Source organism: Pteropus medius, unplaced genomic scaffold (genome assembly GCF_902729225.1).
Source record: "Pteropus medius unplaced genomic scaffold, Ma_sr-lr_union100, whole genome shotgun sequence".
In the NCBI taxonomy this organism is placed as follows: domain Eukaryota; kingdom Metazoa; phylum Chordata; class Mammalia; order Chiroptera; family Pteropodidae; genus Pteropus; species Pteropus medius.
In genome coordinates this window covers 535,142-607,230 of record NW_024355523.1, presented here as the reverse complement: position 1 = coordinate 607,230, position 72,089 = coordinate 535,142, and the positions used below count along the sequence as shown (strand labels likewise).

At 37.5% G+C, this 72,089-nt stretch overlaps 1 long non-coding RNA gene across 1 annotated transcript; it reads right to left on the bottom strand.

The window, feature by feature from the left end:
* Nucleotides 1–31,152: 31,152 nt before the first annotated feature.
* On the bottom strand, nucleotides 31,153–55,744 carry LOC120599672 (uncharacterized). Its single transcript, XR_005651968.1, has 3 exons — nucleotides 55,654–55,744; nucleotides 35,637–35,726; nucleotides 31,153–31,358 (listed from the first exon to the last, which is right to left on the bottom strand). It is a non-coding gene; the product is annotated as an uncharacterized LOC120599672 (long non-coding RNA).
* Between the last annotated feature and the right edge of the window lie 16,345 nt (nucleotides 55,745–72,089).

The following is a 72,089-nucleotide window of genomic DNA, read 5'->3' as shown; positions in this document are numbered from 1 at the left end:
ATAGTCTTTACTGTAAAATAAATATATTTGGTCTTTGTCCCCAGTTACTGGCACAGAGCTCCTAAAACCCTTGGAATTTCCTGAGTTATAAGAACATCTTTTGTTGTTCATAATGAGTCCTTTTCAACTATACTTGAGTTTATGCTAAGAGTTGTGGGGAGCCTTAAATAGCTTCAGTATGGGGGCTGGCCACCAAAGGAACCAACTGCATGATTAGAGTGTGGGAATTTTCAGGCCTACCCCTCAGACTTCTATGGAAGTGACTGGGACTGAAAACTGAGTTCAATTACATGGCCAATGATTTAAGCAATCGCGCCTATATAATGAAACTCCATATAAAAACCCATGAACAATAAGGTAAATAGAACTTCCTGGTTGGTGAGCACATTGATGTGCTGGGCGGGGGCGCCCAGAGAGGGCACGGAAGTCTTGTCCTCCTCCTCAGACCTCTCCCTTCATATCTCTTCGTCTGGCTGTTTGTTTGTATCCTTTATAATAAATGGGTACTCTGAAGTATAATGTTTTTCTGTATCCTGGAGTCATTCTAGTGAATTATGAAACTTGAGGGAGAGTTGGGAACTCACAAATTTATAGTCAGCCTGGCAGAAGCACAAGTAGCTTGGGGAATATCTGAGACTTGCAGCTGATGTCTGAAGTGACGGCAGTCTTGTACCCTTAACTTGTGCGGTCTGAGCTAACTCCAGGTGTTACAGGTACGGAGTTCAGGCTTCGTTTATGTCAAGGGAAAAGGAAATGAGAGGAGCAAGAGGTGACTGGCCACTGCAGACATCTGGGCACCAGCAGGGGTCTGAGGAAGACTATGCTAGTTGATGTGAATCTGGTCACAAAATTCCTGTAAATCTTTGATAAACAATACATACTTATCTCCTCAAGCTACAAGCAGAATTCCTCTAATGATTAGCATGTCTATACATAAGACTAAGAAGAAGCTATTAGCCTGAAGGCCATGGGAACAAAGCAGGCTTGAACAAGATGGAGTCAGAGAGACAGAGCATTATACTGTGTAACACAGGGGTGTCAGAATTTAATTGAATCGTAGGACACAAAGTTAGGTATCACAGAGTATTGCAATGGAGCCCTTCTCTCAGGACAATAGATTTTTCAAATCTGTAAACTCCTCACTTATCAAATAACTGTTTACTCATCAAAAAGCACTTCAAAACCTTCGCTTATGTCCACCAATCCAAAACTATATTTTGGACTTTATATTTTGAATTTTATCCAATGTCAGATACCAGTATTAAAAGATCACTTTAACCCAAAACCTTATAAATATTCCTCATTCTTCCCCTTCTGAGACTTAGGATCACTTGGTCAAAGTGCCGTTCTCTCCCCGTTGTAGTGGGTAATGCACTTGGCTCTACTTGATCAACAGATTATTTTGGTGCTATTTTTCGGAAGTCAGTAGTTAACAAATTCTATAAGGAAGGTATTACTATCCTTATTTTAAAGATGAAAACTAAGTCACAGATGCATCATGTAACTTGCCTAAAGTCACGTACCCACTAAATGATGCAACCCTGCTTCAAGCCAGGTTGATACAGCTCCAAATTCCAGTTTCTTAACCTTTAAACTGTGCTACCACCCTTCTCAATGCACCTAGCACTCTTCTATTACAGGGAACTATGTACTAAGTGTTTTCTAATATCATTGTCACTGATGAGGGTGATCTAAGTCTGTTGCTGCCCTGGTGGCACTGGGGTGGGGAGAGGGAATTATAGATCAGCAAAGATTAGAAAAAGTAACATTTATTGAAGTGTACATTTCAAGAGAGAAACGGGGAAGGCTGTCTTATACCTGGGCCATGATGGATGGTTACAAGGATGGTGCCAGCTGATTGATGTGAGAGGTCATTATGATTGACAGTTAGCTGTTATATAACCTATTGTCAGCTGTGCATGAACCATCCCAGAATTCAGTCTGTTATAATTAAATTCATGAACTTCCAGGCATATGCATGACAGTATAATGACCTGAGGTGAAAAGGTCAGAGTATTCCTAACTTCACAAGTGTTTGTCGCTGGCCTAAACTGGTTGCTATGCTATGGTCTCTTATTTCCTTGTACTCCAAGATGTAGAGATATTGTTATTGGAAAAAATTAATTTTTTTCTTGGAGGTCTTAGGGGCAGTCTTTTGGATTGGGCCACCAGTGTTGTCATTTCTACGGTTACAGAGTTGGGCCTTTGCTCCCATTGCTCATGGCTACCTAACTACCTAACATCATGACTTCCAAAACTAAGAAATTCTCCCTATTTGGAGATTAGAGAGTTAGAAAAGAGAAAGAATAAGGGGGCAGCACTCTACAAAGATGGTGTGGACAGGGATAACCTTTCTGGAATAGGCTACCTGGCAATTGTTCATATGACTTGCTGGCAATTCATTTTCAAAAGGTAGGTGTAAGCAGAGATTAATTGTTTTACTTTGTTTTGAGAAGAGGAAGCAAAGTTATGCTCCAGAAACTGATTTGTCTCTGCCAGCAATTTATTTAGCACAGGTTCACTGTGGGAATTATAATGGCTTCACAAGCCAATAGCATACAAAATAATATCTCTTAATAAACCGATAAAGAAATAACATACTCCAAACAAATGACAGATTAATCACACTATTGTTCCAGGCAAAGGGAGATGAAGGAACAAAATCCAAATTTAATATAAGGTATATTTTTTTATATAAAGAGGCACTAGGGAGAGACAGCAACCAACCCAGAGCCGATTTCCAGCTATCAGAACAAAAGTAAAAGTCTCCTGTTGCTAGAGCACATTGCTAAGGAACAAAGATGCTGGTGTTGGCAGGCAGGCCAGCTCTCTTTATAGGGCCACTGGGAGGCTTTTTGCCACTACTGATAAGAGAGCAGCCCTACCTGGGCAAGAACTAATGTTCCAGGGGTCTTCAGAGAGTTTTTAGGTTAGCAAAGAGGTGCCTCATCCAAACCAAAACTCTCAAATAGTCCTCACAAAGTCTCAGTATTTACAGTATAAATGTTTCCTTGCCATAGTTGCTTCTCCACATTTTCTGATTGATAAGTCTCCAAGAAGACTCCTCAGCAGCCCAACTGCTAAAGTGCTTATCAAAGACAACAGATGAGATGATGACATCCCGAGACAACTTACTTCATTCTTATATCAAAACAAGACTTCTGAAAACTTTTTTTGTCTTCATGAACAAATAAATTAAAACAACTTAAATCATAAACAAGTAAACCTGAAATCATATTAAACCAATATACAACATAAGAGCTTATCTTTTCCTAATTCTAATACAAAAAAAGAAGTGTTTGGTGACATGGAAGTGTTAGGATAATATTTTTCATCAGCTTCCAGTTTTTTGAGTGCCCAGTTACTATGGTCATTAATAAGTTTTATTCTTGCCATTGCAGGTTATATAAGCCATCTCCCTAATGACTTAACCTAATGCAAGTTGAGTTTCTGTCACTTGCAGACCCAATGAGTCTCTGACATATTCAGAAGATAATAGAAATCTTGAAAGAAATTGACAGTTGAAAATTATCCTGTATTTTTTACAATGATAAAAGGAAATTACTTGTTACCATTTTACTTTTGAATTGCTCAGTAGACAAAATGATCTTCAAATTAACATGGCTCAAAAGTATTTAAAACTCAAAGTAGTGAAGTAATAATGAGACAAACTTAACTACTTTATCTAAGGTCCAGGTATAACATACATCAGGGTTCTGAAAGTAATTGTAGACCTGTTCATTATTGCCATCCATAGGAGGAATGTTTAAAAAATTCTGGAGTAAGATAAAGAAACTTGGACATAGCCCAACTCTTATAGGTGACTACAGAAAAGATTACAGACAGACATTTCAGACAAAAACTGGGCATGCTCTTATGGTCAGAGACTATAAAAGGGAATACATCTCAGGAGGAATTAGTAACTTCAAAATAGATCTATTCTGTGTTCATATTCCAAAGTATTCTAGTGGAGAGAAGGCGTTTGATATTAAATTAGAAGGCAATTTCTATACACAGATCACCTTGTCCCTTTCATTAAATATTTTTTAAGTATTGACCTAGGTGAAGGCATATATATCAAGTTAGTAGATGATATCTAGTTGACATATGTCAGCATCTCATAGGACAGAATCAGAATTCAGACTGACATGTTAGTATTAGGAGCCCTAATCAACAAAATAACATTTGAAATCCACTGCCCACTGCCACTTCCATTTCTCGTTTGGATGACTGCAGTAACCTCTAATCTCCACTCTTACCCATAGTCTACACCTCATACCTTATTCTTCTGCAGTCTCAGAAAGTTCTTTACAAAATACAAATCTGATTATGCTTCTCTCATGCTTTAAAAACTCCCACTATGCCACCATTTCCTATGGGATAACATCTGAAGCCTTCAGCATGGTCTATATATAAACAGTTCAGCTAATCTATCACTCCAGCTCTGTCCCCTGCAACATCTTCCAATGTCTCGCTGCTGTGGATCCATCCCAACAACTCCTCTGGCATTTCTCAAACAGAGTCAGATTTCTCCTGCAGCTCAATGTCCTCATACCCATCTCCATCTGGGAAATCCACTCATCCTTCAAAATGCCCCCAATGATACTTCCTTGCTCCTACAGCCTGTTAGTTGGCCATTTCTTCCTCCTTGCTCCCATAGCACATTTTTTAGTTTATATTTTAACACTTACTCATGTGATATCTGTTTTCCTATCTGTATCTTGAACTAGACCATGAATACTCCCAGGACTTAGGAGCTGGACCACCTGGAATTAATTTGTAACTCTTCCACTTCTTGTTAGACGTCAGTCAAGCTACCTAATCACTTTTCACCTCATTTTCAACATTTGTAAAATGGGGATAATAATAGTAGCAAATTAATAGCGTTGTTGTATGAATTAAATGAGCCAATAGACATCTAACTATGCTGGCATGCTTCCAAATCTTTGTCTCACTCTCCAACCAAGAGCTTCTTCACATTTTTATTTTGGCTTTGGTGGGAGCTGGGAAAGCACTAGTGACAAACAGCCCTCACGATACCAGTGAGAGAGCAGAGATGCGAAGAGATTATACTCTGACAGAAAACTTAGAGCAAAGACTTTGATATGCAGCCTTGCCATAAATGAATGAATGAAAGAATTAATGCAGTTAAACAACCTTCTAAGTTTATGTGTGGAAAAAAGAACAAGATGAAAAAGAACCTGAATATGCAAAAGTCTGAAAGTGTAAATGACTCAAGCATAAATAACAATATAATATACAAATATCATTTTTAAATGACACTTTGTAGTGTGAAGTTGGTTTTTTACTTTATCATAGAATTGTAAGCTCATGTTTATTGAGTACTTATTACACATAGGATCATTCCAAATGTTCTATTTATTTTCTCACAGACAAGGAACCAGCATCAAGAGCTTAATTGCTGAAGGTCATACAACTGATAAGAGGTAGAGCTGGGAATTGAATCAAAGCAGACAAGGCTCTTAGCCACTAGTTACAATTCAATGTGAACCATGTATTCATTAAGAAATTTCCCGTGCTTCAGAAAATGCACAGCTATTGAAGATTAAGTGCCAGCCGAAAAATATGCAGCCAAAAATTTTCACACTTTAAGATTTAATTTGATTCCCAAAATGGTACAATTTATCTCCAAAATTCTAAGGCCAAATAGCTTGAAATATCAGTATTCAAGTACACTTAGAATTTTCTGATGGTCATTGTGTGTAATAAAGGAGGAGGAAGGTAAGTTGAAGGAGAAGAAAGAGAAGGGAATGAGGAGAAGAACTATTGGTTACAATACTATAATAATTCTGAGCCAATAACTGCTTCCTATCAGACACAGTAATTTCAGTAAGCCTTAAACAAAGTAGCAGGCATTAAAGCTAAAGTTATTTCAGTTTGCCAATTCACTTCAACAAATACTTATTGAGCATTTACTAAGTGAAGTGCTAAGTGCAGTTGATTCAGCAACATAGAGCTCAGCCTCTAGAGGGGAAGGAGACACTTAAATAGAACACATGACACTGGCAAGTGCTGTGGTGGGAGAAGAAAAAGGAAAATTGCGTTTAAAGTGCCCTGGGCCTTAGAAAAGTCTCCTGAAGGAGGCGACTCCTGAACCAAACCTTTAAGAGTGTGCTGATAGGAGGAGAGGTAGGCAGTAGTAAAGCTGGGGAATTCCTTTCAAGGCAGTTGGAATAGTCTGAGCAAATGTTCGGAAGCTTGGTATGAGCAAAAGCCTGCAAGCTCTATGATGCAGAGTTCTGATGTTTGCTGTGCTGCCTGCTCAAGTGCATGCTGACTCTGCCTTTTGTCCAAAAACATTTACTAATCCATGAGGAAAGGATGAGCTCTGTTTCGAGATTACTCCCATTTAAACACGGGTAAAAGAAATCTGCATTCTTTTATTTTCTCTTCTTCCTGTCCTCTCCCAAGGAAGTCATCCTCCACTATTCCATATAGTGCTTGTCTAAACAGACCTTTGGAAGAAAACAAATTCATATATAAGGAATCTGTAACCCTCTATTGCATGCCCCTTAAAGGCCTTAAGACATCTATTTTATGCAATTATAATATGCATACTTGATCTGCTCCAACATTGTTGAGTGCTGTTTAGAGTTAGACTATGCAATGGCTTTTTATGTATCTTTCCTGAGAGACTTGTACGTGGCAGAAAATTTCCTTCTGGTGCTGTTTATCCAAGGATCTTTAGGTGCTTATATATTTTAATAAAATTCATAATTCTCTTACTGTGCTATTAATCTTCACATGTATATCTGTTGTTGTGGAATGCAGTGTTTGAGTCTGAGATTCTTAAACTTCTGTGGAGTCATTTGTTTTGAAGTTGGGCTCATCTAAAGCAACTTGATATCTATCTATATCCAGCAAAACTTATAGCAGAATTTTTAAATTATAAACTGTGTATTTTATAGGTGCGATAAAAATTTGTTGATTGCCTTTCCTCCATTTATTTTGCTCACCTCCTTCCATAAGAGCACCCAGACCTTCATTTGTTTGTCACTCAATATGTCATGTACTTGGTACATCATTGACTCCTTGTCCAGCTTTGGGAATGGTCTTGGTTGTTGTAACCCAGTGAAGGTGATCTAATTCTCCTTGCCACTGAAAGCCCAGACATAAGGAAGTCAATGCATGGCATTCCCCCGGGGCAGAAGAATTAATTCACCATGGACATGTGACACAATTTGTTCTAAGAAAACTTAAGGGAGATTCCCTGGGGGATTATTAGAAAGAAAATCCCTTGCTCTTCTGAGAGAGCTAATAGAGGAGAGGAGATGCTCTCTCTCTCTTTCTGGTCTATTCATGACATGAATGTGAATTCTGGAACTACAGCAGCCACATTGCCATTATGAGGGGAGCCGGCCTGAGAGTGAAGCCAACATACTGAGAGTATTGCTGAGAGAATTATCACAGAGAAATAGAGCTAGTATCAAACCATGCTTATGATATGACTATACTAAAAGAGACTTATCACTCTACACAGAAACTCTGTGTCCTGCAGTTCTTATAGCTTTAATCTACTTTCATACTGAAACCAACTTGGCATATGAAGGAAAAGGCATATTCTATAATCTATTAAGTCTTAGCCTTTTTGAGGGCCTCTCAGGGCTGTGGCCTCCACAAGGGTTTTTCACCCTTCTTCGGTGGCATAACTTTCCCCCACCTACCTCCATATTCTTGTCCTTGTCTGTAGAGCCCCCAAACTATATCCTTGAAGCCCTGCCTCTTTTGACTGCGTCTCTAAACCTCTCCAGCAACCTCCTTCAGTGAGACGTGAAAGCTGGAGGGACCTAGAAATAGTCCTTCATTGTTAGGTGGAGAATGGAAGAATTCAAAGCTTACCTCTTTTCCCAGCATCCTAGTCCAGAGCAGAGCAGCTCACAATTTTACCCATCTAGTTGCCTCTTCTCTAGGTTGCTCACGTTGCTCTGGGACTCTGTTTGCAGGTAGAGAGTTATTTGGGAGGGGTGATGCCAAAGGGAAAAGGGCATTGATGAAGATACTGATTCAGGCTGTGCCCCACTCAAACTTTTCCCTTCGGGAGATTCTGGTAATAGGGTTGGAGGTTTAGTAGCTGCTGAGGAGTTCTCTGTGCAAGACTAGAGAATATGCTCATTACTCATATCTTTAATGAAAGCCCTTTTACCTTGTAGGACAACAGTGAGAGACCCAGAAGAAAATTCGGTCCTACTACTTGGGCAGATCCTTGAAGGGTGCTTCACCTGATGCCTGACGTTCTGTGTATTCTACTCAGCTAATGCTCATTAAGTACTTGCTGAGAAAGTGATGGGTTTACTTATGTATTTAACAATTGTTCATAAACTGACCTTGGCTTTTATTTACTAGCTCTGATCACAAAAAGTTAAAATGTAGACTGCAACATAGCTGAGCCTGAATATGTCAATTGGGTGAAAATCCATATACTACCTTTGTAAATGGTAGACAAGAATTCTTACCACATAAAATTCCTGCACAGAGGACGTATGGTTTATGGTGAATTAGAGCTGTGTGACCTCTAGTACTTTCAAAATACTGCCTGAAGTGGACTATGTCTCGTGGGCTATGTTTTTATAGAGGATGAGGTCCTGCTTTGAATATTAAATGATTAGAGTAGAGTGTGCTTAAAACAGTCATTCTCTAATGCAAATGTATTCTCAATTTACATGCTTTTTAAATGTTTGGAATTTCTGGTGTTTCTGTGTTGAACTCCAGCATATGCCACAGCTGTCCTTTGATAGATCCAGTAGTGGACAGTCAAGTGTGACCGCAACGTCAGGACACACAGAAGAGATTTGGGGTCTGGACCTTGTGGAGCTACAAAATAGGTATTTTTATTAATGTTCATGTCCTTAAAAATATCTCAATTTTCTAAATCTCCACTTACTAAGCAGAATATTTCTAACTTACCTCTGTGGTGTTGTTTTTGCCCGACTCTAAGGATGTTATTGGCCTCAGGCAATGTCCCATGTTCCCTGCTTAACACAGAAGCTCGGTCACAGAAAAGACCCTTGAAATTCTTTGTTTTCACCTTTGATTCTGATAGTTTGAGTTCACAAGATGGCTGACTAGAGAAAGGGTGGTTGTCTTTGGCTGAAGAACCTATAGTGTATTGTAAATACTTATATCCCCAAAGCACTAGGAGATAGGGACAATGCTGCATGCAGGGACAGTACTGTCTTCACAGTTGTAAACCTAGCCCTTAGAACATAGAAGCGTACTTATGTATACAACATAGCACATAGGTGCTCATAAATATTTGTTAAACCAAAGAGTAACACCAATGTCCTAAGTACTACCAATCTTAAGGGGGAAAAATCCTCAACCAAGGGTAGAGACTTTGGCAGGACTGTATGGTTACCAGAGGAGAAATGTGCCTGAATCCCCACACTGGGCACTGGGTAGGACTGAGATCCAGTGGAGGATGTGTGGAAGATTTCCATGGCAGGCTGCGAAAAAGGTAAAGAGAACAGGTTTCCATTCTCTGTTCCAAAAAGCAGACAAGAAATGATGGTGGTTGTGGTTGGGGATAAGGGGAGAATGAAATGCTGGGAATCTACTTCCAGCAGCTTCTTTGTGACATTTAGATAAGTCACAAACCCTCCTTCCCTTCCTCTTTCCTCAACGCACCACCTTCTTCAGTCTGCCGGGACTGATGGCCTTTACTCTCACTGACTGAATGTTGTTCCTTACAGTTTTGCCAATTATTGCTACCCTTGTTTATAATCCTTCAGTCAACTCTGTTCCAAGACAATTTAAATTAATTTTGCAAACAAGATTTCACAAGGCACTGCATAATATGCTTCAACAGGATCAAAACATTGCATTTACTGTATATCAAATTAGCAAATTAGCTTTTGCATGGATTATGTTATTGTTTTACTTATGCATTTCATTACTTTTCTCTCTCTCATTTTTTTAACTATACAAAGCTGCCTGAATTATAACAAGTGTCTGTTGAATAATACTACATCTTCTTATGTTACAACTCAGTAGAAATTTTTCAGACACATGCCACCTGGGTAATACTAAACTATGCAATTGTACAGAAGTTCATTAGAGGCAAACTTTCAGAAACAAGTCAGAAAGGAAAATCGTGTTTTATGAAATACACATGTAGAGTTCTAGGCTTAAAATCTAGGAAGAAAAAAATAGATCTTAAACTTGTAAAAAAAATTTCCAGGGATCTTTAACTCATTTTGACATTTATGACAGCCTCATGCCTAAGAAAAAACTGTTTGGTGTCTTATTCTGGTTCATATGAAATGATTTTAACATCTGAAATGAGAATGAGAGCTACAAAGGCATGCAATGGTACACAAAGGAGCCAGTGCTTGCTGTTAAGATTGCCAAATTGTCCTCGTCATAGCAGCTACGAAACATAAGTTTCAAAGAGAAGGCAGCCTCCATTCCTGGGATGTCTATAGTCACTCTGCTTTATGTGAGCACTCATGGAGCTTGTGAGCATGGTAAATGAGGGCAATGTGTTAATCTCGGGTTGTTATGTTTCTGATTTTTGTGCTGTCCTAGTTAGCTGTTGCTCTAACTTAGCAAATAGATATGATCTGTGGCCTCCAGGGAAGGCTAGAAAGTCTTCTTTCTAAGTGCTGGCCTTGAACAACTCACTTGTAACCTAGGGGGAAAAAAAAGGTGGATTATAAAAAGCAGATGGAATAAAAAGTAATAAGATTTCTCCAAGTTCTTTTTTTTGTACAGGTGTCTATTAACATGGCAAACATCGACACAGCTGCTTTTGTTGACACTCTGTGGCTTAGAGCTAAGTGCTGATTGGGAATAGAATGGTGCAGGAAAACATTTTTGTGTGTATGATCTCTTCAGGTTTGAAAGATGCTTATCCTCAATCTGTTGATGCAAGATTTCTCAAAATAACATAACTGGTAGCAGAGCGAGGAAGTCTGAATCCCTAAGGAAAAATTGGGGTTATGTGGTATAGAGGTGTTAGGGAGGAAGAAATTTTTCTCTACCTTTCTAGGTTCTTCCGAATGGTCTAAGAAATATTTTGACATGAGTCAGATTAACAGGAGAAAATAACCAAATTTAATTACATACACTTATACATACAAGGGTTCTATAAGAATATGAGACCTAAAGTATTTGAGGTTTATATGTTGTCTTAAAGATGAAAAGTGCAATGATTTGGGACTTGAAAGAAGAGGAAGGCAATTTACATGGAGAAAAACAAATGTTTCCTGGGTCATGTGGAGACAATGGGACACAGAGTGGACTCTGACCTCTAGGCCCTGCCAAGCCTCTCCTACCACACCTACCTCATATTAAACTGTAGCTATCCATGGTGATAGCTCACTTTATGGAGCAGGTCCTCTAAATTTTTTTAAGCTGTAAGTGGGAAGGTCATATTTTCTTTCTGTCTTTTGTTTCTTGAAACTAAAGTAATCCTCATGCCAGAGAGACACATTTTGGGGTGGCAAATTTTGCTTCCATACAGAGGGAAAGGTCTCCTCCCACCCTTTTTTCTTTTTTCCTTTTTCTTTCCTTTTCTTTTCTTCCTTTTCTTTCTTTCTCTTTCTTTCTTTCTTTCTTTCTTTCTTTCTTTCTTTTTCTTTCTTTCTTTCTTTCTTTCTTTCTTTCTTTCTTTCTTTCTTTCTTTCTTTCAGAATCTTGGATTTGTTTCTTAGTTATAAGACCTTGGGCAAGTTACTCAAACTTTATGAGCCTCAATTTCCCATCTGTAAATGGGAGTGAGATTCCTTACCTTTCCAGGTTGTTGGGACATTTGGTAGATGCTTAGTGAATAATCACTGACTACTTCTCATACTAGGCATCATCCCTACCAAATAATCAACTCTTGAGAACCTTATGCCATGTTTGTGGGAGAAGAAGGGGCTGCTGATTGTTCTGACTGCTGAGTGCTTGTGTAGTATGGCATTAACTGTTTCCACACAGCCTGAAGATGCAGCAGAAATCACTGTCCCTAAGAAGAAAGCTCCTAATGAGTGTTTAACTCCTATAAGATGAGAGTCACCCGAGTAGATGTCACACGTAAACATGTCAGGATTCCTGGGAAATCTGTGTAACTCACTTTCACTACTCTTCTTTGAAGTCATATAATTCTTAGACAAGAGAATTCTGAGTGGACTTCTTGGGATCCATCTTCCCCTGTGTCCTAGGCACGCTGTAGGTACACAGGGATGAGCCTTCACATCCAGCCCAGCTGGGCTATAATTAGTAATGAAACAGAATTTTTCTCTTTTAAATGTGGCAATAGAGAAAGAAAATAATTCCTACGTCTCCTTCTTCTCTTTTTTCAGTTTAATGTTCATATGCCTTTGTTAGAAACACTCTAGAAACAGACTTAGCACTGGTGCTTCTTACTACAGGTACTATCAATGCTATCCAATATAAAATTCTGCAATGATGGAATGTTCTAATATCTGCTGTACAATAAGATAGCTACTAGCCACAGATGGCTATTGACCATTTGAAATGTGGTGAATGCAACTAAAGAACTGAATTTTTAATTTTATTTAAATTAAAGTTCAAATTTAAATAGCCACATATAGCTGGTATCCATTGTAGTTTAGTTTTGCCTTAGAGATCGAAAACCTGAAGTGAAAAAAGACTGACAATTCATCTGTTCTGCTTTTATCTGTTAAGGTGGTCTGGCCCTCAAGGATTTACAAACAAAACGTGATTATTATTCAGTACAATTATGACATTTATAAGCAGTGACAGCCCAAACAGGATCATATCACTGTGCCTTTTTTGCTTGATTTGACAGCAATATTTCAAAACCAATTTTATTAGAATTGCCTATCACTTCCGTGTGAGATGTTTGCCAAGAGGAGCAACTTATATTCAAATAGTTGAGCCAAGGGACTCAGTTGGAGAGATGGTTATATATCCTTACCCTTTTTCTTTCCTTGACACACTACAATCATCATTGTCATTTCCTAAACCATAATTCACTATATAATATTTTTTTAAGACGACGTATGTGTGTGTATGTATGTATGTGTATATATATAATATATATACACATACATACATACATACATACACATTATATATATATAATATATATATATATTATATATATACACATACATACATACACACACACGACGTATATACACATACATACATACACACAATATATATATATATGTATATATATATACATCTTACTTACTAGGCCAGGTACTATTTTAGGATAAATGTCTTGCCTACCCATCTTCACATTGTAAAAGAGAACATACAAGAATGCACTAAAATTTTTATTATGTAAAATTTATTTTTGCTACAGCCGAGGAAACTAATGTGGTGATAATAGAATTATATAGAAAGAGCCAAGGAGTATTTGTCAGGCATCGAATTTGGGGTTATGAGGACAACACAGTCGAGGGGCCACTCTGTTGACTTTCATTGTTTCTAGTTATTAATTTATCGCCTCTTGTTTCTAGCTCACTCTCGAATACTCTGTTTTATGATGCTGAAGCTGGCACTCAGAACCACATTTCTGCTTTGTCAGCTTGTCCTTTGCCAGACTCTGCCAGTAGGGGGCACAAGAGGAAGACTGACACGTGGAGAAAATACATGCAGCTTTGTTTGCTCGCTGTGAGTTTCTTGTGGCCTTCCTGTTACTATTAGTCACCTTAAGAATGTTCTCCATCTCAGTAGCAGCAGTCCCTAATAGCAGATGAATTAGTTTTGGGTTTTCCGAACATTTTCAGGAACCGCTTCATCATGCCTGCCTGCTGCCTAGAGATAATAGCACTAGCAGAGAGCTGTGCTCTCTGGGGTGGAAATTTGGAACTCGAGTCCACAGGGCCTCTCCTCACTAATCCTACCTTTTCTTTGTTCCTCCAGCCTTAGAAGTCAGCTGCTTCTTGCAGTTGCCATCCTCTGAGTTTTCTTTTTACTCCTCTAGTTAATTACCTGCTAATAACTTTATATTTAGTTAACCATTCTTTATATTCACTTCTCTCTGATCAAATAAGAGATGTGGTTTCATGAAATGGTTATTTCGATGAATGCATAGAGACATGGGATGTACTAAAAGTTAATAACTCCTTTTTTAGAATGACAAACTGGGTTATTGGGCTAGGCCATGTGGTGGCTGTGAGTCATTGGCAATGACTGAAAAAGTCCACGGTAAAATTCAGTTACATGAAAAAATCACACAAAAACGTTCTAAGTCATATGATAATTTGGATTATCTGTTTACTTGCCTGTCTTCTGGACTGCAAACTCTGTGAGGAGAGTTGTAGTGTCTATCCATTCATGGTTTTATCCCCAGTGCTTATTTATATTTGTTGAATCAATGAATAAAGAAAAAACTGAACTTCGATATTAAGTGATAGCAAATTTAACAACCATAGCCAAGTATCTCCCTCTATAATGAAAGTTTGAAAATCAGGCTAAATGGAAAAATAATCTCTTTAAAAATTTAAAGGTGGACACTCCATATTCCTTTTTTTCATTTCAAAACTTCTGTCCTCTCTGGTTCTGGGCATCATTGTCAGTTGTCTGGGGCCTTAGATCTTGTAGCATTATTAATTACCTTAAAACAGCATTCGACTGTACCAGTCCTGGCAATCTTATTATCTCAGAGGGACAAGAAGCAAAGATTAGTTGTTTTATCATTTAAGTAATGAGAATTTTACACTTCTCTAAAGAGATTTATGAGAGTAATTAGTCTAAGCAGGAGTCTCCAGCATGAGTGTTATTAGGTGTAATAATTAACCCTAGTGGGGTGAATTACTAACAACTTAACAGTTGTTGAGGATGGCATGAAATTTCAGTTTCAGGAATTTGTAAATACATATAAATGTGCATTACTAATAATTATTTAATAAAACAGTAAATTTAATTACAAAATCAATATAAAAATGAGGAGTCGGCAAATTTTATATATCTATCATTAGCTTATTTTTTCATGTCTTAAAGTACAATTACTTGGCAAAGAAACTAGAGGATGGTGTGATATACTTGCTAACAGAGTTCTGGTCTTGGATTTAGATCCCAGCTCTACCATTTGCTAGCTCTGTGATTCTGTGTAAGTGATTTAACCTTCGAAACTTCAGGTTTGTTCAGCTACAAAATAAAAAGAACTATATCTTGAAGGCCCGTCCACCCCTGACTGTCTATAACTATAAAAGACACAGACATTGCTTAAATCAGGTGGCAAGAGTTAGTGCCTAAGCCATCCAGGTTATGAACTGAGTTCTTGATCCCTAAAGAGAAAGTAAAATTAGGATTTAAGTGCCTACTATGTGCTATACTTTTTTGTATACATGACCTTATACTCCTTCAAGGAGGAGCAATGTCTCTATTATATAAAGGAGGATACTCAGGAAATCTGAGGAACTTGCATAATAGGTAAGAGTTCGAGTCAAATTAAATATATTCAAATATCAGTTTCAGTACTTACTGTGTGACATCTATGAATGGAGATAATCATAGTTTCTACCTTAGGATCACTGGGGGAAAAAAGTGAGATCATGCATGCAAAGTTCTTAGCAAAAATCTGGCTCAGAATAAACATTCTATTAATGTTAACCGTTATCACTATCATTATTGTAATTATTTTTAATGTCATGACTACAAAATGCCAATCGTTTTGAACCTATGTCATTTTGATTATAAACCACATCTACAGATTCAATTATACCATCTTGATAAATTGAGAACTTGAAAAAGTTTTTAATTACTATGCATATCTTTCTCCCTTATTTAGAAACAGTGCTAATACTTTATGCCTTAATATATTAACAGGCATTGGACTTATTGTTAGTATAAAACACAAGCAAAGCTCTCTAAGCTACTTCATGTTTCACTAAATGAGATTCTATAATTAATATTTCCCAGATATAACGAGGTTACACTTTAAAAGACATTTTTAAACAAAACTAAAATTCGATTTTAGTTCTTTGGTTTAATTTAACAAGTCCCTTGCTAACACCACAGAAATGACAGGACTTAATCAATCAGCAAAGGAGAAGTCTATTAAGTGCCTGCTGAGTACTAGGTGCTGTGTTTTCACTTTTAAACAATGTCTGAGTCATTTGCCTTAGTTTTTCCTAGTTTAGATTCTTCATGAGCCACAAAATACAGAAAATTATTAGAGTGCTTATTTTCTCCATCGTTCCAAAGGTGGTACATAATTAATAAAAGCAGATTATATTTATTATTTTTTCCATAGGTTGAAGATATATATCCCATCCCACATACTTTCCTTACTATGTGACATTGACAATCCTCCATTGAGTGATGGCCTCTACGTTTTGTTCTCTTGAGTCCGAGTGGGTCTGTGTCTACAGCAGAAGTGATGCTATATGACTTCCAAGGATAAGTGATAAAAAATCTTCAACCTTCTCTAACTCTCTTCCTAGTCCTCACAGAAGCTCGCCCTTGGAACTCAACCACCATGCTCTGAGGAAGCCAAGCAACCATAAAAAGGTCATGTGTAAGTGTTCTGGCAACAGCTCCAGCTGAGATCCCAGCCACCAGCCAATACTGAGTGCCAGATATGTGAAGTCTTAAGATGATTCCAGCCTCCAACTTTGGGCCGCTCTAGCTGACTCTGAGTGGAGCAGGGACAAGTTGTTTCCACTGAGCACTGTACAAATGCAGATTTGTGAGTGAAATACATGTCCTTGTTTTAAGCCACTAAATTGTCAAGTAGTTTATTATATTGCAATGAAAACCAGAATAAGTATTATTCAAGATGCATTGTATTATATATAACTAATGTCTTAAGGCAGTAGAGCTTATTTTTTATTCAAAATCAGTTGAGTAAGCATTAGACAAATGATATTTCTAATTGAATACATTCTTTTCTTCTGCAGTGATTTTATTCTTCATACAGAAGGAAAAAATAATTTTCCTTCTACCCTTCTAAGTTCTTCTGTCTGGTCTAATAATCAAATTGACATGAGACAGACTAACAGAGGAAAATAACCAAATTTATTACATATGTACATGTTGAGATTATATAAGAAACTTGAGGACGAATTAGACAATTGAGGCCTATATGCATTCTTGAGCTAAGGAGAAAGATGCATAGTGGTTTGGGACCTCAACGGGAAGAAAGGCAATTCACATGAAGATGGACAAGCAAATGTTTGGTAAACAAATGTTTGCTGGGCCATCTTTAACGACAGGACATGGGAAGGATTTTGATCAAACAGGCCTTGCTAGGTTCCTCCCTGTCTATCACATACTAATTTATATTAAGCTATAATTATCTATGATGATAACTCACTCAGTTTCTCTATTAAATTCTTTTAAGCAGTTAGGGGAAAGGACAAAAATTCTTCTTGAGTCATTTGTTTCTTAAAAATAACCAACTTAAAATAATATCCCCCCAAAAGACATATTTTGGGGTGACAAACTCTGCTCCCCCTCAATATTCATATAGCTATAGTTATAAAAGGTATAAACTATTACTGTGAGAGGGAGCTAAATTTGGAGATTGATTTTAAGTTAAAAAATCTTTAGAAGAAATTGGATTTTTAAAAATATTAGAGTTCCAGCATTTTGTCATCTTCTAAAGAAAAGCTAGAATGGTGTGACACACGCAAGACCAAGAATTTACCGAATAACCGAGAAGATTTAGATGACCACTGATGTGAACAGAGGTCGTGAAAAACATACTCTGCTTCTACCCAATAATGATTTTTTTTTTCTAACACGGCACTGTGAATTTTCAACAAACTAACCCTCTTCAGGTATTTCCACTTATTTGTTATATCTGTTCTCATAGTAGAAACTGCTTTAACGTAGAGATTTTTTTTCCCCTCCTTTCCAGTTTAGTCAGTGTTAACCCTAGGCAAAACTGTTCACCCCTCTCCAACCCCCATAGTCCATTTCGGTACATGCTATCCTGCTTGGTGCCATCTTCCACATTTCAGCTCATCTCCCAAGTCCTACAGTTGTGCTGTTTCCCTGGACCACTTACACCTATCCAAAATATTTAACCTTGTCTACCTTCTAAATTCTGTTATCGATGCTCCAGAACACTCTCTTTGTAATATTTGGAATGTTTATGCTCTGCTGAGTTTCAGGGAGACTTAAGATCTATAAAGAATTCATTTTGCTCTCAGGAGGGGCTAGAACTATGAATTATGAAGTTAAAGGGTAAACAATAAAGAGAAAGCTGTATTAATGGCATCTAGCAATCACGTGACACACAGCCCCCCACTTCCCTCCTGATGCCAGTCACAAACTTCAAAAGCAATTATATTATTTCTTTCTAAGCCTTGACCTCCTCTAAGTATCCTTCTTAAAATAGTATTAGGCAGCCATGACCAACTGCCTAGAAAGAGAAGAAAAGGAGAAACCTATTTGTCAACTCAAACATGTAGTAACTAACAAGCCGTTAGTCCTTTCTCCTGGGATAAGAATATTGTTATCGGTTTTTGAATTTTTGGTCCAAGGTCTTCTCTTGCTGTTATCCAGTTTTCAAGTACTAATGGGCTCCCCAAGCTTCCCAGCACTTATTGACAACCGAATGTTCTTTCGTATTTTTTGCAAGTAAAATGGGTGTAACTTTTACTATTTGTATCAATGGGCTAGGCTCTGACAAGTTAAACCCAGCCAAGGAACCAGTCACATAACACTTATTCTTTCTTTGATGTCCTTTATTGCTAGGTGATATTGCACAGTACATTGCAACCAGAAAGAGGAAGAAAGGAACAAAGTCAATTATGATATTAAAATGAAATAAAAAACAAAAGAACATCATACATTACCAATTGTCTGAGCATTATGTTGCTTCTTTAAGGGCTAGGTGAAGAAGTTTTAGAGTTTTAAAGCCATCTTATATTAGTACTTCTCCATCAAGCAATTGAAACAATTGAAATTGTTTTCAATTTTGGAATGACACAGACAATCCAATAAAAATAGTAAAATAGTTGCTGTTACTTTGCAATACCCTTATCTTGCCGGTTTTTTGTTTGTTTGTTTGTTTGTTTGTTTTTGTCTCCCACATGTTCAGAGTCCTCCTACTAGCTGTATTCATCAAGCCTTAAGTCAGAGTCTCATCAAAAACTTAGGAGGATGAAGAAAAGAGGGAAAAAATCAGCAATTAATCTCCGTAACTAAGTTATAAACCAATAAAATGACGTTTCCATGCACATTTTAGGAGTAACTTAAGAAACAATGGTTAGAATTCTCTAAGATCTTATCAAAAAGTGAGTGATGATAGGGCACTATGCGGGTTAGGGAGGTTTATTGGTCTCTAAGGGGAAGAATGCCCTAATTCTGATTGTTCCGATAAAGGTGTCACTTAAACATGCCTGAAGGAAAAATGTTTCTATGGAGTTTTTATCCCTCTTCATGGACTTCATTTCTGTATTCTTTTATTTTTAATAAATCTTACTAAACAGACTATTTCTAAAAAGATCATTATCCAAAATAGAATTTAAAATCCCTTTTAAAAGAGCTTGTCGTCCTTAGTGACCTTCAATGGACAAATTTGCAATCCCTTTCAGTAGGCAAGTATAGCTGCTTTTAGTTTAAACGTCTTAAATTAGGTAGACTTGCCTGGCATTGCCTATCCCCAGTCTCTGATTAAAGTTACTCTATAGAGGAGAAAGAGGATTTATAATGTGAGCAGTATCATCAGGAGTTGATCTCTCATCACCTAGAAACAATGAGCTCTGAATAATTGATCATGACCACACCTGGAAAAGACAGTTATGACTGTTGAGTCAGAAGGGCTATTCTGAGAATAAGATGATAGGCTTTCTGTAAGACATCTCCTGAATAGACACCAGTTCTCTCAACTGCTAAGTAAGCAGTTTCATCTGCCCTAATTAATTTGGGAACAAAAGGTAGATGGCACATCCCAAATGGTAATAACCTGAACAAATTCAGCAGCTGCCTTTGTTTATGGGCTGTGTACAGAGTCAGATGAAAAGATTTTTAAAAGAACAGTAAATGGCAATCAACATGGATGATGAACTGGATAAATGTAGCAATTAAAGTTTATTAAAATTAAGTATTACCCTTAGACAGAACCTGACAATGATGTAAAAGCCAAGGATTTGCTTTCAAAAATTGAGGTTTTGCAAAAGAAATTTGAATTCCCAGGAGGTTATAAGGTCCATTGTGAATATGAATGGCCACGCTGAGACAATCAAAGTTTAAGAACTAATCTTAGAAGAGTGAAAGATTTAGAGCAAGGATAATTAAATGTTTCTCATCTGGGAGATAAGTGTCCCTTACACAAAGAGTGCCAAGTTTTCTGCTGATAAAAGAGTCTCCTGGGGGCTAATGCTTTGTTCTTATTTTATCATGAGAAAAGAAATTGCGAATTATAAATACTTCACCAGAAATTCAAAAATGAAGGAAAATAGGAGTGTAACCGGGGAGGGAGATGATGCAGTAAGTTATTTTACAAATGTAAATGAAATATTGAGAAGTGAAGGGAGGCTTGCAGCAAAATTAATGAACCCCTTCCCAGGAGGTAACTGAAACGATCAGATCTTATTAAATCCCATTATACAGATTATACTCAAAACAAAGTGGAACTTGGTCCTTTCTATTACTTATCTGTAATATTAGAGGTAGGGATGAATTTGGGGGTGGGGAGGAAGTTAATCCCAAGAGAATAGCATATAAAGTTCCCCAAACTGTACTATTACAATTTGTCGGGATTTTATTATGGGATTTTCCTTTTGCTAGAGATTGTTATTGTATCTGGTTTGTTATCAGTGGCATATAAACATGAAACAGGTTTATTTTTCTTTGATCACTTTAGCCACAAGTACTGTGTTGAATCCCTCTTCTTAGTATGGTGATAGATCTCCCAGTGATACCTCATGCAGAAAACATCGATGTCCAAGTTATTTTAGGTTCAATTTAAAATTCTACTGATGCAAGCCTTCCCCCATGTGGCCAGACTTGTGGTTCGAGGAACCTGACCTGGTAAAGGGGTGTAGTCTGGTTTTTGATTCTTTTCTCACCTTTACCTTGAAGTGGAGGAAAGAATTTGGTCTGCTCCTGAAACACCTCTTTCTTCCCTTCTTATAGGATTTTGGAAGTTCTCAACTCCAGCTGCTCATTAGCATCACCAGGGACCTTTTAAAAACAAACATCCTCTGTCTCATACAAAATATTAAAAGTGAGAGAAAAAGTGCAGGTGTCCATTATTTCAAAAGCTACAGATACTGTCTTCTATATTAGTTTTCTCTTCGATGGCAAAATGTCTCTTCTTCAGCTATATTCTACAGTGTGTAATTGAGACATAAAAAACTTCAATATCCTCCATACACACAAAATGGGAGGATGAGTAAGCAGATAGCCTCACTGCTGCCCTTTCTCCTTACTCTGCTAACTTTCTCTGAGTCTTTTTCTTCTGCTCAAAGAGCAACAGGGTGCATGTCAACATAGCATCTGTAGAAGCAAGTGAACCAGTGATGAGATATTGTGTTCTGCTTTCTGAGGTATCCCAGTCTTTGCAACTGATCTGGTCAATGCTATCTTCAACTGGCAGCCGGTGGAGTGGGGAGTTCAGGGATGTTCTGGCTCAAGCCCAAGATCTGTCCACTAGGCAATAATGGAGGCAAAAGGAAAATCAGAACACAGGAGTGATGTGGTAGGAATGTGTAGGTAAGCAACCCCATGTCAGAAGCTAACTCCAGACAAAGCTTGGCCATGATAATCTGAGAGGCTTGGCGTTTCTCTACCATTTACTTCAAGCAATTCCGTTCTCTTGGTGTTGAGTAAAAACATGGCCCAAAATAGTATTTCTCAAGCATAGAAACAATAATTAATTTATACATAACACAAACGTAGAAATGAACATCTGCTTACACAATTACAGAATACTTGATAAAATAAGAAATGGCATAATGGTACCCTTCTCATTATACAGGTAGTATAATGGGCTTTTCCTTTGGGGAAACTTTAATGTGTGTAATAATTTTTAAAGCTTCACAAAGCTCTTATGTATGATTTCACAGTGACAGATTTACCCCCCAATTTATTTTAAGATAGAGGAAAATTTTAATAAGTTGATTATTAGGAGCTTCATTTACACTAATAGGAAAATTTCACCTATGTAGCTTGGTACCGAATCCTAAAACATGTCCTAATATACAGACCTGAGAAGGACTTTCAACCAGGGACATAGCAATGCTTTTAACTCAGGTAGTCACCTAGAAGGCTTCATATCTGTGAGAAGTAGGCGATTTCACCGTGGAGATGGCACAGATATAGGCAATCAAAAATTTAAATTTAAGAAATTGGTATCAAAACTATTAGTGAGGGTGCTAATTTTTTAAATTTCTGCTTCCAGTAACAGCAGGCTAGAATATTTAGACCAATTCTCCCAGCAAAAACAAACCAGAAAATATAGAGAAATATTTTGAATTCTTGATATATTAGAAATAACAAAGCAGACAAAAGAAATGACAGTAACAAGATTAGGAAGAAGAATAAAACACAGACAGCAGAGCTTTTTAATAGAGACTGCTTTTCCCACAGACATGCCTGTCATTTCTAGAGGAAGTGGCTGAGAAGCTGAGAAACTAAGTAATACTTGTGATGGTCGAACAGGCCATCAGGAAAATTTGGAATCCAAGTCCAAAAGGCAGGAAGGACACTGGCAAATTTCTCAGGAGCTAGATTGGAACCCAAAGGGTACCACCTAGAAATAAGGGAAAACCATATCTCTGTTTCGTGGCCAAAGCCTAGTTTTGAACCATCTCTAACCCCTGAAACAGTATTAAGGTGACTCAGGTTCACAGTTGCCCCTACTTAGCTTTCCAAAGCAAATGTAAATCCTTTATGGAGGAAGACAGTATTATCCAGAACCTCAAATTATTTCTATTAATTTTCATGTGTAATTAATGCTACTTTATCAAATGTCTAATCACACAAAGAGATAAGATATTGTAAACAAATAAGAGAAATAATAAACAGCAGTGATATACTGAAGTTTCTAATATTAGAGTTAGTGAGCACAGTTTTCAAAACAACTAGGTCTATTTTTTAGGGAAATAAAGAAAAAAATGAGAATTGGGGCAACAAACCAAGAATTATACAAAGAATCAAATGGACATTTTTGAACTAAAAAATGCAATAGCTGAAATAAAGAATACAATAAATGGGTTTAAAAGCATATTAGATATGGTTGAATAGAGATTTAATGAACTGGAATATAGGTCAAATATAAATATCCCAAATGAAGTACAGAGAGATCAATGAATAAAAATGCAGATAAGAACATAAGAGAGATAGGGGATAAGTTAGGTCTAACATAAAGGTAATGAGAGTTCCAGATAGGGAGAGAATGAGCATGGTAGATTTTAAAAAGGTGATATTGAGAATTTTCCAAAATGACAAAAGTCAGCAAATTACAGATTTAGGAAGCACTTCTAATCCCAAACATGATAAACACAACAAAGCTCATGATAAAAGTGCTAAAACTCAAAAATAGAAAGATAATTTTTAAAGCAGCCATAGACTATAAAGCAGCCATGTTTATATAAATAAAATGTAAATTAGCATCATAGAAGCAAAATCCTCATCCCTAAGAAACCATATTAAAGGTATAATGACAAAGTATATCTTATGCAGAAGGTTATTCATTGTGGTATTATTTGTGATAGCAAACGACTGGAAAAAAATAAACAAACAAAAATGTCTATCAGTGGAGAACTAGTTGAACAAAGCATGGCGCCTGCACAAAATACTGCTCTGGAACATTCAGACATTGTGTGTTTCCCAATATGATGTAACACGAAGTACGCAGCACCAGCTATGACATATTCTTGCTGGAAAGAATTGACCCTGAATCATACTGAGCTCTTAGAGTTAACTTCCAATTTGCAGGTTATTTGGGGCTAAAAGAACAAGTAAATGACATTCCAAGGAAACAGACAAATCCAGAATATGGGCCATTCACTAGCGCAATATTAAATAAGTTCTTCAATAAGACAATAGCATGAAACAAAAGTGGTAGGAGAGATTTAAATACATAACAACCAAATGATGTGGGACTTTTTTCTTTTTCTAATTGGAATAAATCAGTTGTAAAAAGTCATTTGTAAGACAATCAGGGAAATTTGAATAGTGATTAAGCAATAGATGATAAAAAGGAATTGTTGATCATGATAGATGTCATAAAGGCATTGTAGTTAAGAAAATGATCATGTTTTTAGAGATGCATCTAAATTATTTGAAGGTAAAATGGCATAAGATCTGGGATTTGCAACAAAACTGCAAAAGAGGAAAGATGCAGCAAATGTGGCAAAATTTTGATCATTGTTGGATCTGTAGTTTGGTTACGTGGGGTTTCATTATACTCATACATTTTTTAAAAGTTTCACAGTAAATTTTATAAATGATGTGTTTCCCAGAGATAGAACCTTAGAGTGCCACAACAGTTGCATATTCATTACGACAAGCATTCTTGGTTCAGATAATTGCATATCTAAGTCAGGCTCTGTTTCTAGGGTACAGAGGTCAACAAGGCTGGCCCATGCCCTTGACCTTACAAGAGGAGTGAATATCAGATGGCAGGCAACAACAGAAGAGTAAAAGGGTGCAATGATGGTGTACAGGATGCTTCAGGAGAACACAGGGAATGCCTAGCCCAGAACTGGGGTGGGCGTGGGGTTAGAATAACCTTCTCAGAGTGTCACTTATATTGAGAAGTGAAAGATAAGTAGAAAGTAGCTGGCGAAGTAAGCAGATTCTACCTCCTCACAGGCCAATATTTGCCAAAAGAAACTAAGTCCAGATACAAGGGACAGAAAAAAAAGCTACTGATGTCTTTTGTCATCAATGCCACTTGGAAGTACAAAAGATGGGTCCTGCCCCTACTCTCTCTGCATAGTGGCTCTAATTTTTAATATGCAGATGAACCCCTCTGATCTGGGGCATCTACCCTTCAGACTTACAAAGTGGGCTACTATTTGAAGCCACCTGTTTCTCTCTGTTTAACCTGCTTAAATATACATATGAGATGTCTCTCACTATACCTCATTTTTAGCTACTCTGAAAAGAAAACTGTCTCTGAGGTGACCTTCTTAGGGCCCTCAATGTGAATTTCTCACAGCTTATAGAGCTTATACTTTGAGTGTACATTTCTGGAACATAACTTCCCCTTTTTGGCTATGATCTTTGCCTAACCAGTTATAGATCATATGATAACAAATCAACCAGCATGAGCTTCATTTTCTTTATGAAATTTTAATTCTAACAACATTCCCATGGTAAAGGCACTGAGAGTCCCATTTTAGAGATGAGGAAACAAGAGTTCAGGAAAATTAAGCAACTTATCCAAAGTAATTACCTAAGAATTTTGTGAGTGAAATCACTTACCTAACCCTTCTTTATCAATGCCCCCAAATATATTTGCCCAACTTCAGTTTATAATTGAAAGCGCAGTTGAAAGAGAAATTAGATTTGTCGTTTCCAATATTAGATATAGAGCTCCGATAATAAAGTGGTAATTCTCAGCTAGTACGAGACTGACCAATATGTTTCCCAACATGTCTGAAAGTGCTGATTGAAATAAAATGTCATCATGATCAGAAACAAGACAGCTCCAGAGAACCATATTGAAGAAATCAGCAACTTCTATTAAATTCATGTTTGTCTTCATAACAATATACTCTGAGCTCATAATCTAATTTGTAGGAATTATATAATATGTGAGAATGTCACCTTGCCTTCTATCTCAACTTGGGCTATCCCTTATGTTCATCTCATCACTAGTCCTTGATTGGACTTGACTCTCCAGTGTGGTCCATAAAGATATGGAGTACTGTCCTGGGTAAATAGAGACACATCCAATTCCCAGGAGCAGAGAGAATGGCAACAATGATTATGTGGTTTAAATAAATATAACAACGGTAATGCCAACACAATCTATTCCCATGGTGAAAGTAATTTAGCATCCCTGTTCAGACATCTCCTGCTCTCCATCAATTATCAGATCAGCAAGAACTCACAAATACCAACTGAGCCACCTGGATAATTGTAGAAGGTTTCTATGCTTGTTTAACCCAGCAACGCTGGGCAGAAAGCAGGGTTGAGACATTTCCACTGCAGCAAAATAAACTTGCTCCTGTTTTTCTTTAGGAGCCTTTTTTTGATGCAGTGAAGCCTGAAATAAGTTTTTTTTGTTTTGTTTTTGTTTTTGTTTTTAATGCAGGAGCACTTTTCAAATCAAAACACTCTTATGCTACCCTAGCAACAGCTTCTACTTCCAGGTGAAATTAGATGATTCATCAATAAGGTGTTAGTGAAAAGCTGTTAACATTCATTGAATACTTATTGCATGTTCATTATCTCATGTCTCATAGCAATCTTATCAAGTAGATTTTTATTATCTCTATTTTTACACACCAAGAAACTGAGGCTTAAAAAGGTTATGTGGCTTGTGTAAGCTATTAGGTGTCAGAGTCTGACTTCAAATTCAGGTTATCTGACTCAAGAATCTAGGTGCTAGGTAAATACATCATGCCGACCTTGCATGTAGTATTTAAGGCAGGTCTTGTCTCTCTCACTTGTTCCGGATGCCCAGTGCTGCAAGTAACAGAAAACCCAGTCAATGGCTTAAACACCAAGCACTCATTATCTTATTTCATAAGATATCAGATGATAGAATAATTCGAGTCTCATTTAGAGGCTCTACGATGTCATCTGGGATCTGAGTTCCACCTATTTTTTAGCTCTGTCATTATGAGTCAGCAGTTCCAATAAAATTGCCAGATGACTGCCACAGCTGAAGCTCTCCTCCCACAGAGTCTTCTGAGGCCAAAAAAGGTGGGTGCAGGGAAGGGTTTCTCCACATACCTCTCCTCTTTACAGGAAGGAAAGTCTTTTCCAAAAGCCTTTCCGGAGAGTTTTGCTGTCCAATTCGCCAGTGTGTAGTTATAGCCCACACTTAAACTAATGACTGTCACTGATAATGTCTTTGCCATAATTGGCTTAGAATTATCAGAATTTACCACCCCTACCCTGGTGGCTGGGAAAAAGCCCCATGAAGCTTATGTATTCCTAATACCAGGAGAAAATTGAAGTGTTTAAACAAAGCAGTCCATAGTGGTAGGAGGCAGAGAGAACTGTTGTGTATTCAACAAAAGTTTACCACCTTTTACTGTTTTGTCTGCCCAATACCTTTACATGCCATTCTTGAGGTTAAAAATATCAGCCTCACACTTATGTGACACTCATCCTTTCATTTCCGAAAGAGAGACAACTTCAAGTTTCATCTGATTCTTACATCTGTCCTGGACATCTGGGTGATGCACAGTTTTTATTGGTTCCATATGTGCAAACCTATGGCTGAAAGATAAGTTATCTGCCCACAATGTACACATGTACAACAGAAGAAATGGAAAAAGATAACTGCCATAAAATATATTTGGACAGGGACAAAATGAGAGGCAAGGCAGAGACTCTGGTGCAAACATCCCTACTCATCTAGGCAGGAATCATGAGGACTCTGCCCAAGCAGCACAGTCAGCTCCCAGGAAGCCAGCCTAGAAGACCGGGTTCTGCCCTCCAGGAGGATGCCCTGGTCCATTGTCCTCAGTTGACCTGGTTCTGCCCTCTGGGTGGTTTGACCTCCGATCTGAGATGAGCAATATGTAACAGTGTTTTTGAAGGATGCACAGATTTAACTACCTACTTCATGTTGGTTCAGGTTTAGAGGCCTTCAACTTGCCTTAGAGATTGATCGTTCATAAGCCGTTCTTGGCCAGGATCAGGTTTTCTTAGTCACGATTTTGGAAAATGCTTCTAGTCACTTACATGGGTTACTAACCACAGGTAGAATTTTCGATTCAACATCGTTGCTACTTTTGAAATTTTTGTTTCCGTTGATCCTTTGCCAGTTTGTTTCCATCGGTCCTTTGACCTTTGTATCCCAACCTCTTCCTGTCCTTTAGGTCAATAACCTCTACCTTAAGACCTTCAAAAAGCATAGCCTTTGTTGGAGAAGCTCCCACCTTTACTCGATCTTGGCAGACAGACTTGCCTCTCTTTCACTTAGAAATAATTAATAATGGGAGGTATTTGCAAGAAGCCTGAGGCACCGAACTTATTAATTTTATTTTCTGATAAGTCTCCTGTTTCCCTGCTGCTTTATAAACTAGTTTTAGCTTAGGGGGCAGAAAATGACTTTCCAACGCTGCAAGACTTCAAATTAAAAGTCTCAGCCAACTCAGTTTTTAGCCTATAGGCAAAAAATGCCTCCCTTAGCAAAAACTGTTTTCTTTCTTTTTGTTCTCACTGAGGCCACATTCAGACAATTTGTCTCTTTCTTGTAGAACCTCATTGAAGGAGTCTATAAACAGCAAAAGTTCTCCACACACTGAATTTAGCTTCCATTTCTTCTAAACTAGAGCCAGATTAGAATGTAATCTTCAATCTAAGAAATAACTAGTAATTGAACCAAATATTTGTGACTACATAACTTCCTAGATAGGAGTAGTGTGGCCATCATTGTCTTCTATGTCATTCAGCAAGTTCTATATTTTATGGTCTTCCTTACAGTATTCTGGAACAAACTTGGTATTATGCAGGTGTTCTACACTTTAAATAACAGGGTACCTAAAATATAGTTGAAATTATATAAGAGTTATTTCTCAACAAGTTCAAGATATTTCAAAGGTTATTTTATTCATCAGTAATGTTAGCAAGAACACATATTTCTTCCCTCTTCTCCATCATCCTTATTGTGTTAGCCACTGCTTATGCTAGAATCTGGCTTTAGTGGCTACATGTCTTATCTCCCCAAACAGCTTCATCCAGAGGCAAAGGATAAACACATAAACAAACTAAAAACAGCAGTGACTTTGTGCATATCTCTCCTCAAACACGGTGAAAATCTTCCCAAAATACCATTTTATCATATAGACCAGAGTGATACTTCATACCTATGCCTGTCAAGTGAATGAAATCATACTTACTGGTTTAATCAAATCAATATTCATCCCCTTAAACTGAGGAAGGGCCATATTATTCAAGAACCTCTTAGTTAAAAAGGCAGGAGGGGTGGTTGTTGGGTAGGTAACCATTACATTTTCTAATAACCTAAGCTCATATTTTAGAATGGTGTTTCTCAAAGTGCAGTCCATGGATAAAGTGTTCTGATTAATATAAACAAATACCTGCATCCTACTCAGATCTAAGTTAACAGATGCTCCAGTATAAGGTGCAAGAACTTGCATTTTAACAAGCTCCCAGGTGATTTTTTTTTAAAACACTAAAGATTGAGGACCACTGCAGAAATCCTTGGGACCTTATCTGACTCCAATTCATATCCTCATGTCATCTATATAGAACACTGTTCTTGGTGGATGCTTAATGGATTTAATTACTGTCATATTCAGAAACTGATAAATCTTTTTTAAATCCTTTTTTTTTATTTTCAATTTTCTATCCAGAAGAAGTTATCTAATTTCTTTATTACTTCTTGTAGGATCAAGCTCTTCTTTCCAAGCACTGTGAAAACCTAATAAATGCCATTTCAATGGGCTGTGTTAGTCCCTGTTCTAATTGTATTCCCAGAAAAGGGCTAAGAGAAGATATGATTTTTTTTTAATTAGGAGAAAAAAGTGAAAATTCAGTTTTTATTTTATTTTTATGAGGAAATCATTTCCTCTGGGCTCTCTTTGATGAAAACTGAAGTAGAATCTAGATTGAGAGTAAAAGGAGGTAATAACATCCTAAAATTTGATAATTTTTTAATGTTAGTTATTTGGCTGCATAGAACATTCTTCTCCAAGGAAAGCTAGCTTATTTTCCAATCCACTTATCACCCAGATCTGTGTAAGTTCCTCCCTCATCCATTGTAAATTATTGATTTCATGTCATGGGGCAGATAATAAGAGCTAGTAATTATAAGTGCTAATAGAGTGCTTACCATGTGCTGGGCACTGTTCAGATACTTTATGTTAACTTATTTAATCCTCATATACATAATTTGAGGCATGTATGCTTATTATGTCATAAGCCCCATTTTACTGACAAGATAACTAAGGCAAAGCAGATTGACTTACTCATTCATGAGTATGGGCTAGGTGTTTGAACTTGAAGTCTAGCTGCATAAACTGTTGCTCTAACCATGATGCTTATTAATGCCTCTCAACAAACACCACAAACTGTTGTCCTGTTAACAACTGATGGCATGTGTGGAGTTCTTAACATCTTGTAACTAGTTTGAAGCACCTAAAAACCAATAGAGTACTTTTCAAAGTTCTGAATTCTGGCCTTTATTGAAAAATCAGAAGATTTGTGCTGGCAATATTAGTCCAGGAACATCCCATGGCAACCAATAGCTTGATCTGAGTAGAAAATGTCCCCTTCGAATGGGCCACACTCTTTTTTGCTAATGTTCCTCTCACCCCCTATGACCTCTCGACACTGAGGCTGAGAGCTTATGCTATTTATTTTATTATAGTAAGGAAAAGAACTCACAGTTCTATCTGAGAGAGACAATGTAATATAGTGATTAAGCACATCGATTCTGGAGCCAGACCACTTGATTTAAACTCTAGATCCAACATTTATTAGTTGTAGAGTATGAGAAGTTATTCAATCTCCCTATACCTCTGATTCCTCATCTGTAAAATAGGGATAATAATATCCACTCGAAAACTTTTTATAAGATTTATTAAATGAGTTAACACATGTAAAGTATTTAAACTAGCATCTGGCACCTAGTAAGTACCATGTAGTCATTCTTCCATCAAAAGTAGGAAAATGAAAGATGGGCCAAGAGCACCCTTGCTCCACAAAAAATGGAAGAGAGCATATCACTTTGGATAACTGAAGAGTCTTCTTATGTGTTGTTCAATATACAAACAAGTTTGTAACCTGGCATAGGTAGGTTGGGTCCCATTGCACTACATTATCCCAGCTCAATTTCCAAAAGCAGGGAGCAGGGAGAAGTTCTCCTCCATCAGTTTCCAAGAGTTCCATGTTGAAGAAGCGTTATATATCGGTGGAGCCAAAGACTCAGATTGCTATGTGACTCCACCTAATGTAACACAGACCTATGATGACAGAGTCAGGACTTGTAGCCAGCCTCTCACACCAAAAGCCAGGGTTTCTTCCACCAAACCTCCTAATCTCAAGTACTACCACCTCCTTGGTATTTATTATAAAATTAATTTCTTGCATTTAAAATCATGTTGGTATAACTGAAACTTTAGTTTACTTGTAGTGGAAGAGTGAAGGTCCTCTTCGACTCTTGGGTCCATTCTTATATAAGTAAAGATGAATTGATTTGTTTTGGGAGCAAATGTTATACATTTTTTCAATTATGCCAGTTTCCAGGTGAGCATGCAGTGGGAAGGGATGCCGAGGAAGGTCACGGCTCCTCCTTCTTACTCCTAGAATCCACACAAAGTAGGAAAAAAATGGCATGTTTCTTAGTGGTTTAAACACACCATTCCTGATTAGCATATTTTTATTAGTTTTTTATCTCAATATCATCTTCATGAAAACATTAACTTTTTTTTAATATACTGAGAAAATAATCATTAGAAGAAAATGTCAGGATGTCTAATGCATCCCACAGAATATATATTTTCTAAGAAAAGTGTTGGATAAATAAACTCAAAGAGTAAATAGCAAAACCTTAACTTCTTGGCTTGATATTTCAGACTCTCCACAATCCGGCACCAACATATGTCACATTAATCCACACATACACCTCAGAGCACCGAGCACGAGGTTTTTGCTGACCCCGCCACCATTATTGCTCCTTCTTCCAACGTCTCAGACATTGATTCAGGAAATATTTCTGGACATTTTCTTCCCACTTGCAGAGTTCATCATTCCCTTCTTTGTTCTAGTTTTTACTGATTACACTTAAAACTTGTACCCATAATTACATCTCTTCCACCAGGCTATAAGTTTCCTGAGGGCAGAGTCAAGTTGCTGCTTAAAATTGCTTTTCTTTAATCATTTGTTTTTATTTTATAATCTATGCTTATCACACAAACATTTTTTCAAGATAAATCAAAAGACATATCCCTTCAAATCCTTTCATATTGGTTAATCAACTGTTTATTTTCCATTGGCCATTCTAGTTTCACTCCAAATGTTTACACAATTTCACAGTGTTCTGAAGCAGTACAAATGCCATGCGAATAGCTGATATATGCTGAATTTGAACAAGGGGCCAGATGTTCTCTGAAGCATTTTTATACTCAATATCTCATTGATAATGAGGTAGGAGCTATGTATCGTTTCTATCTCAAAGATAAGAGAACTGGAGCCCAGGTAGGTCATACAATGTGCCAAGGCAAGTGGTAGGGTACACATTCAAACTATGAGCTATGCTTTCTCACCCACTGTTCTACACAGCCTCTCAGAGCAGTCTTTGTAAGCTGTCCTTTTTACACTCAACATTGAATTGTCAACATTTGCCATATAATCTAGCTTTTAAGGAGTTTTTATTTATATCATAGCAATGTAACTCATTTCAAAATCCAAAAGACTATTACAAAAAAAATAAACACAGTAACAAATGTCTTACTCATTTCTTTCTAGAACCTAACACAAAGCTTTTACTTGAATTGTCAGATCTGTTGATTTGATTTGATCAAATTCCTTAGATCTCTGTAGGAAAGTATAGTATCCTTGTCTAAGAAGAAGTGTTTTTCCAAGGTGACAAATGCTTCTTAGAAGAGCAAGCATGGTTAACACAGCCTTCATTTCTTTTTTGTGCTACTGCGGAGCATGACACATAATGAGTGTTTAATACATATTCTTCCTCTAATTCACTCATTTGTCTGGCTGAATCAGTCTTCTTAGTAACGACTCTGAAATTTTGGACTGATCTAATCACAATATTGCTACTATAAACAAATACTTAACTCAGAAATTATTTAAAATCACACATATTTGTGTGACTGTGGAGGTCTTACGAACCATCTTCGACTCTTTCTTGCCACATCTTCCCTCTTCCTTAATGCTACTTAAGGTGACAAGGAGACATGCCAAGAGTTCCTGGTTTGCTGACAGTGCATTCAGTCATGAGTTGCTAAAATCCAGCTTTATCAAGTTACAAGTAACGAATAATTACCATGCAGCATATCACCTGGAGTGCCATTATGCAAATTTGCATATGGCTCAGCTGCATAGTTTAGACAAATATTTATCATCATCCTAAAGCCTGCCTTGCAAAGAAAAAACAGGCCAAGTGGTAGTCTATCATTACACATTTGCTATTTTTTAAAACAGAAAAGAACTAGGCTGTGTTTATCTAGGACACTAAAACTTTCTGGAGGAAGTTTTTAAGAAAACTTTGATTAATCTTAAGAAGAGACAATTCAGAGAAAAGAAGTGAGCTGTCTTCGAATATGTGAGGGGCCAACATGTAGAAGAGGGAACAAGCTTGACTTCTCTTGTTCTGAAAGGCCACTTTAGAATATGTGGGTCAGAATCAGAATTACAAAGAGACAGCTCTCAACTCTATCTAAGGATCTAAGGCAGAACTTTTTTTTAAACATCAAAGGGGCTATTCTTGGAAAGTGGATTTATCTTATTGCTGTGTACAAAATGTTTATATACTTTAAATATGTGGAGTTTTGTTTCTTTACCAAATGAATCAAACATCCAGCTGAATATGTTTCTTTTTGTCACCTTGGAAGGTTATATTCCAGAGAGGCTGCTCTTGACCGGGAGAGTTTTAGAGCACCCCTTGGACAAGAGCTTGTGGACCATTTTCTCCTGAAATGCCTCTGCGATGGCAAATCCTCAGTATTTAATTTCTGAATTGGTCAAAAGGTATCCAGACTCATCTCTTGTTTATGAATAAGGTGATTAATGCAGCTAGAGGGCACTTTTGAGGACTCAAAATGTCAAAATCAAAAGGAAGGTGGTACTATGAATTTTGAGATAGAGCTACTTAGGAGATTTCTCAAAAAAAATTCTTGCTGAGACGGCCCCAAAGGCCTCCTTAATCCTACCAGTTTGGGAAATAGAAGGTCAGCTATTCACCCAAGCAGGAAAATTTTTTTCAGCATGTTTTTTCTCTCATGACTCAAACCAAAAATAGAAAAAAGAACAGTGTTATATGCCGGAAATGCTCTATGAGCTCCCAGGAACAGAGAGAGATGAAATGTGACAACTGGACTTGGGTATGAGCCATGGCTCTGCTACTACCAGCTGGGCTTCCGGGATACATGACACAATCTCTGAGCATTTGTTTCCTTACCTGTAAGATTAAAATGACAACAAATACCTCAAAGTGTTGTAAGAATTTAAAAATATAAATAAGTATTCACAGTGCTCAGCACATATTAAACTCTCAACACATTGTAGCTGCTATAACAATTACAATTGTCAGTTATTTTTTTTTTAAATTCTGGATTGCCCTTCCCATTGTGCTTTCTCATTTCATCCATTGTTTTGCCAATTTTAAAATTAGTTCGCATAAATACTTCTTAATTAACCCTACCAATTTCCAGCCCCCTTGCAATCCTCTTTAAGGGACTTTGACGGCATTTTTATATATAACTTGAAGTTTAGGGGAAAAAAGCTGTCTTTTAAAAGAAGTTTTATCATCTAACTACACACAGCCTACACTGTATGTTTCAGTACTATCACAGTGTACAAGCTAATAAAAATTTGTAAAGATTTTTTAAAGATTTGGGATAAGAGTGTTTGGTGTGCGGTGAACACAAGACCAAGACTGTGGACATTGGAACAGACTGCCTGGGACAAACACTCTTACTTGCTCTCTGATACTAGGCAAGTTGCTGAATAACTGTGCATCTCAGTTTTTTGACCTTTTAATTGGGTATAAAGTAGGACCTACCTTATCGGGCTAGTGTGAAGATTTTAAAACATTTTACTTGAGGGTAAAAAGCATTTAGAACAGTGCTTGGCATACAGGGAGAGCTTAATGAGTGGTAGCTATGATTATTGCCGTTAGTAGTCCATTGTAGCAGCGACGCAGGGTTCAAAATTATGGAAGAAAAAGAATAATAGGAATAGTGGATGCAGATATTATTTTGGTATCCAAAACTTCTTGTCAAAAGTTATCTTCCCTTGATTAACTGTGGAATATAATCCAGTGACTGACAGGCATGCTATAGTAGGTTCTAGATGCTACAGATATGATGAGATGCCAATTGATCAAGATCTTCAGACATCACAGGCAAGTCCAACATGGACTACCTTTAAAATCACTCCAGTATTCATGAGCTATCATATTAAACATTTTCCCCAAATTATACTTTTATATCTGATGCATGGAAATTAGATGCATGGTTTAGCAATACAAAAAAATTACTGTTTCATCGGTACGGCAAAGAACAATGTTATACATTTATGAAAAGGGAGAAAATTATAAGTAGAAGATAAGTCCTATATCCTGAATTTAAGCTCCAGTTCTACTAGAAATTAGCTGTATGACTTTGAGATAGTCTTGTCTTCTGGGCCTCAGTTTCCCCAGTTGTTGAAAGGAAAAAGTGAGTTACCAAACATTAGTCATCCATAGAACCGTACAATTATTGCCATATCCATGAATATATTCATCCTATACAAAATCTTTGAAATCATGGTTTTCATGCACTATTTAAAATTTTTATAATGCATATTGAAAAATTTATTAAAAGTTTAAAAATAATTCATCCTTCTGCAATCTAGAATCATACCTTGTACAATCTAGAGCAGACTCTTTGGGGAACATTAGAGTAGTTGATCACTGAAGTCTCTTACAATTCACAGACTCAGTCATGCTATATCTGGAAAAGAAGAAAAAGAAAAGAAAGAGTAGTGTGGAGATAATATTTACTTTTGCAATCTCCGCATGATTTTTAAATTTTTAGTTAGAGGAGACAGAACCAAGCAAATCATCTCATAAAATGGAAGATTCCATCTAATCTCAAAGTCAATGTTTTGACCAACATATATAGGTACTTTAGATACAGCAAGAAAATTGAAAACTCAAAGCACAATACTGTTGAGAGAACTGAGTCATACTCATCAGTACAAATGGAGGGCAAGATAGCGTGACTCAATTTCAACCTGGAAAAGAGTCAAGGAATATGTGATAGAAAAAGGGTAGGAAGTTACACAATAAGAAATGAAAAAGATGTGATGTGAGGACAAGGGGAAAACAAAATGTTTGTTCTTTTGCATTCTCTCACTTTTTCTCAGTTGTCGTCTTTGTCACATAAAATTTACTGTTTCAAGTGAATCAGAACATCCTAGTAGGTTGTTAACGACCTTCATAAATCAGGTAAATTATTTTTTTCTTACCATTTTTCTTCTTCAATAATTTTATGATCAATGTATGCTGCCTCTCATTCAAGAAAGTAGTGGCCCTGCCTTTTCTGTGTTAAGGAAAGGCTAATGGAAACCAAAGGGCTCACCTCACTGGGTGGCTTTTCTATCTTTCCTAAGCCTCAAGGCTCTGTCTCTGACCAAGTCGAGAACTGTTTACAGGATGATGGAAGCCAAAAGAAGGGAATCTTTCCTCTAAGAGTTGAGTCAGAAGTGGTCTTTTTGTGGAAATGCAAAGCTCAGCACTATGAGATGGATAAGAAATAGGTGAGAAAAAGGCCTCTTTGCTGTCCGGCTGTCCTGTCTTCTGGTTTACTGAAGGGGCCTCGAGCTCTTTGCTCCTTATAGCCTGTGTTTCTCAGCATCATTGAAGAGGCTCCTTGGGTTCCCCATGCGTTATCTTGTTAGAGCTTTGGGAATACTTAATTTACTTATAGCAAGGAAAGTATGGAGGAAAAAATGTCAACCTCTACACCAGAGTCACAGAAAATCCAGGGAAAAACTAAAGCCACAGCTGGACCCTAAGAAAGATTTCATAGTTTTACTCTCTCTACTCAGCTTTCTCTTCTTCCATTGTGGCAATGAATTATTCTTCTCCACTAGAGAATTGCTCTTATTCTTGAATACAAAATTTGCTCATTCTAACTTGTGAATTAACCATTTGAAGATTTGTGAGTATATTTTTCTGATGGTTTTCTTTTCTAAAGTTATGCACCATTGATCTTTTGAGAGTACACACAAAGGGATAATATGCACATCCTAGATTTCCGAGGGATTCCAAGCATTTTCCATGGAGGTTCCCAACATTTTTAAGAGAGACATTTTGTTTTTCCAAAGCCATGTGAGTGTACATTCCAAGGTGCACATAAATTGTATTGGTCCTGTACATCTCAGAAAAGCCACGGCGACAACTCCCAGTCACCTCTCTCTGCTTCTCCTTTCACCAGAAACTTTCATGAGCCCCCAGGGAGGAGAATTAATCTATTGACTTGGACCCCTGTAATAGATCGCTCATTGATTATGTTTAGACAGAGGGCAGTCGAAACCTTTATTTTATTATTGAAGACAATAAGTCACAGACCGAAGAGAGAATTCTTCCCAAAACTCAAACCTCACCCAGAAGTTGCTTCTTGCTCTTTGTAAGGCTCATAGCTCCCTGTGTTCTAGTACTTGCCTTACCATAGTATCATGTGACTATCATTAGGGTTTAAGTGACACCTCAAATTCCACATAACTCAAGAAACAAAAAGCTTCAAGAAGAGAGAGAATAACATGATGAGGATAACTTAATCGTTGCAAACATGGCAAACTTATCACCATTTTCTAAACAGAATTTGCTGCTTCAAAATTTCCATGTGCCTGCCTTTCGTGCTGTCTAAAGTGCCTTTTTCTCTCTCTTTATTTGTCAAGCTCCTACTCATCCTTCGAGGCCTAATTCAAGTGTTACTTTTGCCAGTAAAGCTTCTGTTAGTCTCTCCCTGGCTTCCACTGCCTTTGTTGGTAAATCTACTATAGCACACATGATGGTGAATTATGTGTGAGAACCCCATAATGCTGAGAATATTCAAATTTTGTCAACACTAGAGGCACACAGCAGACCCAAGGCCTTACTGAGAAAACATAATCCCATACTGATGAGCCTTTCAACTCGTAGTTATCTAACAGGAATAGGAAGCAGATTGTACAAACATCTCCAATTAGAAAACTGAATTAGACATCACTTGAGGTTTGTAAAGAGAATCGTTGTCAATCACTGCCCTTCTCAAATAAGATGATGATAAATACATCCACAGCCCAGAGGTGCTGGGGGGATGTATCGTAGAATGTGTGATATTAACCAGGAAAAAGGATGTACTGTGCAGGGATTTTACACCAGAAAATGATTTGGTGGTTTCTTCCACCTCTTTTATGGGAAGACCTCTCCACTGCTTTGATAACTAAACATGAACGACAAGTACTATTTTCTACCTGTGAATACTAATGAGTCACATTATTATGTTATGTTCGAATCTGCAGAGAGTGATTTCCAGAGCCTTGCCTGTTGTTTGGTCAGCTTGAGCTTACAACTTTAGGAAAGAGCAGGCTACTTTTCCCGGGTGTTGCTGTGTGTGCAATCACTAAGTAGGTGAATAGCATCCAGTAAAAGAGATAAAGGTTTTATGTCCCTTCAGAGAAGCAATGCAGTGTGACTTGAGGTAACAGGCCTAAGTTATGAATAGGCATGATCAGTGCCATCCCTGATGGATGACTACCTTATGAGACCTTTAAGAAATGCAGCAGGCTTATGAGAAGCACCATGGAGACATGAGCACCAAAGTGAAAGATGTAGCTTTCCCCCCTCAGGCTATCAGCATTAGGTCCCGCAGTGCTAATGTGAAGGCCATAAAACCCTTGCTCCAACCACTGTGGGGAGGATGGTTTTTCAGCAGTCATCACTCATACATAGGTAATTACCTTTCCTCTCCCTTCATTGTCTTGCTGCTAATACACAAGCTCAGGGTAGAGGCAGGTCATTTGCTTTCCGTAGTGATGTACTGTGTTGTCCACTCTTCCCTTTCTCTGTGAGGCCGAAGGCCACCCTCACTCTTCCAGATGAAAGATCTTTATATAATCATGGTAATTGGTGAAGCAATATGATCATTAGTCAGCACATAATTCTAGACAAATACACTCGATGACATGAAAAGTCACAAAAAATGCGGGCTCTTTTAGTTCACAATAAAAAAAGCTATTCCGATATGTTTCTTTGAAAGACTTTTAAGATCATTTTCAAACAGCACTGCAGATAGTTTTCAAAAACAAGTAGGCTGCCAACATCCTTTTGGAGACAACTGTGTGTGCAACATGGTATAGTGGGAAAAATTTAGAGTCAGCAATCTAGGCTCAGCCTCTCTTAAACCTGTGCCTTTTCGATTACGTTGTTAATGACTTGGACTCTGGTTTTCTCAGGGCTAACTACTATTTACTTTCTAAGGCTACTGTGAAGGTTACATATGGTTTTGGCATTAAGTCAGAACACAATAAATAGTAGCTTTTAACATGATTAGTTATATTATGATTATTACCTTGTTCTTAGCCTAAATTTACACCTACATCTAACAAACCATGTCTTCTTTCATATCAGTCACAGCTGAATGTGTTTGTAGAAGCAGTTCTGGGAATTGTCCTGAACTTTTAGTTAAATCTTTAAGATAATACCAAGTTTTGTCCACCTTGGGATTTGCAATATTAAGGTACTATCCTACTTTGCTCGCAAGTTAGATGGTAAAAAATAAACCTGCAGACTTTAAGGTAGAAGGAAGGAAAACAGGTTCCTCTGACAGCTCACTGGAAAGCATTAGAAAGTTCTGCTAGTACCTCCAAGCACAGAGACCCAGAACAGGGGTCGGAACAAAAGTTATGCTGGAAAGCTCTCAGGCATGATGTAAAAATTATAATAGAGACATTATAACACCAACAATTTGTGATGTGCCAGGTGTCATTCTAGGCACTTGGGAATAAAGTCATTAACAAGTTAAGTCCCTACTCTTCTAGAGTTTACCTTCTAGTTGAGGGAAAGAGAAATGAATGAATAAATATACAAATCTGTGAAGATAAGTGCTGCAAGAGGAGTAAAGCAGTTGTTGGGGGAGCAGGTGATGTGTCATTTTAAGATGACCATTAAAATGGTCAGGAAAAGCCTTGCTAAAAGTGATCTTTGAGCAGAGAACTAAAGAAAATGAGGGAACAGCCATTTGGATATCTGGGGAAAGAGGGTGTCAGGCATAAGAAATAGCAAATGCCTTTGAAAATTTTTGAAAAGAAAAATTACAATATGACATACATTTTAAAAAATCTCTCCAGATGCTATACTTGAGCTAAATTTTATATAAAGATCAGAAACAAGGAGACTAGTTACAAAGCTAATCCAGGAGAAGGGATGGTGTCATGGTCCAAGGTAGTGGGAAAGGTGTTAAGAGGTACAGAGTCTGGAAGTATTTTGAAGGAATAGCCAAAATGACTTCTCACTTGGATGTGGAGTGTGACAAAGTCATGGATAACGCTAACAGATTATGCTGAGTATCTGAGAAAGTAAAGGTGTCATTCACTGAGCTGAGGAAGATTGAGAAAGGAGTAGGTTTGAGCGGGAGGGGAGGATAAAGAGTTCCATTTTAGACATGTAAGTTTAAAAAGCACACAAGGGGGGCTGTTGAGCAGGCAGTTGGTTACCTGAGTCTACCGTATAAGGGAAAGGTCCCGATGTAGATATGGATTTGGGAGCCGTTAGCTTACAGATGGTAAATGAGGTCACCTAGGGAGTGAATGGAGAATGCAAGAGAAGAAATTTGAGGACTCAAAATTTGTTAAGCAGCCAAAGCAGAAACAGAAATATGATGTAACTGGAATCTCCCTAAATCCTATGTAATATGGAAGGAGTCCCAGAGTTTTTGCATGCTCTGGAGCTGACTGGCATACTTGTAAGGAAAAGTGGTCCCCAGGTGATGCCAGAGAGATACTCAGCCTAAGCCAGGACCAGGTAGGGGATTGAATCCTTAGGCTTTGACTCCACCAGGATCTGACTTAACCAAGAAAGAAAATCTTCCAAGATCATGAGCTACAAATTAACCATCAGATGCCAGCAGGACACCACTGGCCAGAGGAAATATGGCATTGCCTGGGCCTAGAAACCAAGAAAATGCTACAAGGAACCAGGCACTAAGCTCTAGGACTGCTCCTCTTCTCTGCCTCCGTGTAGTCACATAAGTCCCTTCCTTCATATTCCCAGATCCATATTGAAGAGAATCAGAAATGGGGAAAACATAAATACAGATTTATCTAAAAGACACTGAATTTTATATCAGATGCTATTGAAATTAGCAACAGAGTTTAATGAATTAGACTAAATTTAGTATTCAATCCTATCTGTTACCCAATAAAGAAGGGCTTCTTAAAATTATTAAATGAATTATGAAAAATACAGAAACTGTGCTTTCTTTGCATATTTAAATGTGGTATGTAAATTTACAATAAAAAATGTTTATAAAAGCATCTTTTCAACTGTGAAGTATTAATCCGAGAGATGTAGGAGTATGGGGGGCACACAGAGAAGCCCAAGAAGCATCAGGAGTTTGGAACCTAGAACACATGTCTAGAGGTTACCATAAGCTGGTACTTAGGTAAAACTATGAAAAAGTGAATTAGACTTAAGATAATTTAATTGAGGAAACAGTAAATATCTCAGGGCATTAACAGAATCACATCAAATATTATAAGTTATAAGATGTGCTTAGGGCTTTTAAGAAGCAACCTTTCTTATCTTTCATATTTTTTAACAAATTTCAAACCTGTCAAAGCCTCACAGGCCAAATTAGCAGAAAATCAAGGGTCTATTCTCTTTTGAAAGTTATCCAAGAACCATGGGAACTTAGTCAAAAGGAGTGGCATACCCTCACCTGTCACCCAGCCTGCTGACAGCAGCACAGAAGACCTAGATGTCGGAATACTAACCAGGCATCTCAAATGTATGGCAGAGGTAACTGCATCTTATTCCCAAGGTGAGCATTCCACAGAGGGGGCAGAATGATCCTCTTCTCAGCCAAAAATGTAATGTTCAAGTCCAACCAATAGTGCATGATCAGCAACACACAGAGCCTAAGTTTTTCTAAAATGAGACTGATATGATGTAGCTGCTGACCCAATGTATAGCCTAGATCTCTCCCTTCTAGACCAAAGGCACTGATTTCTCTAGCCACCTAGAGGATCACCTGCCTGCTCATGGCTCACAGCTGAGTCCCTGCCCAGGAAGACAGTTTCCTCTTTCTCAGTGTATGCACCTTCCCCTGAGGTAACTCACACTCAAGAATTGACCGGGGATGGACAAACAAAGACCTAGCCCCCTTGTCTAAATTTGGGACAACTCAGAGGAGTATCTTAGCTTCCAAATTCCTCACTGTGAACTGCATCACAGTTCGACTTCTTTCTCTGGCCAGTCCTGTTGATTCTGCTCTTTGAGGTGTGTTATTCCTCAGAGATCTCCCCAGTAACCGACCTGAACACAAATCTTTATCTCAAAGTCTGTTTCCTGGAAAAACCGAACCTGACAGACGGTTGATGATCTTTTGACTTTAAAAGTCTTTCCCAGTTTTTCCTCCTCAACCTCACCTTTCATTGCCGAGATTCTTCATTGAATTGGACCCCATCTTTGGCAATAAAATCTTTCCTTTCGGTACTTAATCTTCAGTCTCTTAATCTGCGTTTTGCCTTTATTAGGAGGCCATCCTACCTCCAAATGCTTCGGGGAAAGAGAATAAAGAATCTAACCAGTCTACTATTTCTAGCTGCTTTTATTTCCGCCACTTTCCTGTGTTGTCATTGAAGATTCAGTAAGTCCATCCTATTTACTGAAACTCTTCATGGTTCTCCACACTTTAGCTTTTAATTTACTCTCATGTATTCAGATCCAGTTCGCAAAAGGAACTATAGTGCCAGGGTGGCTGGAGCCTAAAGGGCTTTCAAGTACAGTCACCAGCTGCCAAAACCAAGCCTCTTCTGGTTACAACCCCAGCCAAGAAACTAAGGCCAAGACTGTTCCACCTGCCTTAAAGCGTTTCCTCTTAGGGCGCTTTCTTTATTGCCTTTCAACCTCATCAGGAGCTTGTGAATACAACAGAGCGTTTCTTGTAACATTAATTTCAAACATTTCACAAGGAGAAGATTCGAAAGTCTTAAATGAATTTCTCCCAGGAGGTTTCAAGGACCAAATCTATTTGCTTGTTGCCCACCCAAGAGTTTAGAAGAGTATTAGGGAGAGAAGAGCCAATTTATTACATCTGCATAACTAAGAGTCCCTGCCCTTGACTCTAGAAACAGCTCCCAGAATGGGAGGCAACTGGCAAATTCGAATGGTAGCTTCTTTACTTAAAAACAGTTAAGTGAATCAAATCAAGCAGCCCATTACAATACTAAATACTGAATTCTGGCTAATACCCAAAGCTTTAAATGGCAAATAATAAATCCCTTAATCCACTGTTTGCGCTTAATTTCAATTTTTAATTTAAGTAATGCTCTAAGTTTTCTTAGAGAGTTTCCAGTGGAAAATGTAGGCTGAACTTTTTTCCTCTGGTGCAAAATTAAAGATTTACAGAATACGAACACAATTTAACTTGGAATAATAGACACTAATGGCCTAAAATAAACTCATAATCTCTTCTGCTAACAATTATCTTGTTTGTTTGACTTGTAAACAACAGTTCATGAATGTGTTTATTATTGTTCCCTGCAGTGGATATTAACCTCTCTTTAGACTTTGTCTGAGTTTTCCATTTAGCTCACTTCATAAAAACATAGAGAACAATAAATAGGGAAAGGGGAAGAAAGATATGGTAATAGATTATTTTTGTTGCAATTTCCCTTTTGAGGTGAGAGAATGAATTCCATATGCATCTTAACCCCATATATTTGAATTTTTCTTGCTTTCTCCATCTTGGTAAATAGCACCGTTGATTACAGGGAAGAGATCCAGCTTTTATTCTAGCCATCTCTCCCACACATTACATCTTCCACCAAGCCCTGTATGTGCCACACTCCACAGAGCTCTTATTCCTTTCCCTCCTCTCAACTCCTACTTCTATTTCCTTCCTCAGGCCCTCTCTCTTCCTCAATCTCTTATTTCCTTAATTATTTCTAAACCTACTTCCTGGCTGCTGATATAATCCATCTCTAATCTTTCCTCTACATTGCCAATAAATTGATCTTTCTAAAGTGCAAATTTGATCAAATCACTTCCCTTCCCTCTGTATAGTCCACAATGACCAGCACAAAATCCTTATCCTTATCTTTAATTGTCCTCACCTGGTACTTGTATCTCTGGTCTCATCTGTTAAAAACATACATGTCATGGTCTAGCCCTGCTGAGCTCTTTACGGTTCTCTGAATACTCAGTCTTCTCTCTTCCCTCTGGGTGCACGACATTCTTCAACCTCTGATTGAATTTCAGTGCTCCCTCCTTTATAATATTCTGTAATCTCTAATCCTTCAGGATAAATACTTCTCTTCTGTGTATTACCAGAGCATCCTATATAGTCTGTGGGTTACATTAGTTACATTACACAGCTATTAGCTAGTTGTTATTCTGTCTTTTAGGTTCGGCATCCTTAAGGATAGAAGCAAAGTTTGGGTTTTTAATCCTCAGCGCTTAGACAGAACCTAGTATTTAACAAATTCTCAGTAAAAATTTGTAGAATGAATGAATTAATGAATGAATACAACACGGATACAATAAGAGGTCTAGGTTTATATTATTGTTACCTGATATATTGCCATTTCACTCAGAGAACTTGGTACAAAAGTGAAAAAGGTGTGCTATAAGAATTCCATGCATGCCTACAAATAGACTCTCAACCGGAGAAAGTAGTCTATCAACACATAACAGGAGCCTATCAGTTAGAAACTTCATTTGCCTGCTAGTTACAAGTATCCCAGTAGCATAAACAAGTAAAAGCTTTATTTTTCTATAGAAATGAAGTTTGAAGGTAGACTGTCCAGGGCTAATACTCCGGGTCTAGTATACTAGCAGCTCCACAAAATCATCAGGGACCTAAACGTTTCTTTTTTTCTGCTCCACCATGCATGGTCTTCAGCCTCTACTTGTGCTCATGGAGTGAGATAGTGGCTAGAGCTGCATCCATTACTTCTGCATTCTAGGGAACAGGAAGAAGAGAGCTTGCCTCCTCCCTCTGAAGGCATCTTTGCAAATGTCCCCCACAACATTTCAACTTACATTTCATTAGCCAGACCATATCAACATAACCATATTTAGCTATTAGAAAAAATAGAAAATAAGTTTTTTATTCAAATATTGTCCTGGATGCCTATTTTTTACCACCTTTAATAAGAAACCTCATCAGTATGCTTCATTATTTTACTTATATTACTCATTTAATGTTCACAGCAGTCTTATGAGATAGTTCTATGATTATTCCCATTTTTATAGATGTACTTAGGCATCAGATACAAAACGTGAAGTAATTCACAAGGTCACACAGTTGCTAAGTGTTAGAAATGAGGGCATAAGTATGTACCTAAGAAAGGCATTTAAGAAATATTCACTGGTTTAGGGATACTTATTTCTTATTTAAAGACTGTGTTTATTAATTGAACAAATATTTACTGAACATTTTTATTTTCCAGGTAATATGTTAGGTTATATTCTGGGAAATATATCAGTGAACATAGAGGTTACAGTTCAAGAACAGAAAACAAAAACTAAACACATACAGAGATTACAGATTATGAACAGTACTATATATAATTTAAATGATTTGATATGAAGTATATCAGTGAAGATAAACTAGGAGGTTAGGCTACGGTAACAAACAAACCCCTTCACTCGTACAATGTGGGTTGACAGGAGACCTCTGCTCATTGTGGTCAGCCAGAGACAGGCTGAGAAAGACACTATCTCCAAACTCCACAAACACCACAGCAAGAGAAAAATGTTGCAGGTTTCACAATAGTAATTAAGACTTTCTCCCAGAAGCAATTTAACACATGTAATTTCTACTCATATTTAAAGCCAGTCACGTGTTGAGAGGACCCTATTCCATGCACAGGGGACAGAGTAAGAGAATGACTTGGACTGATGAAGAGGCAGAAGTGCATCTTCTGTTCTGCAGCTAGAGAGTTTGGCAGCTTCACTTTCCTGTTCACTGATGATACTCTTCCTCCCTAAAGTGGATCTGCTGATTAGGGTTTTGTTTGGGATATTTTTCTACAAACACAGAAAGAGGCAATCATGCCTGGAGTTCCAGCTGGTCTACACTCTTCTCCTTTACCATGAGGGTTTTTGATCATACCCTATGAATTTGTCCAATAATATCTCTATAATCTTGGCACCACTGGTCACCTCCTCCCCGTAAATCTACCCATGAGAATTTGGAAGGAGAAATTTATCTCTGTCAACAACTTTTACTGAAAGATAGCACAGACAATTTCTCTAGTCACAGTCGCTGTAGTGTTTCCTAAAGTTAAAATGTCAAGAAAGTTTTGCTTCATGGTGTATAACCTTAATCAGACTCATTATTCCTTTCTAGAGAATATTTTATAATTACCATTCAAAATTTTCACTAGCAGGATGGGTCTATGTTTCTACTGCTTTCTTTGGCTTCAGTGAGAGAAATGATCATCTCATTTCTCGTGGGGCATAATTGGTCTATATCAGCAATTTTACTAAATGGTTTTACTACATGCTAAATTATTGTACATTTTTGGAAAACTGTGATAAAATTTGTGGAGCCATCCATCTTTTCTTGGCACCTTTCTGCTCTTTGGGTCTCTAATGGTTTCCATTATTTCTTCCCTTGTGATACATGTCTCTAATTTTTCATTATTGCCCTGTGGTTACTGTGCATTGCTATTTCAGTAAAGAAATTTTGAATCCTGGTGTACTCTACAGGTTTTTTTTCTGATTTATATTCATTTTTATGAAATGTTACTAAAGCAGAATCAATTTAAAATTGGCATTCTAAAGCATTCTAAGGTCTACTTTCTAAAACTGGAATTGAGCCAAGTATTTCATTTAAACAACAGGGGGAAAAAATTTTCATGTTCCATTAATAAAATGCCAATGTATTGATATTATCCTAAAAAGAACTATTTTAGCATTCATTATTTGCAGCATGATTCACTTTAGCTGGTATTCTTAGCTCAGTGATATTGTTCAACCTGAATTAAATATATGTTATACTAGACACTGCTGTTTTCTCATACAATAGCTATTCTCTCTTTAAAAAAACAACAACAAAAACAAAAACAAACTGAAAGCAGTTACACTCTGGTTGACAATGCGCCTGTCTAGGAACTACATTTCTCAGCTTCCTTAGCTGCTAGAATAGCCATATAATCCAGTTTGGGTCAATGGGTAGTAAGTGGTAGTCACTGGATAAGACTTCCGGGAAAGCCACTTAAAGAATAGGCTGACTTAGATGGCTTACGTGTTTGCCCTTGATCTTACCCCTTCTTTCTTTATGGATTGCAAAAATGATGATTATAAAACAATTATCTTGTATTTATAACATTAGATATTAATTTTTTTAAAAAACAAAGGGATGACAGTTGTGTGCATGTGTGTTAAATTTCTAGATTTCTCTAGTGTTTTTCTTTTTATCAAGTTCTAGTCTAATTTTATAATAAACTATCCTGTTGAAACCCTTTAGGTAAAGTTTTAAACTTTTCTTTCCTGCATTAAATTTATTTCCTTGTTTTTTTGTTTGTTTGTTTGTTTTTTGTCTTTTAGTTAATCTATTTGTTACCTCTTTATTCATACTGAGCACAGTTGTCTCTTTCAGTGGCAATAAAACTAATATTCTACTCTAGCCTCAAGGAAAGGATTTAATTCTTCACTTATACATTCTTCATATACCATGGCATCTGCTACTGTAAGAGTTATTCTGAAAGCCGGTAGCATAAAGACTAACCTCAGACTATCACTAAGGAGTTCCTAGCATAGGTCAGTCTTCATGTGGCAGAGACAGTTATCCAGCAACTCTCTGGGACCTCTAGGCATCCCCATTTTCCCCCAAGTGTAATGAAAGCTACTTTTCTAACTGCATAATTAAAAGGCGATAAGTAATTTCCAGAATAAGTGGAATAGCCTATCCATGGAAGCAGAAATTCTTACACCACTTTAAAAAGTTTTTATAGCTTCGAACATATTGTGATTCAGTCGATTTTGGGTATAATATATAAGTTTGTGACTCACTTTTTAATGGAGTGTTTCGGGAGGTATTTCAAGAAACTAGTATTCTGTGGAATATATTTTGTAAAAAGTGGACACATGAAATATGTAGACATTACATTAATGCCATAGAGGCAGGAGTCCCCAACTCCAGGGCCGTGGACCGGGTACTGGTTCGTGGCCTGTTAGGAACCAGGCCACACAGCAGGAGGTGAGCAGCAGGCGAGCAAAGCTTCATCTGTATTTGCAGCTGCTCCTTAGTGCTAGCATCACCGCTTCAGCTCCACCTAAGATCATCAGGCATTAGATACTCATAGGAGTTCCCATCTCTGGTGCCAAAAAGGTTGGAGACTGCTGCTATAGAGTATTACCAAGCATTAGATTAATACTATTATTCTCAGTAGTCCCTATTAGATCAAAGATAACAAACTGTATACCTGTAAAAAGAAATTATTTGATAAAACAATATCTAATATTATAATATTGAAATTGATTTGTAATTAGAAATCCAAATGTAAACTTTAAGCATAAAGGAATGAGTCAGTCTTAAGTCTTAACTTCTCAATGAAATAAAGAAAGCAATTTATAGGTTTACATGACAAATGTACATTATGGTGATGCCTAGTAAAATGACTAACAACTATGATGTTCCATAGTCTATGATTTAAATTATTCCTTCATATTTATTTCAAGATTCCAGAATTCCAGGGGGAAATAAAACTCAATTTCAAAAATAAACGGTGCAGTTTGAGATGAAAGCAGGCAAGCCTTTCCCTTGTGTAGAAAGGGCTATTTCTAAACTGCAGGGAAATTAATCAGCTTGTCAAAGGGCAGCATTAACATACAATGTGGGACATTTGTTGAACAAATAACTGTAGAAGCCTCTTCTATGTAAGACCTCTGGCCTCAAACATCTAACTAACTTATTGGAAAGTTGAAAGAAAAAAACTCAGTTGAGATAAATGCCTTATGAACCAAAGGAGCTCAGGGAAGAGAATAAGAGCACTTAACTGTAATGAGTAGGAAAAATGTCCTCATAGAGATAGCATTTGAACTGGCATCTAAAATCAGAGAATCTTAGGTTTAGGAATTCAGAGGTGGCAAACTCATATTCTAAACATGTAGCATAAATAAAAGATGTGAGCTGAAGCCAAAACACTTGGGAATATTGGGACTGTGGTGAAGTAGAATTTGCTTGCTCTGTCTAAAGGAAGCAATCTGTTATTAGTAACATTAATTGTCACCAAATGGAATCTGGCTCAGTGGTACCATATTTTCTGAATTTTTTCCCCAAGAAACTTGAAATTGCAGATTTTTATGTGAATCTTGATGTAAATATTGACAACTAAATTCATCTGTTTTATAGCTTTTTGTCTTTTAGTTTATCCATTTGTTGCTTCTTTATTCATACTGAGCACAGCTGTCTCTTTCGGTGGCAATAAAACTAGTATTCTACTCTAGCCTTGTAATATAAGCCAAATTTAGCTGTGAACTATTGGTTCCATATCTCCACTTTAAGATCATCTGGTTCAGCACTTGCCCACTTTAGAACCTTGGATCTCTCCTATGACTTTCCTACCAAGTGGTCATCCATTCTCTGATTTAACTCCTTCTGCCATAGGAATCTTAATGCCTGGCAAGGCAACTTGACTAACACTCAGAACTAAATGAAGTGGTCTGAGGTGAAGAAGGAATATAATCACCCTTGTTCCAGGTATTACATTTTATATCAGTCAGGTATCAGTGCATGCAATGTAAATCTACCTAGATATTTCAGTAGAAAAGGATTTACATAATACAAAATTAGACTTGCTGAAGAAGAGAGAGACAGCAGGCCACCACCAGATTTCAGGTATGACAGACTGCCGAACTTTCCAAAGCAAGGCACTTTTTCACATAACATATTTTTGTGGGCATTAGTATTGAATTGATTTCATTGCCATTACGAAAATGAAACAGTGGTAATTTGTTTCCTTTCTACCATAGGGAACTACCTCATTCGAGGTTCTGCCCCATCCAGGAAGCATTGCATGACCAAAAACTGGCTTATCCAGAGATACTTAACTTAGCCCTCTTGTCTTAATTTGATATAATCTATTGTCACCTAGCAATTGTGCTCCCCATATGTAGGATTGAGGCCTCAAATGTGATAACCTTGAAGGTTAGTTTTATCTCCAATAAAACTTCTGCACGAAAATTTCCATCTTGGAGTCTGTTTCCAAGAACCCAACCTAAGACCGTTAGCTTCTCTGGATCTTAGCCTCGCAATCCATTAAAATAAGGATAATAAAATTTTCCATGCAAAATTACACTGAGTGGATAGTTGTCATTTCTCTGAACTTTTTCCTGGGTTTAAGAAATTGGTGGGAAATAAAAACTGTCTCCTCAGGTAGGAGCTGAAAATGCTAGTTATTTTTTTATACATCTTTGCAGCAAAGGTAGAGCCAAATGATATCATCTCTCCAATATCTTTCCATTCTCTCAAGAACTGGTAAAGGACAGTAGCAGCAGAGGCTGAAGTTTTATAAAGCAGAAATGACAGTGACGTTAATGGTGCAAACAACTGCTGTGAAGTTAATTTTCTAGCATAGAAGTTGTTAGTGACCAAAATCTAGTTTCTGGTAGCAGCTCTGATTTTTACCAACAGAAGTTTATGTGGTGTGGGTATTGTTCTAGCTAGCTGAGTTTTCAGCCTGGTTCTCTAGCCCTCCAAATATCTCCGTGGTATATCAAAAGGGTAGACCTCTTTTTCATAGCATCTTTTTCTGTTAAGTGAGTCGGAGTTAGCGTCTATTATTCACAACTAAATATTTGATTGAGGATTAAATGGTGTAATGTGTGTAAAGCATGTGACAATATTTAAACTAAGCACATGGTAAGTGCTGAATGCACTTTGGTGATTGTGAGGAGTAACTGGGGTCATAAATGGAAAGCATCTAGAACAGTGGCTTGCACATATAGGATCGTCCCTGAGTACTACATTGTTGGCTAAGGCTGGGTGTGGGAGTTGAGGACTTGGACTGAACTAAGATGGTTCAGTCTTGACAAGCTGGCATCTGAACCCAGCTCTCCTTAGGAACACTTAGTTCCTAAGGATGCAGTGCTCTTTGATTAACTGGTATTCCGGTGCCAAGTCTTGGCGTCAGCCTCCATCCCATGTTTTTGAAGCTGAAAGCTTTATAAAGAAAATTGGTCTGTTTACCCTCAAGCCACAGCTGTATTGTCATCAGGTGCCATGGAAGAGAGGCAGATGGTCTCAAAGTACATTCACATCAGCATTTACTAGAAAACTTAATGCTTTCTATGTTCTCAGTGTTTCTAGAAAGAGCTGAGAATCTTTAACATTATTTATCACAACAAAACTTATTTAAAATTTGTTGCAGGAAATTTTATAAGTCAAAGATTTGGAAGTTGTCTGGTGGCTGATTTCCTAGATTTTACTAGGCAGAACCCTCATTTTCTTAAAAATAAGATATATTTATATTTGCTTCATTGAGACCTGAATTCACACAGATACAAACTTTTCCAAAGCTAGGGCAACAATCTCTGACATGAGTATTGATCAGAAGATGTGATTCATCAGTCTTCATTTTTAATTATGTGAACAAGAAAAAAAAATCCTCAATTAAAATGGGAAAAGAGAGCCTGACCAAATTAAATCTTCTCTAGCACTCAAGCAGAGGATATGCAGAAAGACGTGATTTTGAGTGTGTTTACTCTGCTTAGAGATGGAGGTTTTAATAATCAAATGTGTTCTCAGAAATATTAATATACTGAAGTACAAAGAAACTAAATATTTTAATTATACTTTTACATATAATATGTTGCATATGCTCTGAACAAGTTCTGATTTTCTCCGGTCAAATTAATTTTTTAAATTACAAAGTAATAAGACATTCTGCTCTGCTTCTTCTTTTTGTGAAGTGACTACTTCCTGCAGGGGCCTGACCTGGGCTTGTCCGGTGAGTGGTAGTAAGGCTGTTTTATCTAGTGTCCATTATTAAACTCATGATAGTCACTCATCTAAGGCACATTCAACATCACTATCAGCACCAAAGCCGAAATGTGTCTCCATTTGTCCTACTTCCAAATATATCCCTATTAAAAACTCAGATAAGGAGCAAAAAGTACAATTTTTGTTTTCTCCACAAACTTGCACATCAAGGTCCCTGATGACATCATTGAAATTCTGAATCAATCAGCCTTAGGTTTATCCCACCTCTGGACTCTTTGTTACGTGAGAATAGTAAGTTCCACATTTGAAGCTAAAAGCAAGTGAATTGATACACATGACATTTTTCTCTACCTCTCTCCATGCCTCCCTCATTTTCCTGGTTTTAAAATACCCCACATAGAATTCTACCCCTCTTATTTTTTTTTAAATCCATTCACATATTTATTGACCACCTTCTCTGCTTCAGGCAAAATCATGGAATCACTTCATCAGTAATTTCACTTTCTTCTATATCTCCAGCCTTTCCCTCTCAAATTTTCCCTTGCCTGTAAGTCTTCGAATTTTCTTTTCCATCAACACCCTGTCCATTCCCCCAAAACAATTTAATTCCATATTACACTATAACTAATAACCATCTCTCCCTTTTCCTTTAAAGTCAGGCTTATTTTAAGAGCTACATGTACTCACTAGATACGTTCTTACTTTTCATTCATCCATTAACGCATTACATCTGAAAAGACCCCAACACGCTGCAATGATTGTACTTCCAAAGTCTCTAATAGCTCTCAAGTTGCAAAAAATATATACATATATAATAATAATATTTCATCTTTCTTCCTTCTCTCAGCATTTGGCCTCATTGACTACTCTCTGTGAAACCTCTCCTGCTGTATATCCCAAGCGCCCACTCTCTGCTCCCACCCCTGTGAGATTCCGCCCTCAGTTATCCTCATGAGTACCTCCTCCTCTTCTCATCCTGTAAATCTTGATGTTACCCCATTTCCATCCTCCATGTTTTTTCCCTCAGCAGGCCTCCCCCTTTTCATTTCCATTCAGATGGAAATTTTAAAAACCGCTTCATCTCCCTTGTCAGATTCAAAAAAATAGTGATTTCGAAAGTGCTTTCAAATAAGAAAAGTGCTTTATAGACTATCACATAAGAAACACATAATCTTCATCCATATGCAGCTTCTTTAGATCATTTTTCTCCCTGATGACAAGTGGGAGCACATTTTTAAGGAGAGTATCTGAAGGGATTCAGGCACTAAACTGATCTATTGATTTTGCTGAGTAACACCTTAAGTAAAGGTGTGTGGAGAACAAAAGCAGTCATCAATCTTATTTTGAATGTTTCAGTTATGTAAGGATTATATCACCAGAGGTCAGAACCAAAAAGGGAAATTTCCACATACCAGAAATGAAGAAGAAACTCAAAGCCAGAGAAGTAAGTGGCATCCAAGGTAAGTTCTAACAGAGGATTTGGGCCTAAACTATAATGCCCACACAAGTAGGGGCATGTATCCCTTGCTAGTGGACCATGGACTAAACTATCCGTATAAATGCTACAGTCAGTCCTGTAGGGCTAATCCATATGTGAACTAGACTCTAGAAGACTTCTGTTTGCCACCCAAGAAAAGAATTTGGACATTTGCTATTAAAACGAGGCTCTAATAAAAACAATAATTACCCCTGAGGTATTGTAAAATATGTCTCTTGAAAACTAAGCGTACCAACTTAAGCATTCCGCTAAGGCCTGACTTTCACAGCATCAATACACATGGATAAATGGTCAGAATTAATCCTTCTCTTCTGGCATAAAATTAAAGCATGGTCCAGGCCAAGCCGAGGCGACAGGCCCCGGGAAAAGGAAACACAAAACGTTCTGTGAGCACACTCCCACAACGCCACACCTCCAGAGAAGATAATTAGCCAGAACAGGAGATTACAACTTTAAATAAGTTTTAAAGCACAAAAATAAGCAAACTACCATGATAAGAGAATTTGTACCCCAAGATGTGAAGATAAATTATGTGAAAGGACTTGAGAATAAGTAGGTTGAAATGTTTAAAAAGATAAAGGAAGAAATAAAAATCCTATGAAAGGAAAGGGCAGTATGGAAAAAAAATAAGTTTGAAAAATAACAAAATAGAAATTTTATAAACAAAAACAATCCTCAATGATAATTACAGTAATAAATTTGAGAGTTAACAAATTAGGAGGAAAATATGAGTCTAACGTGAGATAGAAATAAAAATATGAAAGAAAAGTTAAAAGATTGAGAAAATGTAATGAACAAAAATTAAAATCATCCTGCCTCACTATTTAACAAACTCTTTGGCCCTTAAACCCATGCTGATACTCAGCACCAAGTGGTTTTACATACAAGTCATCTGGCAGCGTCTCTTAGCCATGTTCACCATCACGCTCCTTCTGTCTCAACTTATTTGATCTTTGACTAAGAGCTTTCTGAGGGAGGCTGAGGCAACAAAAAGGAATATTAAAATTTCCTTTAGAGATCAATACTTGTCTGTTTTAGAAGCCAATACCCAATACAAGCCTCTCTCCGTTCCTTTCCCACTGAACCTCCCTTTGATACTTAACATAAATGATCACTCTCTCCCGTGATTTCCTCTCTCTCCAACTGCTGTTTCTTTCTCTCTCCCTTCAGGACTCCACCTGTGACCCATATTATCTTGGTGGCACAGTAATGGGATATCAGAAAGTAATTCTAGAAGAAAGGCTAGATAGCAAGGAGAAAAGAAAGATACATGAGTTCCAAATTTCTTAGCATGATACATACGATTCTGCCTCATCTTAAATCTCACTTTCATCTACCTTCTTCCTCCATGAGGGTCAACCACACTAAATTGTTTTCCCCTAAGTTAATGATGCTGGCACAAAATAAATATTGGTTGAATGAAGATCGTTAAATAAATAACTGCCTGGGCTCTGAAGCCCTGTGCTCTAACTATAAAAGAAATGTCCGTATATAAAAGATCTACCACAGGAAGTCTTCCCATGGGCTGATTTGGCTCACTCCTCAGGACTGTGGGTCCTGCTCTGTGGCTCTAGGGATATTGGGGTGGGCCTCACAATTAGCACAATACAATTATGTGTTGACTGTGGTAGGAAGTCAAGAAATACTACTTTTTTATATATGGAAAAATGATTGTACCTAAAGGAGCTCTGGTTTCTAAGTTCTGATTGGGGTTTTGTCTAAAAATGTTGTCTAAAAATTTTGTCTAAAAATGTCTAAAAATACTATGATATTTTCTATCCAAGTGTTGGAAAAAAATAAAAGCTGGTTTTCTTCTTTTCCCTCCCTCTCTCCCTCCTTCCCTTCCTTTCTTCCTTCTTCTAATTTCTTATTTTGGATTTGGAAGACTAGGAAAAACACTGTATTATTGTTTTTGAACTCCTAGATATTTCTAGAGAACTCTGCGCAGATAACAAATCCCTGGACACGCGACTGCTTTACTCTCCTTTTGCATGTTGCTCCTCAGTCATTAATATTCTGTACAGATTTTCTATTGTGATTCTCTATTCTTGGCCATAGCTAACCTTCCCCCTGCACCTGCCCCCAGGGTGCAGAGAATGCAGAGAGCGATTTAATTATGTTCTCTTTTGAAAATCAGACTTAGAGAGTGACTTTTATGTTGTTTCATAACACAACTATAACACAAACTAGAAATTAACAGACTCGGGTGAACCCCATTACCTCAGTAAGGATCCAGATGGCTGGTTATGACTGTCCCAGGGCAGAAACAGGTTGTAGGGCCAGCAAGTCTTCAGAGAATGAAGGAGCCCTTTCTCTCACTGTCTAAAGTTACTGTGAATCAAACAGAGTTTATACTTTAATAACTCACCTGCTTCCTTTCTAATCCATGATCTCCTTCTAGGAAAAACAATCACAGAGTCACTTCCTTTTAATGAGCCTGACTGATAAGCCCTGTGTCCCAGGTCACACAGAGATGGGGGTGGGGCCTTCACCTCTTTTTCTATGAGTACCTTTTCAAATCCCCTGCTAAGTAGAATGTTCAGACTTGTCATCAATGACTCAGAAAGAGGACAAGTCACCTGTTCCTGATGACATGGACTGGTGGCAGAAAAAGTCCTATTATTCTTGGGGGCCAATTCTACATTCCTAAGGTGACTTATTTCTAACAACCACCCACCACCACCATCCATCCCAAAACTAGTCTCTGCCACCCTGTTTTCTGCTTTCCCTGATGTCTTCCTCCTGGTTTCTCCAGCAGCGAAACCTAAACATGAGATTGGTGCGCCTAAAATGCATCGCCTTGGATCTTGCAATCAAGGCCGTCCTCTTATATTTGGAAATTGAGGAGGAAGAGAGGGAAGGAATGGTTTAGCCACATTTCCTGAATAACTTTAAGAATCTTCAAATTTTTAGTTTAAGTTGCAGAATATAAAATTCACGTCAGGGGGTATTGAAGAACAGGAGGCTTAATGCTTCTCAATATATTTATAGCAGAGTCGTGTTTGGAGAAACAAGTGTCATTTAATATGACTTCTCAGAGAGAGATTAACTGGAACCCCAAGATTTGTGGCACAGCTGATAATGCTTCTGTAATCAGTGATGAACAGAGTTGAGGCCCGTTGAGAGCGGAAGGAGGAAAAACACTAACGTAATTGCTTTTTGGAACAATACCACCACCGAGTGAAAACCCTTATCTTTATTTACAGCAATGCTTCTGCCTCCAGACCCCAAGAACATAGCAGAAGTGTGCAATTTCCTCCCAGCTAGTTTAGAAAGCAGTCTGGCTGCTGAAGCCTCCAGCTCCTGGAAATCTGTTTTGACATTGCAGTTCCTGGTTTACAGTTTACGAGCTGTACTTTTTAGCTTGAAGTGAATAGTGTCCCAAATACAATTTTGTTCTTTCCGTGGAAGCACAAGATTAAAGCTTCTCTCGCCTCCTTCTGAGAAAGGAGGGAAGAACCTCTTAGAGCCAAGGACACCTAGGACAAAGAAGCAACTGAAAGGTGTATGTTTCAAGGAGATTCAAAAGAGGGAGGAGAGCCTGGGCTCTCTTCCTAAAAAGTTCTAGCTCCAAGCGCTATGCCTGTAGCTAGCAGTGAGCAGCTATTCTCCACCCCCAACCTCTGGAAGACCTTACCTCTCTCTCCTACAGCATTTCTCACCAGGCACCCCCACTCCCCCAGCCACTTCTGTAACCCAGGTGGGTTTGTTTTTAACCTTTTTTATGACTGTACCATTGCCACTCCACTTTTCTATTTTACCTAATTTATCCTTGTCAATGCTATTCATTTGACACCGAAACAAATTATTTTATTCTTTCTGGAATTCTTTTTTTCTTTTTCCAGTAAGTAATAGTCATTCAGAAAGCTGGGCTCTGTTTCCAAAAGCAGGACCCTGTTTTCTGTTGTTTTCTGTAGCTCCTGGGCCCTGGTCAGGCTGACGTAGATATGGTGGTAAACTCACTCTCTGAGAGGGGAAAAAACCTGACTTATAACACGTGCCAATCCGTGGATATAAATACCCCCGCCAGAGCTAGATTGAAGCTACCTACCAGTGTGATGTCGCTGAATGTGGAATTGAGGGAGAGATGTACACAATAACTCACACACTGGTATAAGATGACTAGAGCAAACCGTGTCTCGCAGATACTCCATGTATAGTGGCCTTCTGAGATTAAATTATTCTATCGTAGGAATGTAAGCGATTTAAATTCTAGATGTTTTCCCAAACTTTATTAAATAATCCCCACCTCCACCCCTCAACCCCCATTTCTTCATCCCCACCCTATTTTGTGTGGAAGGCAGGGATGGAAATGGAAGGGACTGTTGACTGTGGAATGGCAGTAACATGAAGTCCAACAAATTTTATTTTGCTTTTTTTTCTATTAGGGATACGCTTTCTTGGGGTAGAACTGAATCTATAGAGTAATGGAGTATCTTTCCCTCAATTCCCCACCCCACTCCCTACGAATCCTATTTCACCTTCCATTTTAAAGCTCCAATCAGGTTGACTATGGCTTATTAAAGATAGCCATGAATTTGCAACATATTTCCAAATGAGTGGTGAGATCTATGTGTCTTCTCCTCTGTAACTGCTTAATCATAGAATACAGTAGAAGTGATATTGTGCCAGTTTCTGAGCCTGGGCCTTATGAGAATAGCAGTTCCCATTTCCTGGCTCTTGAAAATACTTGCTCTTAAACCACTTGCCATGCTATGCGGAAGCCCAAGCAACCCCATGGATAGATTTGTGTGAGAGGAACCAAGGCCTCTGCCTAACTGACAGCCTCTATTGATCGAGCCTCCATTCAGTAGCCAGCACCTACTTGCTAACCACAAGAGTGAGTCCTCTTGGAAGCAGATTCTCTAGACCCAATTGAACTGCTTCAGCTAATGCCACGTGAAGCAGAGATGAGCTATCTCCAATACATCTTGATCAATTTGCACATTCATGAGCAAAGTGAATGATCATTGTTGTTTTAAGTCATATATGTTGCAATGGTATATTATACAACAATGGATAATCAGAATTTTGACCAACATATTTCTCTTTCTTACCACCTCACCACAATTAGCACATGAAGTGTAATCTGTCTGGAATGAAACTCTTCCTCTTCCTCTTCCCACTTGTACTTCTAATTCGTATTGATTTTTGTGAGACATCTCAAGTGTCACTTCTTCCTCCCCAGCCCACCTCCTCCCGCCCCCATTCTAGGTTAAGTATCCCTTTTCTCTGTGTGAATCACTTGCCATGATGTTCAGACCTATACCTATCTGAAAACTATGGGGTGAAATGTATTTTGGAACTTATAATTTTTCATAATTTAGAAAGATAATATTGTACATATAATTAACATTATATAATATTTACAGTTGGGTCTATAGTAGCACCTTATAACATATAAATATTCATGTTAAGTAAGATAAATGAAAACTATAAATAGGGAAAATAAATAGGCTTTAAGAATTGCAGATAAGGCATTGTGGATCAATATTCTAGATCATCCATCACTTCCACCTACTGGGCACTGACTTATTTGAGGACAGAACATGTTGCCCGAACGTAGCCCCTCTGCCTCACACACTATAAGATTCTCCAAAGAAGCATGCTGAATTCATCACACACAAATGCATACTCATGCACACACATGCACATGCACATGCACACACAGAAACACACGACCACCACCACCACCGAGGTTATTGACACAGCCTGTAGTTCGGAACAATGTTTGTCTCTGGAAATGCTGCTAAACCAGAAAACACCTTGTACCTCTTGCCTTGGACTTATTTAGATCCATTGTCTGAGCTAAAAGTTTTCTGTTTAATTTTAATATTCAATGATGGCATTGGCTTGAGAAGGGACATGAGATTATAAAATACTAAATAATAAGACGGAAGTCTAATCCACTAGAAAATAAAATTCGTGATATATTCACAGTACATAGTAGTTCTATTTCACATTTCATATGCTACTCAAACTTCATTTGGTAATCATGAGTTAGACAATGATTTTAAATAAAAAACTACGTTCCATTTAACTTTTTATCTCTAGTTAGACAAAGTATCAATATCAAGACGTTGGGTAATTTTCTCAAAGTATTTATATGAAAAAGAAATTATTTCATTATACATTTCTAGCTCTTCTATAAGTTTAATATGTATTATCTTAGTGTTTAATTGAAGATAATGGATTTTTACCACTTGAGAATGAATCATTGCAATACTCACATCCTGGAATTTGCAAGGTCATCAAATGCTTAAATATTTGCTTTATTTAGTCATCAAAGAGAATTCTATTTCCATATGATTGATATTTGAATTGTTTAGTGATGACCAAAGGTGCATGAAACTTTTAATTACATTCATTTTTTAATTATCTGAAGCACAGACAAGAGATGAAAGAAAAAGAATGAAGAATTTATAGATTCTGAATATTTCCAAGTTCCATTTATGTCTGAATAAATTTGAAGAATTAAATAGGAAGTGGGATGGTGCACACTACCATATTTAAAATTCGTTCTGTTTGGACTTCTTCTGACACAGGGCAGATCACAGATCTAGGTTTCTTTCTGCAATCTTTATGGAAATTGTCAAAAAAAATCGCTCCTAGCCCATGTCTGGCTTGCCAAATCAGGTTAATTAATCAGCACCCTTGACACATTGCCAGTTTCATATACTAATAAATTAAATGTTGGTGTTCGATAGAACTTTGAACTTCATTGCAGTCCTATAAAGCTCAAGTGGCTTTTTCATGATTTAGGAATAACTTTTTAATTTATATCAAACAGCTGTTTGTGAGCAGGCTCTTTTTTTCCCATACTAATTGAATATACAGGTTTCTAGTTTAGTTCAATAATAAAACAAATCAATCCTGATAATAGATTCTATAAAATCATGAGCACCAAATCTCAGGCCTACATGGCTCTAAAATGAGAACAAGATGTGTATAAAACTGCACACACAAAGAGAGTTTACAGTGAGTCTTAATTATGTCTACCCCACTCTGCTAGATGCTATTCCAAACATAAAACATAATTTCTATCACTAGCAACCTTTGTTTTTGAATAAGATTTCCTCCCTTTTCTGATTCATTTCATTTTACTTATGGGTTTCTATTTGTGGGATTTCAAAAAATACTTTGAGATAGAGATAATTTGGGAAACCACAAAATTAGTGTTGGTTATTATTCTAGAAGCTATAATTGGAAGCTGTTAGTTTTCCTATTTAGATTATTCTAGAATGAGGAACTGCCTGTGTGACTGGATATAGCCATTTACTAGCTAGATCCTCTGTTCTTCACGTCCCACACAGCTTATGGTCTTTGGCCTCACCATTTTAACCTCAGGATCTACTTGTCCAGACATGTTTTTAAACCCTTTAGCCACCACTACTCATTACAGAGTCAAATGGAATAAAAGGATACATGGAGGAGTCATTTAGAAGAAAAAAAATATTGTTAGAACTGATAACTATTGAAATCACTTAATGAAAGGGATGAATCAAAGATGAAACTAAAGTCTCAACATTGAGCTTAACAAACATTTATTGTGAGAGATGTTTATCAGTCTGACACAAAAATCTAGAGGGGATACAGTTTTATGTATCTGTAACAAATTCTTTCATAACAGTCGCACAAAATGTGTAACTTATACAGCTAGGAAGACTAGAGGGCCAGTACATTTGAGGAATGAGAACTTAATCCTTAGAGCCTTAAAATTTGATGTGTTCAAGCTTCTTCCTTGAAAATTCCACTTGTCTACATGTGTCTCTCTCCCACATAGTACCAACTTCCTTTACTAGTAAAAATGTTTTTTTTTTTTTAATTAATGTCAGATGCATTTTAATATTTGGTGATGGTATTGGCTTGAGAAGAGAAATGAGATTATTATAAAATACTGAATAATAAGATGGAAATCTGATCCACTAGAAAATAACATTCACAATATATCCACAGGACATGGTAGTTTTGTTTCTAATTCCATATGCTACTCAAATTTCATTTGGTAATCATGGGTTAGACAATGATTTCAAATAAAAAACTATGTTCCATTTAACTTTGTATCTCTAATTAGACAAAGTATCAATGTAATGTCATATAGTAACCTGAGGGATCCCAGGTGTAGGGAGAGAGATCAATAGGAGGTGAATTTCCTGATCACTTCCTGGGCAGCTCCAATCTGGATCCCAGCACACCTGTTCATCGAGACAAGGAATGTGGCTTTCTGACTTAAAGATGAGAGCAAATGAATTCAGCTACCTTCTGTGATCTTTATATTGCGTTGCCCTCTGTGACATGGTAAAAGCATGGAATTCCTCCACATGTAGAGAAGGCTCATGGGTTATTTTTTGTAGCCAAAAACTAGTTTGTAGCCATGCCAAGAGCGGTGACTACTCTAGCAGTGGAAGGAGGTTATATGCTTTATAAATGACTTCTAATGTAAATAAAATGATTGTCATTATGTTCGAGTTCCAGATTTGTGGCCAGTTTCAGAGCATAAAATGTTGCTATTTGTCAATATTAGTGTATTAGGGTTATCCAGAGAAACAGACCTAGTAGGACGTATAAAATATAAACAGATTTATTATAAGGAATTGGCTCACACAATTATAGAGCCTAAGAAGTCCCAAGAACTGCAGTCAGCAAATTGGAGACCCGGGAGAGCCGATGGTACAGCTGCAGTCTGAAAGTCAGCAGACTCACAACCCAAGAAGAGCCAATGTTTCCATACCAGTCCAAAGATGGGGGAAAAAATGATGTTTCAGCTCAAGGCAGTTAAGTAGGGAAGATTCTGCCCTTTTTTCTGTTCATGCCTTCACTATATTGGATAAGGCCCACCACATTAGAGAGGGCAATTTGTTTTACTCAGTCTACTGATTTAAATGTTAAACTCTTCACAGGAACACCCAGAATAATGTTTAACTAGAGATATCCAGGCATCTCATGGCCCAGTCAAGTTGACACATAAAATTAACCACAGTTAGTATTCCCATTTCATAAGTTACCTTTGGTAACCAAACTTCTATCAGCTGCACAAATACTGCTAAATCAATGTCATGGCCACAATATTCCCATTATAAAGCATTCTGGAAATCAGAAATATGATTAGAGTTTAAGTCAAGTGTCAGTATCAATATTGTATCAAGAAGAGTGAAAAGCCCAGGACTTCGGGAACATGCAAGAATCTATGATAATGGAGAGAGTCAGGAGAAGTAGAGTCTAGGACTCCAGAAAAAGGGGAAATCATAACCTCAATGACCCCTTAAATAAGCCAAATTATGCAAAGGGAAGAGAAACATTTTAAGTTTTATAGCCACAATTACATTTACAGAGACTAGATTAAGAATCGTAAATTCTTATAGTATAGAATTAACTTGAAATATGCTCATCTGGTAAATATCCAAACATAAAGCTATCTTAGCATCATTTTACAGCCTTTATTAATCATTTACTGAATGCAGTAATTATACTGTGGCTTTAAGGAGCTTTGTAAGATATATCATAGTTTCATCTCAAGAAGTTTCTTCTCTCCAAATTGGTAGGACCAATATCATAGGTATGTCTACATTGGTTGCTAAATATATTAAATATTACTCTTAACTTGGGGAAAAAATAGCGGTGATATCATCTATTTATAATGTATCATGCAAATGATGCTCTATACCAAGCATACAAATTAGGTTGTGGCTTTTTAGACTCCTTTTAAAGAGTAAGATATACAAGCAATTCTCATCTTTGTTATGTAATGCATCCTTATAATATATTTTAAAAGTGACTTTTTAAAAGTCAAAGGGGAAAAAAAAACTATTGTTTGTGTATAGGTTATTTCTACAAACTAAAACATTATAAAAATTTAAATAATATCTTACCTTTCAGAAACAATCTTCAACACATTTTTCCAACATTTCACTTATTTCTAAATTTTACTTTTGTTCCTTTTCTTCATAATTAATATAATTAGCCTCTAATTGAGGCTAAAAAGTCACCGCTTCAGTTTATCTAATGGTGATCTCAATTAGGCTGTGTTTGTAAGTACTATACTGTTTAATGCTGGCGTAAGCACTTTCACTTCTATTACTTTTAATAAAATAATAGGGGCAAAAAGCATTGAAATCTTCAGACAGCTGCCTAAATACTGCTAAATGAATATGGCCAAGTATGTGATAGCTCAAAATACTTATTGGCTAGAGGTCAAAGGTTGAATTTCAACAAAAGTCAGTTGGCTATCAATGTGCAATGTGTGAAAGGGCAAGTGTTCAAAGCCTGTGACATGGAAGACCCAGGAAGCCATTCTATAATCATACTTCAAATTTAGCAGATTAGTCTGTAAGTATTTATATCTGCCATTGCGGGGAATGCCCAGGGGACACTGGGTATTTTGCCTTCAATAATGTAGACCGCTTTCAACCATGATTATTCTGAGTGACAGCACATATTTTAATCTAAGAAAAAGATCAAAGCTGTACATATAATTTTTTATAATTTTTAGAATATAATTTTTAACAAACCGGTCTATTTATTAAGACAGCAAAAAATAAATATAAAAGCCTTAATTTAGCATACTATCCTAAAAAAATAAATTGTAAAGGCAGATCTTTACAATTTATTTATTAGTCCATAGATTATCTAATAAGGAACTGCAAAGCTGGCTGGCAGTGGGCACTGGGACACTCACATACAACAACATACCACAAACACAAGGCTACAGTTTGAGGAGCATGCTCTAAAGTTGGCCTTGTTTTGTTTTTAATCACAATATCTAATCAATTTTTAAACTTCAAATGATATTATGGATGGGGTATTTGATGTCTGTCAAAAGAAATTAAATATTAAGAACTATTTAGAAATATTGCTCTATTCTGAAGCAAAGACCCTTTGGGGGGGCATTTCTAAATTTCATAAAATTTGATATAGGCAAATTTTATGTAACATATTTTATAAAGGCAAAAGTAACATACAATTTGTCAAATAATCTACTTCGAAGTTTAAGTAGAGATTGTTTAATGTACCAAGAATCTCGCTCAGGCTTTGGCATGAGAACGGGCTTTCGAGGGGCACAAGGATAAGAGAGAATCACTGTGAAATCCATAGATGTGTTGCATACATTTAGACTAAAGTGCGGTATTTCAGTCATTCTACACAAAGCTACTCTGCATGAGCTGGGAGTGGGTTGAGCATGGAAGAGGCTCCATTGTGTAAATGGTAAAACATTATCCCAGAGTTGTAAATATTTATGTCTTTCTTTCCCTACTTTCCTGTCAGTTCATCTTGATTTTTCTCAACTTTTTAAAGTTTCTTCTTCCCACTTGCACAACCATCTGTTCTTAAATACTAAATCTCACAGCCTTTGTCCTCTCTCTCTGCCTCCATACCACTCTTGCTCTGCATTCCTTCACACTTAAGATATCCCTAGAGAGACACAAATGGAACCCATTATCTTTTTTTTTCTGACACATTTCGGCAGAGAAGTTCCCCCTGTCCTCACTGTCCTGGCAGTGCCCCCCAACTGTTAACGGAGCTGGAGGTGGCACATAGAAGCCACAGACTGGAACAAAATAGTCCTGACCCTAACCTCATTATGCACCGCACTTGAGGCTGCATTAGCAAAAACAGATGGTCTGCTGCAAAGCCACAGATGCCAATCAGGTACACTGTCGGCAAACATGTTTTCTAATCAGAGCCCTTTCAAATGGCATCTGCTTCTCTCTCCCTGTAGGTATAGGTAATGATTCAAAACCTTCTGTACATTTCCTGTTGCATGTGAGGTCTAACAACATGCTCAGAGAACACAGTTTTCAGTCTAAGATGAGCCAGCTCACCCAGGCAGAGACAGAAAGGCAAGCAGCGGGACTTTAGCTTAGAGACTTGTGAAGGGCATGTACATATTTGGCTTCTCTCTGTGTGTGGAGCTGGAGTTGGGGAGGAGAGAAAGTGAAGCAGAAGGGTGCAGTGACTGGGCTTGTTGCTTCCAGTGTCATAGAGGCTGGCCCACCAGCTAAAAGGAAAGACAACAGCACTGTTAGACTAGAAGATAATGTAAGAGAATATATCCATTCATAAGAAGTTTAGAACAGGCAAAACTAATCTACAATTATACAAATCAGAGCAGTCATTACTTATGAAGAACGAGGGTTGACTGGACGGGGCGTGAAAAAACCCTCAGGTGAGAGAAATGCTCTCTATTTTGATTGGGTTATGCTCATATGGATAAGTCCTTTGTCAGATTTCTGTTTTCCAAGTGTTTTTACCTCAGGTCAAGTTTTGTCTTATGAAGAACAAAAGTGTTAAATTTTTATGAAGTCCAATTTAAGAATTTTTTTCTTTTAAAGTCAAGCTTTTTGTGTTCTTTTACAAAGTCTGCCATGCTCAAAACTACTGAAAATATCTCATGTTTTCCTTTGTAGTTTATAGTTTTAGCACTTACATTTAGCTCTATGATCGATTTCTAGTTAATTTTTGTGCCTAAAGAGAGATAAGGGTCAAGGATCATATTTTTCCACACGGCTGCCCCATGGTCTCACATCTTTCACTGAAAAATGTTTCTTTCCTCATTCAATTGCCTTGACGACTTTTTCAAAAATCTGTGGACTGTGTAATTATGTGTATATTTCTGGATCTGTAGTCTGTTCCAATGATCTACATATCTACTTTATGACATTACAATATTGTTTTGATTATTATAGCTTTGTAATAACTCTTAAAATCAAGTAATTTAAGAGTCATTGGTGGTTTTTTCTTTTTTAATTTGATGAGACTGTTTTAAGCCCTTTATTTTTTTACAAAAGTTTTAGGATAAGTTTTTTAAATTTCTACAAAAAAAAAATGCTGTTGATATTTAATTAGGACTTAATTGTATCTATAGATCATATTAGAGAGAATTGGCATCTTAATATTAAGTCTTCCAATCTATAATATAGTAATTGCTCCATTTATTTGGGTCTTCTTCAGCTTCTCTCAAGAATATTTTGTAGTACTCATGACATTGTCTTGCACATATTTTGACATCTACACTTAAATGGGGATCATAAAAGCCCACACCCCATAGGATTATAAATTAAGTAAGAGAATGCATGCAGAGTGCATTATAAGCACATAGTCACCCCACCACCTGCACCACCTGTCAAACAACCAGAGGCCATCTTGCAATGAAAAAAAAGAATCTTGAATACTGGGTATTTATTTTAAGGAATATTTAACCAAATAATGATTTGGTAAGTCTAGTCTGATTCCAAACTGCTTTCTTAACCACTATGCTATTCTGTTTCCCAATCAAAAAGTGTGATGCTCAACCTAATAGCATACTGATAGGGTTCGTTTAATAGTTTCAATTCAAGAATTAACTTTAAAATGGTTTGAATGTGAGGCTTTTCCATTTTCTCACTTCAGAACTACATCAATACACATACCCTCCTCTGCTCCACTCCCTCCATCGCATACCACTTCGCAGTCATTTATATTAAAACTCTATGGTTCTTCATACAATTACTCTTTCTTTCAAAGTAATTCTTTCCAAATAGAATTGCTAATGTATGACACCTTATAGGACCTTCTTTAAGGGACTAGAATGGAATACCTTCATTCTTTAAACATGAAAAGGTTAAAAGAAGATCTAGAGTACATTTTGTGTGATAAATTTCTAACAATACACCCATAACTTAGATAAATTACTCAGCATCCACTATAGTAAAATAGGGCTCAGTTCGAATAATGTGTTTAATGCTCTTGATGTTGTTTCATGAAAAAAATACATTCTATTCTTTCTTGTGGTATAAATTTTTTCTCCTCTATGGATTCCCCAGGGTTCAAACCAATAATGGTGTGTAGGCACATTTCAAAGGCATGGCTCAAATGCATGTTTCCACATTTGGAACCTTTAAATTTTTTTCACTTTATGTTAGAGATATTTATCTTGAATATTTGTAATGAAACAAAGCAACCCATCCATTCTTAATAAAGTATTGTTACTATTAAGGCAATTTCTGTTTTAGCTATTCAAAAAAAACTAAGAGCTTTCTGTTCACAATGTTCTAGACTCAATTCTTGGCAGTTGGGAAGCCACCAAAATTGAGGGGAAAAGGACACAGTAACATCCACTCTTAAGAAATTAGGCAGGTGACCATTGGGCCCTATTATGGGACTTTATTCAGGTGCAAGAAGGCCCAAAAAATGATAAATGGTGATAGTGAAATAAAGGTCTGGGAAAGATTCAGGGAATCATCTTTCTAAAGATCCTGCTGGGTCATTGAATCTACTGATGGGTGGCAAATATTAGGTATTTAACAAGTGTTTGTTAAATGAAGAGAAGAAGAGGGGAAGAAGAAAATAGAAGAAAAAAAGTGAAAATCTAGAAGTAGTAAAATGTATGGTGAACCATAGCATTTCCTACATCAGTCAGGGTTGAAATATACATGTGTGTGTGTGTGTGTGTGTGTGTGAAATTATGCATTTGTGTGCGAATGCAGATCATGATTTATACTAGCCAGAGAATGAAGTCTTACAAATGGTCATTCAAAAACCACCCCTATAAACCACACATTGACCTCTACTGCATTTTTCAAAGACTCTATCAGAGACACAGGTCAGTCCCTCCCCTTAGCTTTTAATAATCTTGATGAGCATGCAACATCCACATATTTTACACCCTATCCAAATTCCACCAAGACCAAACCTACAGAGATAAAAGAGGAAGTAGTGTTTTCCTCTAGTTTCTTACCAGCCAGGACTCAGATTGCAGCATTACCTAGTGGTAAGACCCCACGTTTTTGTGTTAGAAAGACCTGGAGCTTCAACACTGATGTTTATAATTTTGCGAGCATGAATAAATCACTCATTTCCCCCCTCTATGAAATGCAGATAACGTTACCTGTCTTTCAGAGTTGTTGTGGAAACAGAGCAAGACAACGATGTAAGCAAAACAAATGACTACGACCAAGACTTCTGAACTCCAGGTCCAGTTCTGTGTGTTCTCCTTCTCCTAACTCATGTGTTCCCAATGTTGGTGCTGTTATTTTCCCACTCTACAAAAGATACACTTAATGATAAATAATTAATGACTCCAGTGATTTTTATGAACTTTATCCCACAGGATGGGGTACCTTTTAGTCTCGCTGTTGTTTATGACATCACCACATCCTGTCACCCCTCCAAGCACAGTGTAACAGGGCAGAGAATATGTTTATAATTGCTTTAGCATAGGATCTTAATAGCTAAATAAGATAAAATAAAACATGAAAATAAAACATTTAAAATCCTAAAATCACCCAGTTTTTCTTCTTTCAATGGTTAATGTAGAGTCTATTGTCCTGACACTAAGCACCTGTAAGTAGAAAGGATGTGAGGCTCAGAGTGATTTGAAGGAGTGTTGAGGTTTTGATGTAATAAAATTAAGAATATATTACTCAGTAGAATTGTAGGACCTGGAGAAGGCAGAATAGCTGAGAGGAGATTATTATTCCCAGAGCACCTCAGTGAGAGCAGTATGGGCTTTTTCTAAAGGGGTGAATGGAGGTGGGCTTAGCTATAAGGAAGTGAAGGAGTAAGGAAGGTGGCTGGAGGCCAGCGTGGATGTCCATGTGTTCACACAAACTTATAGTGACACTCTCTGGAAAGATAAAAGCTGTGCTTCAAGACAGTTTCAGGCATAAGACAGTGCCAAGTCTGGAGAAATGTATGATAGGCACAGAGCAAGGAGGCCAGAGGGTTCCTGAGCCCAGGGACAAGAAAAATCTTTGTTCAGTCTTTGGTGACTCTGAGTGATCTGGAGATTATGGGCATGTGGAACTTAAACCTCACAGATTTAATATCTAAACTTCTTCTAAAATCTTGGGTTTGTGCTTTATTAGTTCAAGAGAACCAAGGTGTTCAGCGCGGCACATTTGTGCTTCTGTAAAAAAGACTTCAGCCCTTTGTACCATATTTGACCAAAGGGTTAGAGACAGCAAAGGAGAAGCGAGAATATAGAATGATGTGCTTAAAACATGGCGAACAGTCCCAAGAGGGGAAACTGTCCTTGCAGGTCAGCTTCTCACCCCACACTCTCTCTCCTGTTTCCTTCTAGGTTCTGATGACTTGCTTTCTTTCCCCAGTGACTACACCACCTTCATTCCTTGTGGCAAACCCCATCCACTGAGGCAACACAGAAGACAAGGAGTACACAGGTCCTATCCTCTAGAACAGGGGTCCCCCATCCCCGGGCCATGGACTGATACTGGTCCGTGGCCTGTTAGGAACCGGGCTGCACAGCAGGAGGCGAGCAGCAGGCCAGCAAGCAAAGCTTCATCTGTATTTGCAGCCACTCCCCAGTGCTAGCATCATCTCCTCAGCTCCACTTCGTATTATCAAGTATTAGATTCTAATAGGATCACTTGTCCCTGGTGCAAAAAAGGTTGGGGACCACTGCTCTAGAAGTTTATAATTGCCATATTCTAGTAAAGTGGTAGAAAGAGTACTTGGCCAGAAGTCAGAAGACCCAGATTCTGGTACTGATACTGACACTTTCTAGAAATGAGCTTGGAACCATTTAGTCAACACCTCTGAACCTCAGTCTCCTCACTTGAAAAGTGTAATTATTCAAATTTACCTAATAGATTTATTAAGAAGATCAAATAATACTAAGAGCTAACAGGTATGTAAAACTCACTCTGTGCCAGGCACTAAGTGCTTTTTGTATGTCATTCGATTAATAAATAACCCTATTACATAGATACTGACATTATCCCCATTTTATAGGTAAAGAAATTAAGGTACATGGAGGATAAGTATCTTGTACAAAGTGACACAGCAGAAAAGGAGCAGAGTTGGGATTTGAATCCAGACTGTCTCAAAAGTGAATCCAACCACTGAAAACTGTAAAACGTTATTCAAATGAGGCATTATTGTTTCTACAAACTGGGACACAGAGAGAAGATGAATATTAAAGGACAGAACGTGAACCAGCTAGCACAAATTGGGACATACGGTGGAGTGCTCACATCCTGAAAGGATGCTGCAAACGTTTTCAGAAGTGGTGCCAGCTTGTAGCATTTCCTATTAGATAAAAGAAGTGGTGACATTTGAGAGCACTTGCCTTTGTACCAGCTGTCCTTGGCAACACAATCTCAGGTACCTTAATATTTGCTACTTTGGCTCTTTTCTCAAATAGCTTTCCTGCCATGGAAACAGTGTTTTAAAGTGGTGATTTAATACCCATTATCTGAGTAGGAAGAGAATGAGCACTTCCATTTACGTGTTCTTCAGTAGTTTGCAAGTTCTTTGTCCACAATCAGTACTCCAAAATCAATTTAAAGTGAGGCTGAGAAGAAGGCACTTCTTTACAGCTCAATAATGCATTAACAGGACACATAAACAAATAAAGCCTTGGTGAGTTTATTGTCAGCCAAGACACACAGGACTTGTAATATAAGTGATTTACAAAGCAAGCAAACATTCTGGGCAAAACTAACTGTACAGTTGAATCTGCACATGCTTTATTAAAACCCTTATATTCAGTTAAAACTAAAATTTGGTGGAATGATGTATAAAAAAGTGAAAAATTATCGCGAGGATATACAACTTTGATATGGTTATAAGGCGATATGCATTTACTTTCTGAAAGTGATACATATGCAAGCGTTGGACAGTATTAGGAATAGCTGAGTGTAGTGATTTTTGTAGTAGACTTCAGATTTAAAAAGACCAGGAACAAAAAAAAATGTTTATTATTTTCCCAAAACAAACACACACACAAACACACTGTGAATATGTGTCAGGGAGTTCTGGGTGTTGTTGCATGGCGAAGTCTTGATAGATACTCTGCTATAAGCGTCAATGAGAAGTAGACTCATTCTCCTGACACGTTTGGAACAAAATATTTCTTCCCAATCCACACGACTCCAATAACCTCAGTGGCAGCCTTGCCAGTTCTGATGGAACAAGAGGCCGTGACACTTGATGTCACAGATTTGCTTGTCATCTCTGGCGTCTATTTATGCTGGTCCAGTGACTGGGCTGCAGAAACCTGTCATGCACTAATCTTCTTGGCATGTCAAGGAAAGCAGAGCTGAAGTCTTGACGTATGAGTCTTCTGTCCCGAAAGCTCTCCGCTGGGCTCTGACAAATGCATGAAGAGCTGGCAGCTGAGTGGAGTTTTGATTAACTGTACTGGTGTGTGCCCACTCAAGCTTCACTGAGATTGTGTATTGTCAGTGAGCTGTCTCCTGGGTGCTGAATTCTCATTTAGGCTTTTGTATTTAACGGGAAACTCAGAGTTCTCTAACACTCCGGAGTTTCAAATGAAGTTCAAATCAGATGTAATTTACAGTTTTATGAAGGTTATGTGATATTGTCTATCTCTGCAAGTAGCTCAGAAACAGAATTGCCTTTAATGATGATAACGTCTCATTCTCAAATTTGCATTAATGTATGCTTCCTAACAAGATAAAAACATATCTCCACCAAGCAGGTCCATATGGGGGTTATGCTAGTGCTTATCAGTGTTGCCAGGTATGGAGCTGCCTCATTTTAGCCGCCTTGACTTAACTTCCGCCGTTTTAAGGGCAATTTGAATGCATAGGATTCATTGGAACACAGATGCATTCTCCCTATCCTTCAAAACAATCAGCAGTTAGATTACAACAGGCTGTGATTAATGTGAAGTTTGCATGAGGATGCAAACCAAC